Below are 72089 nucleotides of genomic sequence, written 5' to 3' on the forward strand. Positions count from 1 at the left end.
GCCCTCTTATGAATAAACACCTATAAGATTACCATATTACTAAACTGCCATTTCCCTCTTCTTAAGTTAATACCAAACCCTAAAGGGCCTTTCTCTTTAATCAAAAGCCCAACTTCCTTAGTGCGTTCTTGTGTGGACTAGAACTTCTCATCTTAATGGGTTAGGCCTAGTCCCCAAGTCCCTTTTATTCCTAGAAAGGGGGGACCTTGATAGGTTAAGGGGAGGCTATTCGTATGATTAATCATTTCCATGTATCAACAGATACAAATTCATGTTTCATGTGATTTTTTAATGTCCAAAGAAATCCTTATTTTCTTGTGAAAGTAAGGTCGTTCTTGTTGTTCTTTCGGGAATGACATTTTATGCGGGAGAGTTCTTAATTGAACTTGTGCTTAATTGCCAAATCTTTGTGGGGAGTGTGCCTGTGAAATATTGTACGGATTATCTTGTTTCTTTATAAACTCCTTGATGAATGCATTTAGTTTCGACTAGATGATGGCATCTAAACAAGTTGATATGTTATTCTGTTTTGTTCATGAAGTATCTCTATTAAAATTTCATGAGGATCCCACTAGTTTTCGTACCTTTTCCAATTTATATTGACAAAAAGGGGGAGAATTAATGTGTAGTTCACAGTACAAATACATATGGTATACGGATCATTATGTAAGGGGGAGTGGTTTTCATTGTGAGATGAAGTATTGACTAAGGGGGAGTGATACATATCACCAAAGTATTGTTGTCAAAGTTGTGATGCAATTGGACTTTGATGTTGTTTAATGATACTATGAAACTGTATAACTAACAATGATTGAGAGCAACTGTTTTCTCATTGTTATAGTTATGGATGTTCAACAACTATGATGCTGAGTTGAACACATTGGAATCATTGGAGTACTTGGAAGTCACGAATATTTCGAGTAGTGTTGAAGAACCAAGGAGATCAAGCATTTGGATGAGAAGCTACAAAATTTATTTATTTTGCAATCCATATGTATTGATAATTTTGTCACTAAAATTGATAAAGAGGGAGATTGTTAGAGCACTGCTCGGTCGAACTCGCAAGCGTTGTTATCTCAATCTTTTTTTTCAATGTTAGTGATCAAAACTATAAGTCTTGATTTCTAGTCTACTTATAGTAATGTCTCGGACTAGGATAGATTGTGTAGTTGAGCATTAGACTTCACGGCGTTCATCAATTGAAGACGAAGAACTATTAAGGAGAGCTTGTGGAACTTTATCAACAAAAGGTATGTGGAGACTAAAACTCATTTATCACTTGGAGAGTCTATTTCTACTGTATCTCCTATATTGAGACAAAAGTCGTATTACTATAGTTTTCCATTATGCACATTTGAGATATCGAGTTGAGTTTAACTCGCTTACATATTTCTCGAAATATGTGTTGGTAAGATTTCGCTTCAACCAAGTTCATCTTATATTCTTGACGAAAGTCAAAATATGATCATGTGAAAATCCACGAGTAACATCTTACATGGTTTGTGTGATACAATCATTTGGTGTAGACTTGGAATGTTTCGTTATGATTATTTCAATAACTTGAAAATTGATTTGATGCTAATAGTGTGTGAAAACGGCTACTGTCATCCTCTAAGAAAGTTCCAATGATTGAAATAGAGTTTAGAATACTTAACCAACATTGTATTATAGACATGTTATGCACTCTTGCATATATGTGATCCATGTCCAGGAACCATAGTATGCATACCCGTATGCGTATATGTTGGTTTGAGAAGTCCGGGAACCTAAGAACGCGTACCTGTACCCGCGTGAGGTTCACGTCCGGAAAATTCTGCTGCGTTTGGTGGTATGCGTACCCGTTCACATACTGGCGAAAACCAAACTTGGTGCGGCTATTCAAGTATGCGTACCCATTTACATACTTGAGTGGTTAATGTTCTAAAATCGGTTGTGACATGAACAAATACTTTTATATAATAAGGAATGCATTCTTTGCAAACAACGACTATAATGTTCATAAATTGATTCGAGTGAATCAAACCGATTTTGCTTCAATTGTGTTCTTGTATAATTCTAGGAGAATATAGCAATTGAACAACTCTTTAACTAGTTTCATTTCAGTCATTTGAACTAGTTTCATTTCAGTCATTTGAACTAGTTATGGTTAAGATGAATAAGGTTGATATGAGAGTGTTCATATAGCTAACCTCGTTTAGCTACTGTTGAGCCAACATGGTGTACGCGTTTAGGTACGGCTACATAAACATAAATGAGGGTATATTTCATTTGTGTATAACAATCTAAGTTCAATCTAACGGTTGAAAGATATTAGCTTGAATATAATCAGGTTTTCATCTAACGGTGAATACTGAATGATTTGTTACCAAGGAAACATTGATTCCAAACCCTGATTTGAAAACTATATAAAGGAGAACTCTAGCAACTGGGAAACCTAATCCCCACACCTCATGCGTGATAATAGTTGCGACTAGAGTCGATTCTCCTTTAACCTTAGGTTTTTCACGAAACCCTGTAGGTTAACGATTTGAAGACTTCATTGGGATTGTGAAACCAAACCCAACTGTTTTCTCTGTAGTTGCGTGTTCTGATCTTACTTCTACTATCGTGCTTGAGTATTATCTTTGCTAAGATTTGCTTGAGATTTATCTCCGATAGGTAAGATTAAAATTAGTCACAAACATCTTCTTTTCATCGTTTGTGATTCCACAATATCTTTTTTCGCTACCATACGATTAAGATTATTGTGAGGAGATTGATAATACTAGGATGTTCTTCTGGAATATAAGTCCGTTTTATTAATTGGTTCATGTGCACCTTGATTTATCAATAGATGGAACAAAACTTGTAGGTATTTCTGCGGGAGACAGATTTATCTATTCCAATAGACTTTTTTGTGTGAGACAGATTTGTTTATCAAGTCTTCGACTTTGGGTCGTAGAAACTCTTGGTTGTGGGTGAGATCAGCTAAGGAAATCAAGTGCGTAGAATCCTGCTGGGGTTCAGAGATGTTAGGAGCGCAAATGTACCTTGATTAGTGTGAGACAGATAAGGGCTCAACTACATTCCAGACCGAAGTTCATTGGTAGTAGGCTAGTGTCTATAACAACTTAATACAGTGTGGTGTTCAAAGCTAGACTAGGTCCCGAGTTTTTTTTGCATTTGCGGTTTTCCTCGTTAAAAAAATTATGGTGTCTCTGTTATTTCTTTTCCGTATTATATTTTGTTATATAATTGAAATATCATAGGTTGTGCATTGAATCGATCAATTGGTAAATCAAACCTTTGGTTGTTGATTGAAATTGATTGATCCTTGAACATTGTTCTTTGGTGCCGTCCAATTTATTTCTCTTATACTCAATCGGGCTCGCAAATTCCTATTTACTGATTGCGGATTGAATTAAGAAATAGAGATATAAACTCTTTGATATACTTTTTCTAGATTGAGTCTGACTGTCTAGTTGATTCTCTTAAAAGTATATTGGAGTTTGTCTATTCAGATTGCCAAACGAAATATTGGGTGTGGTTGTTGTACCCCCGCTTTTTCAATTGGTATCGGAGCAGGCAAAAACTATAAACCTAATAAGTTTGTGTTTGACTGATCCTTAAAGTTTGTCCCCATGGGAAATTTCTTTGGGAAACTTTCTCTTGGCATCTGTAAGGCACGCCAGAATTCCTTAAAGATTGTTCAAAGATTATTATGGACTAGACCTCTGGTTTCTCATGATAATCTGGTTCCATCTAAGACTTTGGAAAACTTAGATGATGAGAAACAATTTAGAGGAAAAATTAAAAGTTATTCTAAGAAAAGAAGCATGAGAAAACATGGTCAATTCTCAAGGATATGGTCTCACTAGATTAACTCTTAATCTATTTGACGGATACTATCAAGATGGATCAATTGACAAAGATCTATTTAGAGCATTTGAAAACGTTTTTAGATTCTTAGAAAAACTTAATTCGATTAAAAATAAGAATCGTTCTGATAAAGGTTTTGTACTTGTCAAATCATGTATTCATGATGTACGAACTAGGCTTGCTACCAATTCATGTGAAATCGATGAAAAGATGTTTGATGAGTTCGGTGTAGGTTCTAATTATCGGAAAAAATCTTTTCTTGGTCATAAGAAAAGGAATTCCAAAAATTATATTAACCCTGAGTATCATCATTACTATGATTATACTACTGGTACATTTCACAAATATCAACCGGAAAAGTTGCATGGGAATCTCTCATCACAGGTTGCCTCTTGGTAACAAGCTTGGCTCTACCCCATTTGTATATAACTTGAGATGGGGCAAGTAACGGTTGAGTTATTTTTGTACTTGGGATAATTTAATTCTTTTCTTTTTTTCCAAGGGAAATTAATGTATTGAAGTTCTTCCTATTTTCCTTTACTGCACGGTACTGATCCTTTCAGTGTGTGAACCTTGGATTAAGAAATTCTTTTTTTTGCGGGTCACGGTTCTGGAACGGGTCCAAGCCCATCAACCGGTTTATTGAAGTAGTGGTACGTGTACCCTTCTTCTACCTCCCTTCTTGTCCGCGTACGTGAACTTGTCTAGGGTTAATGATTTTTCTTCATTAAATCACCTTTGGAGTTAAAAAGTGAAAGGTCTTTTCAAGGGACATACCAAGTAAGTCTTCTCTTCCTCTAATCTCTTTCAATTTCTAGATTCCATGAGGAATTTCAAGGTTTCAAAAAACTTAGGTTCTTCGTATTCTTCTAGCATGAACATACTTTTTTTGTTTTTTGGATCGGTACAGAATTTGGTGCTGGCGAGATTCGAACTCAGGTCACTGGTATCATCACCCAATGACTTTACCACTGTACTACATTGACACCTGCATCATGAACTTACCTATAGATCAAAGTTCTATTAGGATTAGATTTGTCAATGATTCTTGTGGCAAGGTATGTGAAAGGATTTCATCTAATGGGTTTATTCTAGAAAAGAAACTGGATTTTGTTAGTGGACATAAAGAAGATTTGGTTTGTTTTGAAAAATTTAATCTTGGGAATATCTTTGATGGTCTTGGTGAAGGTTTTGACACTCTTACAAGAATCTTCTATGCTAACATCCATGATAATGATGGAACCATGGAATTCAATACCATGATAAATAGAGATAAGATTCTTGTTAATCGAGAGTTAGTTTCAAGGATTACCAAAATTCCCTTAGGGAGTTTTCACCTTCCAAGACCTAGTCGTGAAAGACCATCTTATGAAACCATTTCTAATGGTCTTTGTGGTAAGAGTGTTGTTTGGAAAGAAGGAAAATTTCCTACTACTTATCTTAGATGCCTTGATGTATTTTGGAAAACTCGGTATCTCTAATCTTCGTCCCTCCACGGTTGAGAATTCTCATTGGAGTCGTGAGTTTGCGGAGTTGGTCTATTTTCTTGAGTTGGGAACTCAAAGTCTCGACATTTGTGGGTTTATCATTTATCAAATGTTGTTGATGACGTCTTCCAACAAGAGGTTAGGCTATCCATGTTTGATTGAGCAAATTTGTCGCACCTTCTCCATTGATCCCATTGGCAACTCTGTTGGAACTCCCAGGCTTGTTCTCCCTTGTACTTTCAAACGTATGAAGCAAAATGCTTGCAAGAGACAAAGATGTGACACTCTTATTGACTCGTGTGGTTCTTCCTCCATGAAGCTTATTCACCAAATTCACAAGGGTGTTTATAAAATTGATGCCAAGGTAAAGTGTGTGCAAGAAAAATTGCTTGTGATTTCTACTAAGTATCCGGAAATCAAGGAGGACATGGACAAGATTCATACCACATTTACGGTCTCCGATGATGAAGGTGATGATTAGTTTTTCGGATTTATCCAATTTGTCTAGGAAACTTCTTATGAGAATTTATTCTTGTGTTTTTAATAAAGATAACTAGGGTTTGGAATAGTCATTATTGTGAGTACACATAGCTATTGCCAACGTTTTCATCTTGCAATGTCTTTAGATTTATTTATTTAAATTCTAAAGTTTATTTGGAAGATGATTTTTGCAGTATTAATCTTTATGGTTTTGTATAATGCAAATTGTTGACGTCCGTGAACCTTGTGTTGATGGTGGTTTTTAGTTCAGGGTTAAATTTGTAAAACCTTGCATTTATGTGCCGTCACTCTACAAAGAAACGAAGCCATGTAAAAGTGATGAGTGTTCAAACTCTCCGCTGGCGCATTTATTGAGACATTCAATATATTTGCATGAAATTTATCCAGACTGGTGCATGTAGCAATAATCCCAGATACTCTGTAAATTTTCGCGCCTTGTCTATATTATTTATTAATATAAGACCCACTGAGTACTTTCCTGTGCTATGTTCCCCGGATGAGCCCTTAATGTTGATATGGCATGACAAGTTGTGTTCACTCGCAGCAGAGTAGCACGAATTTCCAAGTATCAAGGATAAGGTCTTTGCATAAAGTATTCAATCAGAAAGCATACTGCTCCCTGGCAATGAACTTAAAGAACTCTGTGCTAACACATAGAATTCAATCAATTTTGTGATAATTCACAAGATTCAGATATTTCCCTGACTAATTTGCAAAAATTAGGGTTTTGCGCCTTGCGAAGTATATCAGACTTTGCCTGTCGAAATTAAGCCTAAGATAACTAGGTAATAAATCCGCCATGGATTAGTAGGTGCAAAATCTTGCCCAGAATCAGAAAACAAGAAATAAAGGAGCCGCAGAATAGGAACAACAGCAAAGGGAGGCGTGGCCATGCCTTAGGCTAGCCGACACCATTTGCCATTGGCCACGCCCCATGTTGCCTAACCGGCCGTATTTCCCTCGACCAATCAGGTCGCCTTAAACCCGCCACACGCACATAAGTTGTGGTTGGGCCCATACTTTCTGGCCCTATTTCGCATCGACCAATCAGGTCGCTTTAAACTTGCCACACCCACACCAGAAGTGTGGCCACTCCTGCGTTTGGACGGCCCTCTCTTTATTCGACCAATCAGGTTGCTCTAAACCTGCCGCAGTATTAAAAAAGAGAGGCAAAATTGCGCCAATACCCATATTGGCTTTCCAAAGTTGCGCCAATGCGCTAACTGACATGCCAAACGTGTCATTCCACTCCGGCATATTAGTAGCATGCCGAACATGCCATGCCTTGCCAAAACACTAATCGGCATGCCGAACATGCCAAACGTGCCACTTTGCCACAGAAGTATGCCAAACATGGCAACTTACCATAAATAATGCACTTACGTGCCAACCCATCTTCTGTTCATGGCCAACGTCATAACAGACTTCAATGTGGTTATCCTAACCAGAAACACGAGATTGCATGGTCGAAACCCTAATTTCCAGTCGTGGCACAAATTATGCTACTTCGGGCCCCACAACATGCCACGAGCCGTGCAGGACCCAGGAAGCCCTAATAAAGACGCCATATCATAGCCACCAGTGGCAATCCTTGCTCTTATGGTCGTTTCCAAATTATGGCCTGGATATAGTTCCTTTGGCGTGGCTATGGCACCATTTGCACGAAACGTTGATACGCCACCGCCACATGCCACATGTCGCATGCCGTATGCACTAATTAGGGTTTTGGCACGCCAAACCCTAATTTAGGAAAAATTGTTACGCCAACCAAGCCAAATAACGTTTTTCAGAGCATTGGGATTAATGTGGCAACAAGGCCAATGTTGTCGGAGCCGTATTTGGGTCTAACACCAATATGCCAAAACAGCTGCCACGGCTACGCCACTGGCATGCCGCTATGTCATGGCTACGCCAGGCGCCACCATGCCAATGGCGCCACTTTGTTGTACAACAAGATGTGGCCATAATCAATGGTCATCCTTTCTCATAAGCTACAATCTCGTCCATCCAAATTCCCCATGGAATTGACAGACCTGTGGAAAGTTTTAGGCGTCCAGTCAAGGCAAGCCTAATAGCATTACGTGTTATTTTCCTATGTCAAGTCTCTTGACTTTGAATTGCCACACGTAGCAATCTGCTACACGTTTTTCATGAAAACACTCGAGACATCAAACGTGTCTCAAACTGGGGGATGCTCATCAGGGTATTGGTCTGGTGGTTTACAACGTGCGGCGTGCAACACGTCCATCATAAGAAAGTGTCATGAAAGCAGGGAAGTTAGTGGAGGCAAGAAGTAGTGGGTGTAAACAAACCCGCTTCCTTCATAGTGGAGGCGTGGTTTCTGGCACTTACACGTTACTCCACTCTTCCATCACTCAGTCACTCCCATTTTCTACAGGGTGCGTTCAATATGACTTGTATAAATAGGTTTTACCTATTTCCACAAAACAACAAGTTTTGGGGAGAACAACAACATAATATCCAGAAAAATACCAAAGAACTGATAGCTTTCATTCCGCAAGCCAGTTCCATATTCTGATACAAGTCATAAAAAGCCACACCTTCAGAATTAACCATTCTGGTCTCAACACCTTCTTCGCTTCCCTCCCTAAGACCAACCCTTCTCCTTCACTTTGTGACTGAAGCAAGTCTGGAACGACCATTTCTTGGTTTAGGCCAGGATTGTACAGATTGATCTCTCGAATCTAAAATACTCCCTGCAGTGCATTTGATTAGGGTTTAGATTCGTTTCTCATCCACACACCCAAATTTACCAAAACCAACAGAAACAGTTTTCACCCATAAACATTTGGTAACCACAGTGGGAGATTAATCTCTCGGTTGCAGTATCGAACTCAATTCTCAATTTCATTTCCATCCCAATTGGTCTTAAGTTTAATCCAATCATTAACTAAAACTCATTTCAGTCAAAGATTCCAATTTCCCAAATGTATCCTGGTCATTCGAACATTTCAAAAGCAATGAACAGCCAGAAGCCAACCACCATGGAAGGCGTAATAAAAACGCTAGAGGATATGGCTGCAAACCAATTTGATATTATTAGGAGGAAAAATGAAACACTTCGTGTCCTAAAGAGTATGATAAGTCGATTGAGGAAAGAATCGGCGAATACTTGTTAGAAAGATCTCACCAATTTCCAGAATAATACGAAGGACGTCCAACCTCTGGCCAAGTCCTGTATTTCTACCAATGAAGATGCAAACGGATCACGTAGCCACGAGCAGGGGAAGAACATCCAATTGGATTCCACCAAAGAGCCAAGACAGTTTCACAAGATCAAGGTAGGAGATTTGCCAAGTATTTCGCAATGTCTACAGGACAAAGGTAAAGAGCTGGCCTATGAAGATTTGTTGGAAAACATTTACCTCCAAACCCTCGCGGAGGTTCAAAGGGTCGTCCAACAGTCTGCGGCCACGACTGTTTTACTTAAGAAAGAGGCACCTGAAGAGGGGGAAATCTGCCAAGACGCATATCCAGCCTAACCACGTCGTGTTGCTGCCACTGCTGCAGATCCCTCAAGAGAAATTATCTTTCAGCAATATGGTAGAACCAAACGGTCCGCTCATGAATCAATGATAGCTCAAGCATCAATTCCGCCCTCAAAGAGAGCTTCATGCCAAAGCCTGCAGGAAATTCCGCCACGGCAGCCACAGATGCGATAGAAGCCAGACTCAAAATATCAACGCTTCCCGTTGCCTATCAGGAGGGTTATAGAGATACTAGAGATTTGGGTGCAAGAGGGAGTAGTCCAACTACCCCCGGTATGGCGCCCACCCACTGATCAAGAAATGCTAGATTCAAGGTATTTCCGTTATCATATATTTATCCATCATCCTACCAGTGAATGCAATGTTATGAAGCGCATCGTCCAAGAAAAGATAGATTCATGAAAATTGCGCCCGGGGACTTGAGATTCTCCGCCTTTTCATGGATCGACGTAAAGATTTTTCACAGACAATGAAGAACGACTGGGGACTTCTCGCGGCCAGGATGGCGTCACACAGAAAACTCGGATTCACGCCCGGAAGATTCAGTTTTGTTGAAAGACCCTAAAGCGAGTAAGTTTTGTCACACAATGTTCACGCAACCTATTATTTTGAACTTATTGAAGGTGTACACAAGCATCAATTCCGTATTGACTGTGGAAACCGATAACTCAATTGTCCCAAGATTTCATACCATCCCATATTTTCCCCTTTTCGTGCAACATTCACGGTTTCACAGTTTTTCCAGAATGATGGTGCTACTTACATTCATAATTCAGATTTCGACATATCAATTGATCAAAAAGCCATTATTCCAAAAATAATAATCCATTCTAAAACCAATTCAAAATTCTTATAAAACAGTCATCTATCAATCCAAAAAACCATAAAAAGAGGCGGCTCTTGCCTTTCAAAACCTAAGAGAAGGAAGTTCAAAAAAAAAAAAAAAACAGTTAATGAAAATTGCCCAACAATGGCTCGTTCTTCTTGGAGAAGACATCCTTCATACTTTGAAGAGCCTCTTGTTTCAGCTTCAACTTCTGAGACAAGTTTTTGACTTTCGCCTCTTACTGATTAATCAAATTCGTGGAAGGACTTTCAACCGCTTCAGCCTGCAACTTTTGGATCTTGGAAAATCCTTCACAGAACCAGGAGACGTTAAACTCAAAGTCTACACACACATCCCGGTGAAACTTCCATCTCGAGATTAGATTTTCAGAAACAGTGTGGCCAGTCACGTTGCACATGTCATGAATTGAAGATAAGGCTTCTTCCACACGCTTAACCAACACAAATCGGCTGGTGATATTTTTGGTTGTTGCGATATGTCCATACCTTTCCCATATTTTGGTATATAGCTCCCCGTATTTCACTGGCACGCTGAATCCTCCAATCAACATGTGACCCTCAAAAGGAGCCTCGAATGGAGGATCGAAAACGACACCTGCAGTTGGATGTGCGACTAGCAAAGATTCTTTGGAAACAATTATGCCCATCGCCATGGCAACGTTTTCCGCCATTAAAGACTCAGCAGCACCCTCATGACGATCGACCTCCATCTCCAGATTACCAGCGGATACGGTTTCCATGATTGGAGACACAGTTACATCTTCATTGACATGAATCTTCATCCCAGGGTTACCTCCAGAAGCGGCTTCTTCCTGTAAATATCACTGATTGAATATTTATTCTGTATAAATAAATAGTCCAATAAGAAAACGTGTGGGAAACTCACCAACTCATCTGCAGGCCCACTGGGACTGGAATAAGACTCACTGCTAAGCTCTAAAGTGATTTTCTCATCACCGTCGGATTCTGAGATTTCTTATTCTTATTCATCTTCCTCTTCACTGTTAAGGGGCTCAGTATCGCCAGACTTTTTTTCAGAAGGCGCCCTTTTTTTGGCCACGTGCAAGTCTGGTAAAGGTGTTTACCTTATTAAGACCCTGAGTCAAAAAGGGGAAGGGATGTTCAATGGCGACAATTCAGAATATTTATGCAATATGGCCAAATCAGAAAGAAAATCATACATACTTGCATGTTGGAAGAACTGAAAGTCACAAGAGATGTCGAACCCGATTGGATGCCGCCTGCACGATTTTTCGACCGCTCCCTTTCCTGGGGACTGTCCACGTCTGGGATGGAAGATTTCCGCTTAATAGGAGGAGGCTCCCTCAACAATGGGTGTTCCTCTAAAACCTTAGAGGAAGGCTTTCCGCGTGGATTTGTTACGACATCCTGCACAAATTGGTGAATAGCAAGGAACTCCTCCTTCCAGAATACATTATATTTGTAGGTCGTCGCCGGATTTCGTTCTGAGAGCAGGAAATGAAGACTTTTATCCGGTGCAAAGAAACTGGCGTCAAGAATGGATGGCAACAATTCTTCTGGTGACATTAACTGACGACGGAATGGGACTCCCTGCTCAAATCCAATATGCCGAGCAGCCCTGTCAATGTTATAAGGAACCTCCTCAAAAGATCGTCTGAAAAAAATGGCACATATCCGGGTATGCAGCTTCGCATGAACACAGTCCCTCCAATGCTCATATTCTTTTCAGTAGAATGAAAAGTCGTGCCCGGCACATAAGCAAAAGTGTTCGGCTGAATTATGGATGCATAGACTGGAGCCCAGGGACGAAAGTTAATCACGTACGCGTTGTCAAGGAAATCAATGAGCTTTGAGACAGGTTTTGGGCACTTATTCAACCAACGAAGTATCCTGGAGCCGACGTATGAGTCAGGAAATGAAGTTATCGGTTTAGGAACATAATTTTTGAAATGCTCCCACAACCACGTTTGGAGAAAGGCGACATGAACATACGAGTCTACTTTCATGTATCTATTAGAAGCATACATGTCTGCAGCCAGATGATTCAGATGGGTGTACAAGGAGCTAAGAAACAAGCTACCGATAGGAAGAGCAACGCTTTTCGCCAATTTGATAGCAAATTTGATGAGCTTCTGTCTTATCTCCTTTTGGCCAGAGCCATCATCAAAAATATCTCTGTATAGCCGCAAAGCTAAAAATGCAGCAACATGGAGTGTACTATCCAGCGCCTGGTCTGAATCTAGATCGTCCGGGAACCATTCAGATACCCACCACTTGTAGAAGCATTTTTCCTCATAATTCTTCTGAACATATCCTTCTTATTTCGTGGCGAGGACGGCATGCATCTTTTCTTCTTCTGCAGAAAAAGTGACGTCAAGGTTCCCTGTTATTGGAAGGTTCAAAAAAATGGCTATACTTTCCAAAGAAATGGTCATTTCACCCCACCTACATATGGCCGTGCGAGTATCCGGACACCATCTGGAGATAAAAGTGATCAAGCCCGCGGCGTCTTTCCTGATCTGGAGTGTTGCAGATGCCATGACAACATTTATGATTTGTGCGCAGTCAGATTGGCCTTCACATGGTCTTTGCTTACCATGAATTTCATCCATTTATCAAAGGAGCGCAGTGGACTATGAAAGATCTTGAAATCAATGGGAGAAGCAGGATATTCTTTCTTCTGGAGGCAAAACTGCATTACGCGCCCTGGACAGACAGATTGCACATCTCCTTCGTTCTCTGAACCGGTCAGAAGAGTTGCCACATATTTGGGATGAGTCTTCTTAACTGTATAAGACTTTGTAAAGAATTCATCGTCCGTGTTCGGCTTGGAGTTGTTAGTATTTTTCAACCTGGCGGTAGGACTGCTTTAAGGTGGCATCTTAACGAAATCTCTTTATGCTGCTTTCGCTTTCGAAGTAACTACGACGGAGCAAAAACGGAAAAAGTTACTACTTTGGAGGAAACCGTGCACGAATACTTTGTCAGAATCAAGTACAATCAACGACGAGTCTTCCACGGAAAATTTTATTCGGCCACAAGTCATGGCGCGCATAGACAAAGGGAATGGGGATTGATGCTCGTTTCAACAAGCCGTACTTTTCCGCGGGAAATATGCTCTTGGCGGAAATCGTGTTTGGCCGCGGGTAGTATGCCCTTGGACAATATCGTGTCTTGCCACGGGAAGTATGCACTTGGCTAAAACAAAAAAAAAAAGTGTCTTGCTGGGAATTATGCTCACGGCTCCCTAAAAGGAAAAGGAAAACCCTAAAGCTAGGTTTTATGGAAAAAGATCGACGGCAGCCGCCCGCCTATGCATGTTTACTTTGCATAATAATTGGCTTCGTTGCTGTTAATGTGGTGGCTAAACTTACTACGATACTACTAGAAAAGAGGAATTATTCATATTGAAGTATTTCTACAAGTTTATGAAAGACATGCCTATGGATAGGGTTTACAAAACACAGGAGAGCAAACGAAAAGGGAAGAAAATAATAGAACACATACCTGAAATATGCTCGCCTTCCTTTCTGCTTTGCTGCTAACACGGAAACGCGGAAACAAAGCCAACGATGCAAAAAAATAAAGAGGATGGGCAACACCTTTTATCTGCATAGTGCTTTTGGAGTTTGAGTAGAATAAGTTTTCTTTTGGGCCATGCACAAAAGAAGACAGTTGGGCCCGCGGAGTCAGCGCCCCACGGCCAAAGCCAGAAACGCCATCTCCATCTTTCCGCGACAAAGCCAGCAGCGCCATCCACCGTTCCACGGACCAAAGCCAGCATCGTCATCTTCACTTTCCCACGGACCTAGCCATCAGCGCCATCCACCGATTCCACGGACCAAGCCAGCAGCACCGTTTCCGCCCGCTTCGTGGTCAAGTAAGTAACGCCATCATCATCGTTCAGTGGCCAAGGTTGCAGCGTCATCTTCACCATTCCGCGGCCAGGGTTGCAGCTCATCATCATCGTTCCGTGTTCAAAGTAGCAACGCCAATACCAGCACTCTATGGCCAAGCCGGGAGTACGCCAAGCCGCCAATATAAGGATCACAGATTCCTTATGCCTCCTGCCAAAAGTTAGTCGAATTTTTCCTGGAAATCTCTTCCTGACTTGCCCTTTTGATTTTTATCCTTGTCTGTCACCATCTCATGCTTACCCCGCAACAATGCCACTGTTACGGGCTATGCAAGGGACTTGATGTTGATGGTGGTTTTTAGTTCAGGGTTACATTTGTAAAACCTTGGATTTATGTGCCGTCACTCTGCAAAGAAACGGAACCATGTAAAAGTGATGAATGTTCAAACTCTCCGCTGGCGCATTTATTGAGCCACTCAATATATTTTCATGAAATTTATCCAGACTGGTGCATGTAGCAATAGTCCCAGATACTCTGTAAATTTCCGCTCCTTGTCTATATTATTTATTAATATAAGACCCACTGAGTACTTGCATGTGTTATGTTCCCCAGCTGAACCCTTAATGTCGATATGGCATGACAAGTTGTGTTCACTCGCAGCAGAGCAGCACGAATTTCCAAGTATCAAGGATAAGGTCTTTGCATAAAGTATTCAATCAGAAAGCATATTGCTCTCTCGCAATGAACTTAAAGAACTCTGTGCTAACACATAGAATTCAATCAATTTTGTGATAATTCACAAGATTCAGATATTACCCTGACTAATTTGCAAAAATAAGGGTTTTGCGCCTTACGCAATATATCAGACTTTTCCTGTCGAAATTAAGCCTAGGAAAACTAGGTAATAAATCCGCCATGGATTAGTAGGTGCAAAATCTTGCCCAGAATCAGAAAACAAGAAATAAAGGAGCAGCAAAATAGGAACAGCGGCAAAGGGAGGCGTGGCCATGCCTTAGGCCAGCCGGCGCCATTTACCATTGGCCACTCCCCATGTTTCCTAACCGGCCATATTTCCCTCGACCAACCAGGTCGCCTTAAACCCGCCACACGCACATAAGTTGTGGTTGGGCCCATACTTGCCGGCCCTATTTTCCATCGACCAATCAGGTCGATTTAAACTTGCCACACCCACACCAGAAGTGTGGCACTCCCGCGTTTGGCCGGCCCTCTCTTTTTTCGACCAATCAGGTTGCTCTAAACCTGCCGCAATATTAAAAAAGAGAGGAGAAATTTCGCCAATACCCATATTGGCTTTCCAAAGTTGCGCCAATGCGCTAACTGACATACCAAACGTGCATGCCAAACGTGCCATTCCGCTCCGGCATATTAGTAGCATGCCGAACATGCCATGCCTCACCAAAACACTAATCGGCATGCCGGACATGCCAAACGTGCCACTTTTCCACAGAAGCATTCCGAACATGGCAACTTACCATAAATAATGCACTTACGTGCCAACTCATCTTCTGTTCATGGCCAACTCCATAACAGACTTCAATGTGGTTATCCTAACCAGAAACACGAAATTGCATGGTCGAAACCCTAATTTCCAGTCGTGGCACAAATTATGCCACTTCGGGCCCCACAACATGCTACGAGTCGTGCGGGACCCAGGAAGCCCTAATAAAGACGCCATATCATAGCCACCCATGGCAATCCTTGTTCCCATGGTCGTTTCCATATGATGGCTTGGCTATAGTTACTTTGGCGTGGATATGGCACCATTTGCACGAAACATTGATACGCCACGGCCACATGTCGCATGCCGTATGCACTAATTAGGGTTTTGGCACGCCAAACCCTAATTTAGGCAAAAGTTCTACGCCAACCAAGACAAATAACGTTTTTCAGAGATTGGGATTGATGTGGAAACAAGGCCAATGTTGCCGGAGGCGTATTTGGGTCTAACACCAATATGCCAAAACAGCTGCCACGGCTACGCCACTGGCATGCCGCTATGCCATGGATACGTCAGACGCCACCATGCCAATGGCGCCACTTTGCTATACAACAAGATGTAGCCATTATCAATGGCCATCCTTTCTCATAAGCTACAATCCCGGCCATCCAAATTCGCCATGGAATTGACAGGCTTGTGGAAAGTATAAGGCGGCTAGCCAAGGCAAGCCTAATAGCATTACGTGTTATTTTCCTATGGCAAGTCTCTTGACTTTGACTTGCCACACGTAGGAATATGCTACACATTTTTCACGAAAACACTCGAGACATCAAACATGTCACAGACTGGGGGATGATCATCAGGGTATTGGTCTAGCGGTTTACAACGTGCGACTTGCAACACGTCCATCATAAGAAAGTGTCGGAAAGCAGGGCAGTTAGTGGAGGCAAGAAGTAGTGGGTGTAAACAAACCCGCTTCCTTCATAGTGGAGGCGTGGTTTCTGGCAGTTACACGTTACTCCACTCTTCCATCACTCAATCACTCCCACTTTCTACGAGATCAGGGTGCGTTTAATATGACTTGTATAAATAGGTATTACCTATTTCCACAAAACAACAAGTTTTGGGGAGAACAACAGCACATTATCCAGAAAAATACCAAAAAACTGGTAGCTTTCATTCCGCAAGCCAATTCCATATTCTGATACAAGTCATAAAAAGCCACACCTTCAGAATTAACCATTCTTGTATCAACACCTTCTTCACTTCCCTCCCTAAGATCAACCCTTCTCCTTCACTTTGTGACCCAAGCAATCCTGGGACGGCCATTTCTTGGTTTAGGCCAGGATTGTACAGATTGATCTCTCGAATCTAAAGTACTCCCGTGCAGTGCATTTGTTTAGGGTTTAGATTCGTTTCTAATCCGCACACCAAAATTTACCAAAACCAGTAGAAACAGTTTTCACCCATAAACACCTTGATTGTCCCATATTTGTTCAAAAGTTACCTCTATTATATGTCGATATGAAAGTATTGATAAAAGATAGAATGAACTTTTGACTACAAAAGTTAAGCCTTTTATGTCATTATGCAAATATTGACGGAAGAAAGGATGATCTTTTGTTTTCAAAGATTAAGTCTATTATATGTCATTGTGCAAATAATGATGAAAAATAGAATGAATCTTTGATTATTCTGCAGTATTGGTCTTTCCCTGATCCACATCTTTGTGTATGTACTGTGTTGATCCGTAAGTTCTCTTATGTTGTGCATGACCAATTGAATTGATCATTTTCCTTGTGGTTAATTCAATTGATATTTTTGGATACAAATTCATGTTTCATGTGATTTGTTAATGTCCAAAGAAATCCTTCTTTTCTTGTGAAAGTAAGGTCGCTCTTGTTGTTCTTTCGGGAATGACATTTTATGGGGGATAGTTCTTAATTGAACTTGTGCTTAATTGCCAAATCTATGTGGGGAGTGCGCCTCTCCTTAATGAATGCATTTAGTTTCGACTAGATAATGGCATCTAAACAAGTTGATATGTTATTCTCTTTTGCTCATGAAGTATCTCTACAAAAATTTCATGATGATCCCACTAGTTTTCGTACCTTTTCCAATTTATATTGACAAAAAGAAGGAGAATTAATGTGTAGTTCACAGTACAAATACATATGGTATACGGATCATTATGTAAGGGGGAGTGGTTTTCATTACGAGATGAAGTATTGACTAAGGGGGAGTGATACATATCACCAAAGTATTGTTGTCAAAGTTGTGATGCAATTGGATTTTGATGTTGTTTAATGATACTATGACACTGTATAACTAACAATGATTGAGACCAACTGTTTTCTCATTGTTATAGCTACGTATGTTCAACAATTATGATGCTGAGTTGAACACATTTGGAATCATTTGAGTACTTGGAAGTCACGAAGATTTCGAGTAATGTTGAAGAACCAAGGAGATCAAGCATTTGGATGAGAAGCTACAAAATTTATTTATTTTGTAATCCATATGTATTGATAGATTTGTCACTAAAATTGACAAAGGGGGAGATTGTTAGAGCACTACTCGGTCGAACTCGCAAGCGTTGCTATCTCAAGCTTGTTTGTCAATGTTAGTGATCAAAAATATAAGTCTTGATTTCTAGTCTACTAATAGTAATGTCTCAAACTAGGATAGATTGTGTAGTTGAGCATTAGACTTCACGACGTTCATCAATTGAAGACGAAGAACTATTAAGGAGAGCTTGTGGAACTTCATCAAGAAAAGGTATGTGGAGACTAAAACTCATCTATCACTCGGAAAGTCTATTTCTACTCTATCTCCTATATTGAGACAAAAGTTGTATTATTATAGTTTTCGATTATGCACATTTGAGATTTCGAGCTGAGTTTAACCCGCTTACATATTTCTCGAAATATGTGTTGGTAAGCTTTCGCTTCAACCAAGTTCATTTTATATTCTTGACGAAAGTCAAAAGATGATCATGTGAAAATCCCCGAGTAACATCTTACATGGTTTGTGTGATACAATCATTTGGTGTAGACTTGGAATGTTTCGTTATGATTATTTCAATAACTTGAAAATTGCTTTGATGCTAATAGTGTGTGAAAACGGCTATTGTCATCCTCTAAGAAAGTTTCAATAATTGAAATAGAGTTTAGAACAACATTGGATTATAGATATGTTATGCACTCTTGCATATATGTGATCCATATCCGGGAACCATAGTATGCATACCCGTAGCATACATGTTGGTTTGAGAAGTCTGGGAACCTAAGTACGAGTACCCGTACGCATACTGGCGTGAGGTTCATGTCCGGAAAATTCTGCTGGGTTTGGAGGTATACGTACCTGTTCACATACTGGCAAAAACCAAACTTGGTGCGGCTATTCAAGTATGCGTACTCGTTTGCATACTTGAGTGGTTAAGTTCTAAAATCGGTTGTGACATGAACAAATACTTTTATATAATTAGGAATGCATTCTTTGCAAACAGTGACTATAATGTTCATAAATTGATTCGAGTGAATCAAACTGATTTTGCTTCAATTGTGTTCTTGTACACTTCTATGAGAATATACCAATTGAACAACTCTTTAACTAGTTTCATTTGAGTCATTTGAACTAGTTATGGTTAAGATGAATAAGGTTGATATGAGAGTGTTCATATAGCTAACCTCGGTTAACTATTGTTGAGCCAACATGGTGTGCGCGTTTAGGTACGGTTACATAAACATAAATGAGGGTACATTTCATTTGTGTATAACAATCTAAGCTGGATCTAACGGTTGAAAGATATTAGCTTGAATCTAATCAGGTTTTCATCTAACGGTGAATATTGAATGCTTTATTACCAAGGTAACATTGATTACAAACCCTATTTTGAAAACTATATAAAGGAGAACTCTAGCAACTGGGAAACCTAATCCCTACACCTCCTGTGTGATACTAGTTGCGACTAGAGTCGATTCTCCTTTAACATCAGGTTTTTCACGAAACCCTGTAGGTTAACGAATTGAAGACTTCGTTGGGATTGTGAAGCCAGACCCAACTATTTTCTCTGTAGTTGCGTGTTCTGATCTTACTTCTACTATCATGTTTGAGTATTATCTTTGCTAAGATTTGCTTGAGATTTATCTTTGATAGGTAAGATTAAAAGTAGTCACACATATCTTCGTCTCATCGTTTGTGATTCCAAAATATCTTGTTTCGCTACCATACGATTAAGATTATTATGAGGTGATTTATAATGCTAGGCTGTTCTTCGGGAATATAAGTCTGGTTTATCAATTGGTTCCTGTGCACCTTGATTTATCAAAAGACGGAACAAAACTCGTAGGTATTTCTGTGGGAGACAGATTTATCTATTCCAATAGACTTTTATGTGTGAGACAGATTTGCTTATCAATTTTTCGACTTTGGGTCCTTCGCTTTAATCTGGCGAATTCCCTTTTGCTATTCTAAAGAGTTGATCAGATCTGATGCCGACTTAAGCTAAGGGATGAGACATGGAAACTCACTTCCGCTTGAAAAGTTACTTTATGGAAACTGTGTTTCTGTGCACTATTTAATGGATATTCCATGCCCGTTTTTTGTTTTCACTCTTTTACACGAATACTTCCATTTTCACTCTTTTTATTTACTAACAACTCTTTTTTCCTATTATATCTCATTTTTTTCTCTCGATTATCTTTTCACCCATAACAAATACCCAACGGAAAAAAAAAATTGGGGAAAAAAAACGGAAACTAAAAACTGAGTTTCCTTGTGGTTAAGCTAGCGATGCCCCTTACCCATAGTGAGGTCAAGCACAATTGTGTGGATTTCGCTTCGCTATAGCTTAATTGTAGCGAAATCCAACTACTATGGTCCTTTGCTTCACTTTAATTGACGAATTCCCTTCTCTTCGCTTCGCTACTCTTAAGAGTTGACCAAATCCGATGCTGGCTTAAGCTAAGGGATGGGATACGAAAACTTTCACAAAGTTACTTTATAGAAACTAAGTTTCCATGGAATACTGAGTATCCATTTCGGGTTTTCATTCTGTTATACTAATATTTCTCTTTTTCACTCTTTTTATTTACTAAAACTCTTTGTTTTTCCTACTATATTGTTTCATCTTAGTTATCTTTTAATCTATAAGAAGTACTTATTTAAATCCAAAGGAAAAAATTTTGGAAAAAAAAAACAACAGAAACCGAGTTTCCGTTTTCTATTGTATCTCCTTTTTCTTCTCTCGATTATCTTTTAACCAATAACAATACCTATCTAGATCCAACGAAAAAATTTGGAAAAAAAAATTGGAAGCTAGAAACTGAGTTTCTGCGAGGCCAAGCACAATGGTATTGGATTTCGCTTCGTTATAGCTTAATTGTAACAAAATCCAACTACTATGGTCCTTTGCTTCACTTTAATGTGACGAATTCACTTCTCTTTGCTTCGCTACTCTTAAAAGTTGATCAGATCTGATGCTGGCTTAAGCTAAGGGATGGGACACAGAAACTTTTGAAAAGTTACTTTACAAGAACCGAGTTTCTGTGCAATACTGAGTATCCGTTTTTGGTTTTCATTCTTTTACACTAATACTTCTCATTTTTCACTATTTTTATTTACTAAAACTCTTTGTTTTTGCTATTATATCTCCTTTTCTTTCCACTTAATTATCTTTTAATTTATAACAAGTACTTATCTAAATCCAATAGGGAAAAAATTGAAAAAAAAAAAAACAACAGAAACTGAGTTATCGTTTTCACTATTTGCACGAAAATTCAGTTTCCGCGTGGTTTAGCTAAGCGTCCCCCTACCACCACCACTTATAGTGAGGTACACCTTCATACACATTTCGCTGCTTCAATTATTCTATAGTTACCGGAAATGCATAACCATTGTACTTGGCCTGAGGTGCACTTTCATACACATTTTACTTAGCTTCAATTAAGCTATTAGTGCAAAACGATTAAGAAAAAGGTGATACGGAGATTTCAAAATTGAGAAGAGAAACTGAGTTGCGAAGAAGAAGAGAGAACTAAGGGAATAATAATTCACTATCTTTAGCTTCAATGATAATGTAATTAGTAAAACAAACTCTCCATGTATATATAGGCTTAAGATAGCTAAATTAAGAATTTAACTAGGAATAGAATACCTAAACTAATAATAGACCTAGGAAAAGAATAACGTAAAAAAAAAAAAAAAAAAAAAAGAAAAAAAACATGAAAAGAAAGGGTAGCTTCTATGGTACGCCTTCAACCTGCGAGGGATGTACTGCATCAGCTATAGCTAAGGAAACGCACAACCATGGTGCTTGGTCTAAGAGTTACCTTTAGTTTAAATTTTTGCTCAACAATTCTAAATTACTGTATCCACGATATAATCCACCGATATGTTTGAACCCACATATGGGTAAAAAAATTCTATCATTCAAATATAACATTAATAAATAGTTGAAATCCATAGAGAAAAATAATTTTGTGTCTGAATTAAAGAATTTAGGCCTATTTCTATGTATATGTCAAACATCAAATTTTGTCATATATATATCCATTATGGATATGCCAAACTGCCAAACTCATATGTCTGTATGTCAGGAATAACAAATAGGCATACACGATAGAGTTTCCAGCGAGCGATAGAGATTTTATTGCTGGCGATATTTCCTTTATCTCTGAGTAATTTTATATATATATAAATTCTTCTTCTTTCCTACTTTTTCATTATTCTAATATACTTTTATATTTAAAGGGTCTCATTGAATATATTATAATATTAAAACTTTTATAATACCACACCACACAAACACAAATATATTTTTTATTCATTAGGGTCCCGCCCAACAAAATTAAATATATGTTTTTAATCAAGTTTGGCATATCTACCATAGTGGGGAAACTCATTTGCCATTCCACATGGGATACCAAACTCATTTTTTTTGACATGGTGCATAGAAATAGGCCTTTTTGCTCTCCAAGATATATCTGCATTCTGACCATTGATTCCTCAACATAGATACCAAAACTCTTCTTTGATTTTTTTGGATTTTTCTTGAGAGGTGGTTAGTAATCCAGGATTTCCAGCTAACTGAGTATAAGTATTCTAAATTCGTAAGGTTTGTTGGACTTTACTTATTGCAAACAAATTTCCAAACCTAGATATCGGAAAATCTAAAGGGAAATCAAATACTTTCGCAATCTCCCTCAATACTAAAGTTCTTGGTCTGCTTTTGTTGAGCCCAAGTAGCTGTTTGCCAGACCCCTGTAGCTTCTGCTTCTTGTGAGTCAAGACTTGTTGTAAGTCCTGCCTTTCCTCCTTCCCAATCTCCTGTTATATTTCTCAGTATAAACGCATAAGTAAATGGTAAAGATTCACAAACCCATTTTGTTCTTTTTGACAATTTTTTCTTTTTTTCTGAGAAAATAAATTCTGGTTCAGCCGCTGACGGTGGCCGACCCACACTAGAGTCACTTCATGTCTCATGATGTGCGGACGAACTAGGAAGCACTTCTAGTAGTTGCTGACTCAATGGTGAATAGTGAGTGAGTGAGTGAGTGGTGAGTCATGAAAATGCTAAAAATACTAATCAAAAATTTAAAAAATGAAATCGAGTTAATTTAGTTCAAAATCAAACTTAATATCCAGAAACAAAAATGTTCAGCAGTGAGAGCCAGAGACACTGACTGTACTAGACTACCAGTACTCAGTACTATTGTTTTCTGCAATTCCAGCTCAATAAAAGAGAAACCGATTTCCACTTTCCTCTTTCTTTGTTTCTTTCTTTTGATAATCTATCTCTACCAAAAAATCTACTTTCATTCATCAATTATTCAAAGGAAGAAGCAGCACCTAGGCTACCAGTACTGAGAAAACTCAGATAGAGAGCGAGTAAGTGAGTGTGAGAGAGATCCAATGTCTCGTTGCAGGAATCGATCATTCGGGGGTGTCCCGTTGTTCCTTTTCTTCTTCTTCTTCTTCTTCTTGTGGGATGTAGGTTTCTCTGCAGACCCTTTTGTATTCTATGAGTTCACTGTGTCTTACATCACTGCTTCTCCACTCGGAATTAAACAACAGGTACTAAGGTTTTCAGATTTGTCTTTTTCATGCCATTTAGTATCTTCTTGTTTAACGAGTTACTTAAAACAACAGGTTTTCAGGTGTTTTTGTTTCTCATTTCTTTTTTATCTGTGGGTGTGTTGAGTAAAGTAGGAATTTTTAGAGTCTATACTGATTCCATTAGATGGATTATCAGGTGATTGGAATTAATGGGCAATTTCCTGGACCACTTCTCCATGCTACCACAAACTGGAATATTGTGGTCAATGTCAAGAATCACTTGGATGAACCACTCCTTCTCACCTGGTATGTATGTGTAATGTTGTATCAAAAACACCATGCCCACATTTGCATCCCCTTTCATTTGCATTATTTTTGGTGTTGTAGGGATGGAATACAGCAAAGGAGAAACTCTTGGCAAGATGGAGTTTCAGGGACAAACTGTCCTATTCCTGCTGGTTGGAACTGGACTTATTCTTTTCAAGTTAAGGATCAGATTGGAAGCTTCTTCTATTTCCCTTCCCTATATTTCCAAAAAGCTTCAGGTGGTTATGGAGGAATCATTATAAATAACAGAGAAGTGATTCCAGTTCCATTTGCATCACCGGATGGAGATTTAACCATCTTTATCAGCGATTGGTATATCAAAAGTCATAAGGTGTGTGTGTTATTCTTTCCCTTATGTGTGTGTCTGGGTGAGTCGTAACTTCGAGTGTTTTCCTTGTGGCTTACTGAATGTGACAAAACAGCAACTTAGGGAAGACCTTGAAAACGGGATCAGCCTTGGAGCCCCAGATGGTATCCTCTTTAATGGATTAGGTCCGTTTCGCTACAATGATTCACTTGTTCCTGCAGGAATCCCCTTTGAGACGATACATGTTGATCCAGGTAAGCTGAGTAACCAGTTACAGGTATATTACGGTCTCAGACCAACAAACACTGGATCATTCCTATGCGTTTTGCTTAATAGTTTAAACATCAATGTCTTAGTATTCTTCGGTAAGTTCTCTCACAATAGATTGAATCAGATAACACTTCTCATTAGCTGACCTGCACAAGCCCAACCAAGCATTTCGATACTGAACCAACTTTTGTTTTATCGTGCTAGATCCTTCTTCCTTACTTCCTAGCTCATGTATATACGGTTTATGTGCAACCACAAATGATGATACTATCAGTTGCTTAGACAATCAACAATTCACCCTAAACATTCCCTGTATATATTATCTAAGCTGTAAACTTCTCCATTAGATGCAATTAGTTGCACCTCTTGCAGCCTCTTGGTAAGTGTTACTCTAAAGATCTTCTCTAGCTTTACTGAGATAGATGTTCTAAGCATTAGCATTTAGAATCAACAAGTGAGTTCTTTTCGTGTAGGTCAACTGAGAGAGATTGTATTGATATGAAAGATGGGAAGGCTATGAGGGGAACCTTATGTGCTTTTGGCCTTATCATGGAGCATGAAAGCATGATTTCTGGAATGAACAAGATTTGTTTCTTTGAATTCAGATGGTCTTTCCTGATAACTTCAAACTTACATTGAAGTAAAAAACTTCACCATAAGTAGTTACATTAAAGTCACTCCAACTGTTAAAATGATCAATTATAAATTTAGCATCCGACTGGTATAGCTCGGTAGTCTAAGGTTGCTGTATGTGAAACAGGTAAAACATATCGGATTCGTATACACAATGTTGGCATCTCAACAAGCTTAAATTTTAGAATTCAAAACCATAATCTACTCCTTGTAGAAACAGAAGGTTCATATACAGTTCAACAGAACTATTCAAACATGGATATCCATGTGGGTCAGTCTTACTCTTTCCTGGTAGCTATGGATCAAAATGCTAGTACTGATTATTACATGGTAGCGAGTTCCCGTTTTGCCAATACAACTGCCACGGGTGTTGCTATCTTGCACTATTCCAATTCCCAGGGCCCTGTTTCGGGTCCTCTTCCGGACCCACCTAATGATCAGTTTGACAGTCACTTCTCGATGAATCAAGCGAGATCTATCAGGTGGGTATTTGTTCTCTTGCATTAGATGGTATATTACTGGTTTCCTATCTCTTAATCTCATGAAAAGGTATCTTGATTTCCAGAACGAATGTCTCTGCTGGTGCTGCTCGTCCTAATCCACAAGGATCTTTCAAGTATGGAGATATTACTGTCACAGATGTATACGTATTGCTGAACAGACCCCCAGAGCTTATAAATGGGATCTGGCATACTACCTTGAACGGCATTTCATATGTTGCACCTCCAACTCCCCTTAAGCTTGCCCAGCAGTTTGATGTACCCGGAGTTTTCAAGCTTGATTTCCCAAATAGATTCATGAACAGACCTCCTAGACTTGATACCTCCGTAATAAATGGTACTTACAGAGGTTTCATGGAAATAATTTTCCAAAATAATGACACAACTGTGAAGACTTACCACATGGATGGATATGCTTTCTTTGTTGTCGGGTAATCACTATTATTTAAACTGCATGGATGTTATCCTGAGATATACTACCCCTGAATAAAAAACTGACCTCTGACTATTTCCATTTGAAATGTAGTATGGACTACGGAATCTGGACAGATAACAGCAGAGGCACGTATAACAAGTGGGATGGAGTTGCTCGTTGTTCTACACAGGTACTCCCTTGCATACCTCGTTTTGGGTTTACTAATCCTTGATTCTGTTGTGATTCTTAACATTTGTTTCATCAACACATCAAACTAATATTAAATGTTCCTAACGTTTGTGCAGGTGTTTCCTGGTGCTTGGACAGCAATTTTGGTTTCTCTTGACAATGTTGGCATGTGGAATCTACGTACTGGAAACCTCGACTCATGGTATCTTGGGCAGGAACTGTATGTGAGTGTGGTGAATCCAGAGGTCACCACCAAAACAGAGCTTCCTTTGCCCGACAATACCATCTATTGTGGTCTACTCTCATATTTACAAAAGTAAGGCTTCCTTTAATCTTATACTTATGTCCCTGTTGTTCAACGTGCATAACATAATCAGTAGTACAACTTTTCTTTTTTTGATAACCTCTCATGCTATATTCTATTATAATTCTTTTTTTTCACTGATGTTTAATTGCAGGGGCCAGCAACAGAGAGTCAGTTTTTCAGCAGCAGGGTCATTTCTTCCTAAAAGTGGAAGAAATTTTTTGTTCGGACTTGTAGTAATGTTATCAAGTGTTTTATTTGGATAGGTTTTACTAGAAATATGATGAGAAATAGAAATTGTTGTATTCGTCTTTCTGCCTATTGCATGCGTATCCCAACATTGTATAGCAGAAGTAGTTCAACTAAAGATCTTCAAAACCATGGTGGGATGGGTTGGTTCAGTTAGAGAAGATCAGAAGAGAGCAACTCAAATTGCGGAAGCGAAATTAAAGGCGCCAAAAGCCGGAACAATATGATATGGTCATTAAAACAAAATAGACCTCGCATTCTGATCTAACAAAATATTAATCTGCCAACAGTTCATTGTTCCGGAACACTGACAAATGTATGGAATTATCCGATTGACTTTATAGTAACCTTGTGCAAGGGATCAATGTTGAGGAGCTATCTAATTTTTTGGATTTCAGTGCTACTTGAATTTCCCGTGTTTGTGCAAACACTTTCTCCTAATTCCAGGTTTTTGCAGTTAAATGGATGTTCAAATGTGTTTGTACTGAACTGCCGTTCGGTTCATTTACGACGAGGGGCAATACTAGAACTTGACCACACAACAGGAATAAAAAGTAGAAGCATATCTGCACAAACTGTGATGAGAAAACTAAGAATGAGGAGAATGAATGTTTTGTAGCTGGGCGAGGCCGAGACTGAGAGAACAAAAATAGGATAACACAAAAATGTGCTGCATATACTTTAGTAATATGTTTCAATAATTACAATTTGTTACAGGTGAAGGGATTGGTGGTGAGGATGCATTGTACCTTCACAGGGTTGTCCTCAAGAACTGTACAACCAAATAGACAACTGCTAGGAACAGCCCAATCTGGTATACATCTCTTTGGAAACCGTCGTCTTGTTGAAAGAACTGAAACAATCAGTGAAAGATATCATTAATGCCAGCTGCAGAGTGTTTATTTGTGAACATAGAATCTCTCATGCAATGTACCATAAAAACATTTGAAGAAGTTACCTTTGCTGGATCACCAGAAGGATCTGGATATATCTCCACATTTTCTTTCTCCGGTGAAAATGTCTTGGCACTATTCTTAAGATTTTCAATGGTATCTTTTGCAGCCTCAACTGTAGCATATAGCCGGCGAGAACTCCAAAAGAAAGCCTTAGCAATGGCGGATGAATCAGACAAATCCCAAAGCTCTTCATGCTCTATCACTTGGCCACTTATCTGGTTTAGAGTAAACCGAGATGTCACCTTTACTATAACATCTCCTCCTATACTCAAAGATTTAGACTTCCCTCTGAGTGTCCATCTGATATTCAACACGCTAGTAGACAGCATCACCATTTCTTGCACTGTCTGTTAGCAGAAGCATAATGCTCAGTATTATGATGATTCCTACAACTAAAACTTTTAAGGAACGACACTCATCTCACTGACACCAAGGAATACAAAAGAAATCCTTACCACCGAGGGTTTCTCTAACGCGTCGGTCACCCACAGCGGTCTCTTATATTTCTCACGGCCCGTAAACGATCTAACTGGATCCTGCAAATTCACAATATGTAGAAAACTTTATAGAGCATTTTTTTTCTAGTCTAGTTATAAAATTTTACTCTTTAAATTCATTCCGCAAAACACAGCAGCAATTTCGTCTAGTACCAGAGTTTTGAGATTAAAAAAAAGTTCAGAATCCGTTGCAGTAAAATACCTTGTATTTGACAGAAACTGAAAAGGTTCCTAGTGCACGATTGCCTTGTCGCATCTCAAGAATATCACGAGCTAATTGTCTAGCAGTAGATTCCACAGACGGACTGCTAATACATTCAAACTCATTGCAAAGCTCACCAAAATCCATGCCATCAACAATTTTGTTAACTTCCTCTTCTTCTGATGACCTTTCCATGTTAATAGTACTAGTTATATTTTTTGAATCATCATTTGATGGTGAAACTGAAAAATCAAACAGAAATTATATCAGTAAAGGGTTTCGATATGTCATTTCAATTTGCCTAGCCATTCTTAGTAACTGCAAGGAATGGAGATAGGGGAAGAACCCTGTAATGAGAAATCAAATCGGCGACGGCGTTGGTCACAATGAGTGCGGGAAGTGAGATGAATTTGTTGGTGTCGTAGGAAAGTATCATGAACAGGTGCAGAGGGAAACAACTTCATTGTCAGGGTCGTCATGGTTTTCTCTCTCCTCCATTACGGCAAAGGCCATGGATGAAAACTATCTACTTTTATGAAAAATTGTGTTCACTAAATTTGTATTTTGGATAAGGCGGCGTTTCATCGTGATATCTTTATATCCAACGGACCATGTTTTATTCAGTAGACCCATTGGTTAGCTCAGATATTGCCTTGCCTTTGTGCGGTTCATTTCACGATGGGATTAAGAACTGATTTTTTTATAGCACCCCACATCCAGATATCACGGCATAAAACCTTGCTCAAACCTAATCTAATGTTAAGTCCTATGGGCTAGATTGAGCGGCAAGATTGACGGTTAGATTGGCAATCCACGTCAGCTAGGGAAACCTTCTAAGTCGTATGGAAGTGCTAATCAAGCAACTAGATTAACAGTCCACGTCATCTGGGACCAATGTCCAGCGCTGTTTGGTTCAACATTTTAAATTTCAGCTGTCAGATCAAATTTTGTGATTTTGTGATCCGTGTGATTTTTGTGAGCGCTGAACTATTCAGCGTTATGGTCACTTTTTGGGCGCTGAACCATGCAGCGTAAATGTCAATTTTTGAGCGTTGAACCATTCAGTGCTTTAAATTTTAGCCGTCAGATCATTTTGTGATTTGCGTGATTTTTGTGAGCGCTAAGCCATTCAGCGCTTCAATCTCGCTGCTAGTTTAACTGCGAGCAAATGCTAGGAGAGAGAACTAGCTGCTACGAGAGAGAACTAGTGTTAACTTTTAGACCACATTTTTTTTGCAACACTTAACTGCCAATCTAGCAGCTCAATCTATCCTATAAGACTTAGCCTAATAGCCACAAGTTCAAAAGTAAACAATCAAGAGGTGAAGCAAAATAGAAGTGATTGCTAAAATCGGGGACCAATGTTATTATTGGGAGGGTACCAATCTAGAAGTTCAACAGCAAAGATTATTTTGTTTTACATAGACTGTTATCTGCTTTTAACAATCGTTAAAATAAAAGACAAACCCACCACATTATAAATTGTTGATATATTCAAGGGTGACCGAATTTTTCTTTTTGATTGTTCATAAGCGAGAACAAAGCTGGAGAATGATTACAAATCAGAAGTGCAAGGAAGATTCAATTTGGGTTACCATCAAATGAATGATGGAAAATTTGAAGCAGCCTCTTTTATCATGGGAAAGCTGATTAGAATCTTTAAAGATCTAAACAATACGGCTGTCAACCCAGCTAGCTTAACTACAATTAGACAATTTCAATTAGAAAGGTCCAAACTAATGTTCTTATTTAATTATCTCCACTATGTAACAATAAACGAAAATGACATAGCTTGAAATTTCTCCCAAAGGTCTATGCATGATGCTGGAGGCAGCTCTGTAGGCCAGTTTGTATTGGCTAAGGAAGTACCTCCTGGTAGGCACTATTTTCGTATTAAAAAAAAAATGACCGAAAATTTGTTTCCGGTAGTTTTAGTCATTCAAAATTTCTTTTTCATTCAAAATTGTCAATAACAGTTATACAAGAATCATCATTTAGCCAAGTCTTTTTTTTTTTTTGAAAAAAGGCTCCCAACAAGTGGAAATGGTTGCATCAGTAACCAGCATAATAGGATTATGGTCACTGCCTACTTGTGTTAAATGCATGAGTTTGGAATTAGGGAAGTTTAAATTCCAATCACCATTACATAAGGCCATATCTAATCTAAATCTTCTAAAATCCAGTACTTAAGTTGTTACTAGTATAAGTATAATCTTTTTCTACAAAACCAATGTCTTCTAGACCACAAGAATGTACTATGTTATTGACCCAACCATCTGTGGAGGAAGAAGCTCCACTGTTATTCAGATCTAAGGAGCTCTATTGTCTCATTGGTATTTCTTTTTTGAATAATTGGAATAACCATACATGCAAGTGAGCAAAAACTCTGGCTTACTAGGATCTGATTGAATGACTAAATTAAACATGTTTTTACTGGCATCAACAACATCACAAGAAAAGCCATTTTCCCATAGCAACACTAAACCACTAGACAGACCTTCTGCTTCAATAAAAACATGATTTGCATATTGATATTGGTTAAGTAAAGGTTTGCTTTTCAACCAGACTAATTTTAGTCTCATAGAGAAAAATAATATCAGGATTCTGAGTTCCTATCATATCACTTAGATGGTTTCTAGTAGAAGAGGTTTTGAATCCTTGGACATTCCAAGATATGATCTTCATGTTGTGGATAGTGAATGCAAAAAGATATAAAAGTCCAGTAACTTGATGTGAAATCTTTTTATGCAGGTAAGGATGAAAATTTTAGAGCATTGCTCGGTCGAACTCACAAGTATTGCTATATCAAGCTTGTTGTCAACTTTAAGTGATCAAAACTATGTCTTGATTTCTAGTCTATAATTAGTTAAGTCTCGGATTAGGATAGAAGTATGTAGTTGAGAATCGGACATCACTGTGTTCGACCATTTGAAGGCGAAGATCAACCGAAGCTTTTGGAGAACTTCTTCAACAAAAAGTAAGTGAAGACTGAACCACCTATTTCTCAAGTTATATTCATCCTTCTATCTATGAGACGTTGTCGCATGACTAATTAGACTATTGCAAGCATATCAAGAATTTTGAGTCAAGTTTGTCTTGGTAATTAGTTCTCGAAATATATATGACTAAGCTTAATGAACATTTGTTCATACTTGATGAATTTCGGTTAAGAATAATTTGTTGTTCATAATCTAAATCATGATTCAAGATTATCATTCGAAAATAGTCTGGAACAGTGATATGTGTCATTGATGTTATTTGGGAATGTTTTGAATTGATTTAGAGAGAAATATAGAGCTACTGTAAATATGGATACATGACAATATACATACCAGTTCACATACTGGTCCGGAGTCGTGGTACATGTACCCCATACACGGATCGGAGTAGCTATATGTCGAAACAACTTTTGGGTACGCATACCCGGTATCAATACCATAAAAAATCTGTTGCTCGTGAACTACAAATGGTACGCATACCAAGTATGCATACCATAAAGGAACTGTTGGTTTTGAAACAGGTGTGGTATCCATACCCGGTACACAAACCGAAAAAGTTATGTGAGTTTCTGAACTCGTTTTTGTCTTAAGGGTACACATGCCCGGTACATATACCATGACAAAATAGTAATGAACAAGGTAGAGTACACGCACTTTCCCAGTCGAATATTTTCAGATGCACAAAAATTATTTCTGTGAGATAATTGTCATTTGAATAAATCCCTAAAAATACTATATAGAGATGATAAATCACATTATAACCTATGGTTGTGAATCAAACTTAAAGTCTTAAGTGTTATATGAAAATGATTAAGCTTATGGTTCAATCGGATAGTTTCGACTAACTGTCCATGAACAATGTCTTTGTATACGGTTCGGTTACGGTTCATCCTAAGCAGAGTGCATATCTTGGTATGTTAATCTCATTTCAAAGATTCATCTAATGGTGGATATTGTTTGCTTGGTTCCAAATCTATCTTATCTTAAACCTAAAGCAACCTATACTTTCAAAGTCTATATAAGGGAGAACCTCAAGTAACTGGGATTTTTGAATCCCTGACACTATTCTTTGTGTGTCTAGTTGTAAACTAGAGTTGTCCTCTCCCTAAAACCCTTCTAGGGTGTAGGTACTAAAAAGACTTCACCTAGGGATTCGTGAATCTAGGTCCAACTATCTTTTATCTTGATAGTTCGTGTATCCTGATCTTGCTTTGATTGTTGATCTGCTCACTCAAAAAAGATAGATAGAAATCGCAAAGTTCTCTTCTTCTCAGACTTTATGATTCCACGGGTTTAATACTTGTGAGCTGAATAATAATCTAGGCTGTTCTTTGGAAGCATAAGTCCGAATTTTGAGGTTTGTTACTATCGATTTTCAGTCTCACCTTGATCTATCTGTCATAAAGGAAATCACACATATGCTTATTTGTGGGAGGAGGATTGGTTTAAAGTCTTCAATTGAGTTGAAGAAACTCTTAGGATGTAAAGGACTTCATCTAAGGCAATTAATTGCGCGGAGTTCTGCTGGGATTCAAAAGGCGTAAGGAACGCGACTATAATTGAATTGCTATGAGGGTTTAATTCAGTCTCAAATACATTCCAGTCCAAAGTTAATTGGTATTAGGCTAGTGTATGTAGAGGTTTAACACAGTTTGGTGTTCAATCTGGACTAGGTCCTGGGGTTGTTCTGCATTTGCGGTTTTCTCGTTAATAAAATTTCTGGTGTCTGTGTTATTCCTTTTCCGCATTATATTGTTTATCTTTATGATTGAAATATCACAGGTTGTACGTAAATCAATCAAAGTAGATACATCTATCCTTGTTTGTCGGATACGACTTAATTGATTCTTGGATATTGATCTCTGGAATCGTCCAAGTACTCTCACATGTAATTCAGGTCCACGGACTTGTCTCTGCAAACTTTCTGGTTGCGAGAGAAAGAGATATAACTCTAAATATTATTACTAGATTGAGATTCATTAAATTGAACTCTCGGAATTGTATTTAAGTTTTTCCATATAGGTTTCCTAAGAAAACATTGGTAGTGGATTTTGGTAGCCCCGCGTTTTCAGAAAAAAAATGTTCAAAAGATGTGTGTAAAAATAATGAAAATGCAAGAACTAAGATATATGTAGGAACTTACTGAAGCAAAATTTTGAAAATTAAAAAACTATTAAAGAGGTCGAAATTTTAAACTTTGCAAGAAAAAACAGTGTGGGAGTTACCTGCTTCTTCATTTCCGTGCTTTTAATTATGCATCTCTTGTTGTGAATGTTTGAGTCGTTTGGTTGTCTGAGTGGTTCTCAATGTTGTCACTGGTGGAAGAGGATTCAGTTTCAAAGGGATTAGGAGAAGAGTCTCTAGAGGTTCTATATCTCTTTCCAAGTTTTATTGATTCTTCATTATCTTCATCATTCTTCTTGAGCAAGAAATCCATGTTGGTAGAGATATCATCTTTAGGAAGGACAAAAACTCTTTTTATTGTTTTTAGATACTGGGACATTAGAGGTAGAGAGAGTCGAGACTCGAGATATTCTTCCTTAAGTTACTGACCTTACCAAAGAAATATGGTTTCTCATGAGCCTTTGCTAAGTAATTGGCTGCATCTTTACAAGCTCCTTTAGAGTGATCAAGTACATAACATACAGTGCAAATGCCACTTGGTTGTCTCTCATAAATAAAAAAAATCCAGCGAGAAAGGCCTGCATTAGTGATAGCTTTAACACCTCTCCTCAAAGGATAGTTGAGATCATTGTTGATGCAGACTTTGACAGGGTCACTTCCAACAGGGATGGAATCTTTTGGTTCTATAGATATTACGTGGCCAATGATTTCTCTCATCTTTGTTATTGAAGCTACGTTCATGTGTTGAAGCAAAAGATATTTGAGCTGAATCCAGAACTTTGAAAACCCCAGTGTTTGTCAGTATAAACCATACTATCTGGTATATAATCATGAACAACAAGAAGCTTCTTGTTAAAACTCCATAGACGTTCTTCAATAACTCTGTTGAATAAATGCCAATAGTTGAACTTGAAGATAAAGATGTTGGGATCAATTTCCACTATTCTTAGATCTTCAGAAGATATAAAGACCGTGTGAACTGAATATATTTCCCAACCAGATCATAGTTCATTGTACTTTAATAATCACTTTGCCAATAAGACTTGCTTCCCATTTGGTTTCATTTTCTTTTGAATCATCGTTGTTGTCTTGCTGAAAGGTAAGAACTTCACTTGTATCACCTAGCTCAAGAGTAGCTTGCTTGAACCTGTTCACCAAGTTTCCGACTTACATATCGCTTTTTGCTCCATCGTTTGAGTGAAAAGTTTTTTAGGGTTTACAGTTTTTAGATGAAGAGTTTGGGGAGTATTCTTGATAATAATATAGGTCTAGGATGACATGAATATAAAAGCAATATAATTTTATTTTTTATTTTTGATGCAAGATTTTTTTTATTGAAAGTTAAAAGGATAAACTCTCCATATCTAACAAGAGTCGAGATTGAATACAACTATGAGGATTGTCGGCCCATTCCTTTGTGAGCTGCTCAGTTCGAGCAACCTTAGAAAGAATGTCTGCAATCTTATGTTGTTCCTTGGGGACATAATAACACTTTCAATTCTTATTGTTTTGAAAACAGTAAATAACATCTCTAATGAACTGGTGAAACTGCCAGTTTAGATGGAACTGTCCTCTTTGAATAGCTTCAACTATGATCCTTGAGTCAGCTTCAAAATTCACCACTTCTAACTTCAGCTTCTGAGCCCATTGAACAGCTTCCCAGAGAGATTTTCCTTCTGCGTGTTCTGGACTTAGTGCATCCGCAACATGGCTACATTTAGCTCCTCTTGATTCACCTGCAAAGTTAGGTAATATTAGACCAGTACCACCTTTTTTAGTAATAATATCAAAAGAGCCATCAAAATTAAGAGTTAAAGTGTCATTTCTTGGCGGAATCCATTTGATATGGATCCTAGTATCAGTAGATATTATCCTGCTGTTTTTCTTAATAATCAGAGTAGATTGTTCCATATATAAATTATTAATTCTGACAATCAACTGTTGAGGGGATAACAGCCTGTCTTCAAAAACTTTTGTGCATCTCTCCTGCCATAATCCCCATGCAGCAGTTACCCTGTTGATCATTTCTTCAGAACTAATGGCTTTGCTCCTAAACTGAGTAAACTAGGAAGTGAGAATATGTTGAATAGTGTCTTCTTCCTCAAATTGTAACCCACTAATCCGAAACCATAAAGCTCTGGCATAACCACAATGTAAGAGAATATGTGAAGAAGTCTCTAGATCACTACTTCAAATAAGACAAGATTTATCTTTGTTATGCACAAATCTAAAAAAAATGTCTTGTAGGAAGGATCTTCAGATGACATTTCCATAGGAAATGTTTAACTCTAGGGATCACTGGAAGTTTTTTTTCTTGGTCGATCTAGGGATCACTGGAAGGCACCAAAGGGTATTAAAAGCATCATTACTCTCTTGAGAGCTGTTTGAAACCCCATACTTATCTTGATATATTTGCTTATAAGCTGATCTGATAGTAAAGTGACCATTTGCCTCCAACTTCCAAATTAAGCTATATTTTTGATGAGCATGAATAGAGATAGCAGAGATTGAGAGCACTACTTTAGGTGTGAAATCAAACAACAGATCCATATTCAAATAATGTGCAGCAGGAGAGAATAAATCTTTAACCAGAATGTAACTTGTTGGATTTACTTCATTAACCTTTGGTTATGGAGGAGAATCATATCCAGGGATCCAATCATCTGCCCAAATTCTAATACTAGAACCATTGCCTAACAACCATTTATTGTTCGTTTAATAAAAGGAATTTCAGATGAAATACTTCTCCAGGAAAATGAAGAATCATCTTTCACACTGTGGTTAAAGATATCACCTTCAGGATAATATTTAGCACCCATTTCCTTGAACCACAAATCATCTTTATTGTAATATAGTCTCCATGCCGATTTAGCAAGGAGAGCTTTGTTGAAACACTCAAGATCCCTAAAATTTAAACTACCTTCTTCTTTATCTTTACTGAGGTTACTCCAAGAAATGACTACACCTTTGTTAGTATCTTTTTTCCTCCAAAATTTACCTTGAACTGAGTTGAGAGCTTTAATGGTCTGATCTGGTAGTTTAAAAGAAACCATATGATGAACAGGTAAAGAATTCAGAACATTCTTGACCATTACAGTTCTACCTTCTTCAGAGAGATTGATGGAATTCCATTTGAGTAACTTATTTTCCATATTATCAATCAATACTGAAAAAGGAACCCTCTTGTTTCTGCCAATGAAAAAAGGCACTCCCAGGTATTTCACTTTTTCATCCATAATTGGTACCTGAAGAGTACCAGAAAGTATTTGACAAGTAGAGGGACTCATATTTTTGCTGAAATAAATCGAAGATTTTGAGAAATTAATAACCTATCCACCCCACTTACTGAATTTTGCAATGGTTTGAAAAAGATATCTTGTTTGAGTCAAGTATTAAATGGTTGATCTGAGGAGATCTTCTTACAATTTTAACTCCGGTGAGTAATTTAGCTTGTTCACAATAAGCTACTTCCTTGAAAGAGCTTCCATGACAATGATGAAAATAAAAGGTGATAATGGATCACACTGCCTGATTCTTGTTGAAGGATGAAAGGAACTACATGGTGACCCATTAAGAAGTACTTCAACCTCAATGGTACTTATGCATTGAAATATTAAGTTACACCATTTCTCACAAAACTCAAAATTCTTGAGTACATATATAAGAAAGGACCATTCTAGCCTATCAAAGGCTTTTGACATGTCCATTTCGAGAGCAAGAGAACCTCCCATCCGTTTTTTTCTCTTCATACTATGAACCATTCTTGAACTAGTGAGATATTTTCACTTATCAATCTCCCTGGAACATAAGCAACTTGCATTGGATAAATGATATTGGTGACATGCTTTTTCATTCTTCTTGCAATAAATTTTGAAATTATCTTGTAGGAAGTATTACAAAGGGAAATGGGCCTGAAATCTTCTGGTTTGTGAGGAGTAGCCACTTTAGGAATTAAAGAGAATCTTGTTTTGTTAAGTTGCTTCAAAATAAGACCAGTAGAGAAGAAACTTTGAACCATAAGAATAAGATCATCTTTAATTATGTTGCATTGTGTTTTATAGAACCCTGGAGGAAAACCATCAAGACCAGGGGATGTCTGGGCTTCCATTGACATGACAACATCATAAATTTCATCTTCTTGAGGTATTTGAAGTAATTCCTCATTATCAGCAGCATTAATACATGATGAAATATGTTGTAGAAAATCTTCATTGTCTTCAACTCTTGTAGAAGTACTTATGTTCTTGAAATGATTGGAAAGAAGATGTTCAAGAGAATCCCTATCATTACACCAAGTTCCATTGGGAGCCAAAAGACTATCTTTATATTTCTAGATTTTCTTCTATTAGCCCTTGTATGGAAGTATTTAGTGTTTTTGTCCATTTCATTGAAATATGTATCTTTGCCTTGCTGCTTCCAAAAAGAAGAATCAATTGAATCCCATTTATTAGTTTCAGCCGATCTATCTGGATAACTCTTTCAGTATTACTGCCATTGACATCTTTTTGTTGAAGAGAAGTAAGTTGTACCTTGAGGTTGGTTATGGTTTTCTGTATATGACCAAAAGTATTTCTATTCTACAAGGATAGTAATCTCCTTGTATTATAGAGTTTATTAACAAAGATATAATTTGCTGACCCAGAAGCATTAGTAAACCATGAAGATTTAATTTCAGACACACATTTTGAGTTATTTATCCAAGTTTCAAAGAATTTTCAGTTCTTACCCTTTACATTAACATTGTTGTAAAGCTGAAGTAGAATAGGTGCACGGTCAGTTCCATTTTGAGAAACATGTGTGAGATTTGAATTAGGATAAGCTAAAAACCACTCACTATTGACAAGGGCCATATCTAGCATAGTTTTGATTATACATGTGCCATGACTATTACTAGTCCATGTGAAAGGATTACCATTAAAGCTTAGATCACTAAGATCAAAATCTCTTAACTTTTGACTAATATTATCATAGTTAAGATCTAGCATCATGATTGAACTTATCATCCTTACTAAGAGTGATATTTAAATCACCAACTATAACCCAAGGAATGTTTACACTCTTACTAAGATCATTAATGTAATCCCATTGTTCATCTTGTTTTTCTTTATAAGGAGTACCATACATTCAAGTAAGAAACCATTCACCTTTGGATAGATCATTAAGAATAACAACATGAATCACATTTGGACTGAAATTAACAATATCCAGTTTAAATCCATCTTTCCAAAGGAGGAGAAGTCCACCAGCTTGACCAATGGATGAAACATAACATGTATTAAGGAAATTCTATGACTTAGAAAACTGTAAAATTTTATGATCATTTATTTTAGTTTCTGAAACAAATACTATATCAGGATTGTGTAAATAGATAAGATGATGCAGGTGGTCCCTAGTGACTTTATATATATTTTTTGCTTAATCATATGTATTTTATTACCAAAAACAACAAAAAGTTGATGTACAAAAGAAATTTGTCTAGACAGGCCCAAACTAGAAAACCCTATTGACTTTCATGATTATAGGAATGAAAAAACATATTAAGATAATGGATACCTAGGGAGCAGTATTTCCTTGGAGTTCATGAGTGGTAGATATAATCCTTAACTCGTTACTGTCCATCTCCATTGTACCAGAATTACTCAACATGGCAACAACGTCTTTAGTTACACAAGAATGATTAGGCGGAAGGACATGGGTTCATTATGAGGACTGAGTTCCTCATTCTCTTGTTCTGTCTCAATTGTTCCTCATTGTAAGTTTCTTCTTTCTCAGAATCACGCATAACTTCTCCTTCCTCCTTATTAGATTCATCTTCTTGAATTTCAGTCCCACATTCCTCTGGGTGTTCAAGCTTACTTTTCAAGGTTAAGCCGATCAAAAAAATGCTGGTGAGCCTAAAAACTACAATCTTCTTCAACATGATCGATAACAAAACATTTGGGACAGATATTATGGGGTTGGAGGCTCCATTGATATCTGATCCAAACTTGATTACCTCCAATAGTATTCCACCAACTTCCTTTTACTAAGGGATTCTGCAGTTCTACTTCAATTCTAGCTGTGATATCATCTCCGTACTTTGGTCTGCAATTTTTTGGCTCATTCCAAATCTTTCTCCCTATGAAACCAATAGCTTCATCAACAACCTATGAATCCATGTGCTCCAGCTTAAGTTTCTTGAAAGTAACTGTGAATTCCTGAACCAGGAAATGATGTTCTTCTGCTTTTAGAGTTTTATTATATTTCTGGATATAGAAATGCTCATCACTGATGATCCACCTGTTTTCATTACATCTTCTTGTTCTATCTCACTGTTGAGTCCTACCAGAAAAAGGTTATGACCCATTAACTTAACCTCCTTGTTTTTATATCTTCCCCATAAAGTTTTGATCTCATCTCGAACTTATTTGACCTCCATTTTATCCTTAGCCATAATCTTCTCAAGAATGATGTTTGACCATTCGTCAGCCTTTTCATTAATGGTTTTGATTGAACCTAATGTTCTTCTTTGTGGAGGAGATCTTTTATTTCCCAAAGATGTAGTTTGAAGTTGCTCGGTAACCTCTGAAACTTGGTTGTTCGAACTGGAAGCCATTTTACTTACTAGATTCAGAACGTGAAGAAAAGAACACCAGAGTTTTTCTTCAGGAAGAAGATTACTTTTAGGATTTGGGAGTTTATCATGATATTTTATAGGTGGAGGATGCGAGAAATCACAAGATGTCCAAGTTTGGGTCATATAATATTGGTGAATATCTTTGAAACATATAAGAAAGAAACCAGTTGTTAATTTCTTAGACGAATTCAAAAACGGAAAGAAACTGTTATGGGAAAGTTTTCATAACAGTGTTCCTTTTTGACTACATTACGAGACAAATTGAGATTTTGAATTTTTTGGATCTGGTAACGGTAATCTAGACAATGAACATGAAAATTGGTGATATGGAAAGGAGATTTGGGATGAAGAGGATTGATAGAAAGGTATTGAACTTGTGTAACAACTGACATCAACTTGACGAAATGAACCATCTTGGGAGATGTTTAGCACTACTTGCTTGACCGATTCAGGGAAAATACGAATCACCACTATTTGGTAAACCACTCAAAACTCAGGAAAAACTTGCAAATAAATTAAGCTTCCACTAGTAACTTGTTAAAATCCAAATCAAAAGGTTGAAAAACAAAAAAAATCTGAAAACTGAAAAGAAAAAAATAAAAAGTTACAAAAACATCAATGCAAAACCATATTTAGAAGATCAGTGAACTAGAGAAATAAAAGATAACAGATAAGAAGGATGATAACTTAAAGAAGATAACTCTAAAGATTTAAATCATGTTAAGATTGAAGAATTTCATAAAAAGATCGAAGAATTTTTGAAAACTGAGATGACTCAGTTAAGCCGATTTGCAGAGCTTCTCACTCCTTAAGTTGGACATACTCCCCTTTCCTCAAGAATTGTGCAAACTAAAACTAGATATAGATATATAAGCAATATATTATTGCATGTTTCCTAGCTATTCTTATTGATACAGTTGTGTATAAAAATTGTTTTAAAAGAGAAAGTAAAGCTGGCCGTTGATCATCCGAGTATAATGAGGTAACAGATTTTCCGATTAAGACAGTTGTTTTTTGGTTTTTTGTGTTTTTTTGAATTGAGTGTGAGGCGGGCTTCATTAGTGGACTGGTTCACTGATTTGAGAAGGATATCTTCCACAATCTACCATTGATAACAACACATACCTTAAAACGAATAATAACAAACTCTTTGATCACAACGTAAAAAGGGCAAACGCCGTTAGAGATAGCACATGTTGTAAACACATCTTGGAAAAGAAGCAGGATTAATTAGCTACACATTAAAACAAAGTAAATAGCAGAGAAAATAATGAAATGAAAAAACAACAAATAAGAAGAATTAAAATATAAAATTAGAAAAAATATATTCAAAAAATTAGAAAAAATATATTCAAAAAGTTGGTAGATTAGTAAATTGTTAGCATGAAGATTAGAAAAGATGCAGTAGGGATCAAGGAATTTGAAAAAAATAAGGAAAAGATGTTAGAAATATTTTCGCCCGATTCACATAAGAGGAGTGGTTGTGATCAAAATAGCTGGGTGCATCCAGAATCATATAACATCAAAACGTGTCATCATTCACATTGTAAAGTGTCTTTTCGGACATTTTCTCTACCTTTATAAATCATGGAAATCGTCTTTAATGTACAAAGTAAAAAAAAAATTAAAGGAAAATAGCAACTGCACTAACTATACTTTAAGCTGTTCTGTACAAAGTAATAAGTGAAATAGATGCCCATCTTTATATTATCGAAGAAGAACAAAACAAGTAGATTCTATCTCATTTTCAAATTTCAAGCAACTTACTTTAGAAGCTTAAATTTCTCACGAATCAAAAAAAAAAAAATGGAAGAAAGAAAAATGGCAAAGGCCAACCTTAGATTGATCTGTACAAAACATTCCTATTTTTGGTCCATAAGCTAAAGAGGAAAATAGGCCACAGACACAATAATAAAGCTGAGCCACTAACCCTGGTCAAACTTCAACTATAAATGAAAAAGACCCCTACAAACACTTTTTTTTCTTTTTTTTCCTTTTATTTTTATAAGAAATAAGAAAACCATCAACAAATGACCATATATAGAAAGTAGCGGGCCCACCTAAAATATAACAACAATATGCAAATTGGAGACAAAGTAAGAACCTTTTTTCTTGGTTGCCTTCATTTAAGAGATATACTCTATCCAGCAGCAGGGATCATCTTCTCATCGTGTTCATTTACATCAAACCTAGGTAGAGTCACCATTGTGTTCAAGCGTGATACACCTTCAAGTGCAGACCATTCCTCCTCTCCTTTTACTGTTTCACTTTGCTGTAATGCTTCCTCTTCATCATCATCATCATCCTTGCCTGGCTTCTGAAGGGCTTCAGTAGTACACAATATGCGAGCTGTAGTACCAGATCGGTCCAACACAAGTGGGACAACTGGGGAATGCTCATCATTATCTAGTTTGTCTTGTGGTGCAGGTTGTATTTTGGATTTTGAAATCGAGGAAGTGGAGGTGGTGTTTGTTGGGCTGGTGCTGGAGGACGGAGTTGAGGTAGAAGAGTTGAGAAAGAGGCAGACTACAGCACAGTCATCCACCTTGGAAGTTGGGTACTTTATCTTCCATGCTTTCACTGCAGCCTCAACCAATGCCCGAGCTGCAGAGGCCTCTGCCGGAGCTGAGCTCACTATGTCTACCACTTGCTTGTTGGATAAGACGTCCCATATCTGCTAACACGACCAGCTATATTGTTAAAATCGAAAATTCAAGAAACAGTAACCATTGTTGCCTAATAATTTTCACAAAACTCTTGAGCAGGAAAACAAGTAAGGAAGATACACGAGGATTCTGCTTTTTTTTTTTTTGTTTCTTACCCCATCTGTAGCCAACACTAAAAATTCATCCTTCTCAGTGAGACGTCGATACGATACATCAGGCACAGAAATCACACCATACTTCTTGAGGCAAAAATCTCCAAAAGCACGAGCCATTGCCAGGCCAGGAGCATTATTATTTGGCATCCAAACTCGAGAAACATCTGGTTCAGCCTGAAGGGCAAAAACCCTTCCTTTACATCGCCTGATCCTTTCGGCCTCCCCTACAATAATGATTAAAAAAAAGAAAGAAAGACAAAACTTGTTAAGAATTTAAACAACTTCCTCATTCTTTTTTTTTTCTTCCCCTCTTTCTATATGTCATAATCCAAGTTTAATAGGGAAGAAACCAACTTATTAAGCAACTGAATAAATTTCTTACTGGGAGTGATACTATATTCTTCACTGCTTCCTGTTCTGAGTTTACTTAAAACTAGTGTAGCTACGAATTTTGAAGAGCTCAATAATGCTAAAACAAATTTCAAACGCAGTGCGAAAGAGAAAAATCATACTTGGGAGATTTGGTTTCAGGTCCTCAGTCAACTGTACTGCAACAAGGGAGTCATTTTCATCTCTTGTTCCCAGTATTGCTCTTGAGTCCCCGATATTTCCAATGACAAGATCTTGACCCTATAAAAAAGAAAGATTAGATTAGACAGTTAGTTACTGTAATCAAGCAAAAACAGCATTTAAGCTAGTCTAGCACATTAACTGTAGAACTCATTACCTGTTTGACCATCGTAACTGCTGTTGTCCCACTGAAGAAACAGTCGACATTCGGGTGCATCCTCAGTTCCCTATCCATAACCTTGAAAGCCTTCAAAAAGGACTCTTTCAAATTAGAAATCTGTGGGAGTTTCTCCGGATCTCCAACATCCAAAGAGTCCGAAAAATCATTATCCATGCAGAAAGAGCCAGTTTCGTCAGAATTTATGCTTTCCCTTGCACTATCATTCTCTCTAAATACATCTTTGGGATCAATACTTGATTCCCAATGGGAGTTGATCCTCAAAGGAAGGGAATCTCTCACTCTTTTTGCTACCATGTGGCCATATGGACCATGTCCGTCAAAAACTCCACAGAAGATTGTATCCTCTCTTGAAGCAAAATTCTGGATTTGAACAATAACAAAAAAACAAAAAATAAAAAGAAGCGTTCCAATCAAATTATCAATTATTAAGATTCTAATAACCAGGAATCAGGATCAGAAAATTCACAAACTATATCACATATATCATGGTCAATTGTACCGAAAATTAGGATCATACTGAGTAGTAAATGATGATAATTGTGATGTTTTCTAAGAGGGGAAGCGCTCTCGCTTTATTCATTTTTTTATCAACAAATTAAAGAACCCAGATACGATCACTACATAGAGCGTGATTAAAACACACCAAAAAAATAAATCATACCTCCCAAACAATCATGGCATCCTGGTTAGTTCCTTTCCTTCCTTGTTGAGTACAGAGTGAAGCAAGATCAGTAGCTCCGTTCACAAACATCCTTCCTGGAATTCTATGTAAACTATCTTCCAGCTTACTACTGCTTGTACTACTCCTATTACTTCCTTGCCTTCTCTTAGAATTCCTTTTCTGTTTCCATTTTGGTGAAGAGGCTGTTGGTGAATTAGGGATTGAGTTTCTTCCACCAGCAGATAAACAGGAACCCATCCTTAGGGCCCTGACTATATTCAGTAAACACTCCAGAACAACCAAATTATCAAATCCTAGAAAACTTATTTTCACAACTCACTCAGCTAATGATATCTAATCAAGCACACCTCAAATTACCCAAAATTAAACTTCCTCGGATGCTTAGTTTATCACTGAAGATTGATTAGGATAGATGAACTGGTGAATCCATTGGATTTGTACAGGAGAAACAGATCTATTAAAGTATAAACTGAAAGATACTTTGGAATGTAACAAATTTACCTAAATTCACACTATATTACTTGCCTTATACAACAAACGAATCAGATTAAATTATCAACAGAAATCATACAATACTGAAGCCGAAGCAAACCCCCAAAATTAATCCAATTCAATTAAAAAGAGAGAATCAGAAAGTAATGGGAAGAATCAGGTGACAAGATCTATAAGTAGAAGAAGAGAAGATAAAACAGTGTAAATGGAAATTTTCTAAATTTAGTTAATTGAGAGAGATTAGATTTGAATGGATTTGGATTTTAGATTTATGAAAAAAGAAAGCAATTCAATTCAATCCAAAATAATCTCTGAATAAAAAAGAACAAGTCTCTCTCCCTTGGCCTTTGCCTCTCACACCATATATCCGAGTGACACTTGGATTCTTGTTTATATTTAGTAGATATTTTTCCTCGAGATGCCAGATATTTGTGTTATCCATATTTTACTTCGGGATTAATAACTATAATAATATTTATCTTATCTCGACTATCATCACGGCCAATTCCCAGAGCTCATGGCTTATAGCTCAACTGTCCCCTTTCAGCAAGGGTTATGGAGTGAGTGTTCTCTTTCAATATAAATGATTATCACTGGATTTGCTTGGATTAGGTATTATTATAGAGTGAGAACACCTACTCATTCATCAATAATCACTCGTACACTCATTGGGGCCAATGAGTGGGCGAAAGGGAAGACTAAGCGGCTAAAAATCAGCTATTTGGAGAAAAAAACACATTGAGCGTCTGAAAATATGCCTCTCAAACCTATTTTTAGAGTTTTATTAATTTAAAACTCTTAGATGTGGGACCCACAATTAGGATTTTAATATTAAAAAAAATAAAAAGTACGAGAGGAGGCAAATGTTAAGCCGCTTGGAGAGAATTTTTCTCTCCAAACGGATAAAGATCAGCCGTTTAGTGTCTTTTTTAGGCTCCCACGATCAAAAAACACTCTTTCACTCAGTCCCTCACTCAATTTGGCAGTGAATGAGTGTTAAAACACTCATTCCATAACCCTTGCTCTTAGAGGAATTTGATGCTTTGATTCTAATTAAAGCTTCACTAACGCCCACTTCAAACCACCCGATGCAAACATAAAAAATTTCTAACGGATGTACACACATAAATAGATCGCATCATTAGGAATTCTTCAATGAAGGTAATTGGCATCGCTCTTCCCCACCATATAACATCTTATTTTCCATTGCATTGGGAATGGTACGACAACCACCATCGAAGCTAATTGGATTCCATACTTTCCGAACTTGGACCCAACACAATGTTATCCAATCCAGACAATAGCTGATATTATCGACCTGATATTGGATATATGAAAAAATAAACAATCTCCCCCATCATGCGGCCCAAAAGATCATAAATATCCACCTACCCCAAAAAAGCCCCCAAGGCAGAATTATTATGGCCACACTCAAAATTTGGAAAATACACCACAACGTCGGGATACAAATGCCTAACACAACAAGTTAGTCAACCTCATCAAAACCCCCTCCCATCCACAAAATTCTTGTGGACCTTACCATGTCCACCAAAATTTCGGTTTTTCTTATGTAAAGCAATAAACAAAGGTCTACCGACCTTCTCTGAATTACATTCATCTGACCAACTCCAATATTTCCCCAGATGCAACTCTGATCCATAGTCCGCGGCTCACCTGCGAATTCACTTCCCAATAGCGACTACATCATTGAAAAACTTGCTCACTCATTTCTCAGCCATTCCAAATTCCAACTATAACTCAATTATTGCATTAACTCATCAGACGACCATTTCCCAATTTTTATAAAAATCAGCTCCAATTTCATATATCTCCTCTCTCTGTTTTCTTTTCGGGACCTTGTGGTTAGCTGGAAATGAGTTAGTATACCGCCAAAAGCAATCAACATCTGACAACTTTTAGCTTGGGCTCTAAAGCAACAACAGGAGTATTCCCAAGCTATAAAAACTTCACCTCCTGCAATCCCAGGTGATTCACCGGTGTCTAACCATTATAGAGGCATAAAAAGGTTATTGATAATCTCGATAGGATGGTCCACCCCAGACTTGGGGTGGATAAAGATCAACACTGATGGAGCAGTCATATGCCACCCGGTTTGCAGGGATTCGGAGGCGCGAACTGTGATGGCTTTGTCACAATCTGTAGGAATTACAACTGCCTTAACAGTATAAAATTGAACCGCAACGAGAAGGCAATGGTCAAAAGTTCTTTTCGAGACAGACTCATAAAACCTCCTTCGATTCGTCACCTCTCCCGCTACTCCACCTTGGTATATTTCAGGGATGATTGAAAAAATAAAAAAAAGAATGCAATATATTCTGCAAGTTGCGATCCAACACAACTACAAAGAAGGAAATCAGGCAACGGATGGCATGACCAGTCATGCGGCAGATGAAAGTCAAACATGAAATCTATCAACCAAAATTTGGGACCAGGCAATCCCATCTTTTGTTAGTCAAATTATTTTCCATGACTCTATGGATACCGCATATCCACGTGCAATTGTAACTTAATCCTTTATAAATAAATGCATGTTTCCAAAAATACATGGTTATTTTGGGACTAAGCGTTAATACAATACAACGACCGTAATAATCATAAACCGAACAGAAATAAAAGGTTATTGTTTTTTTCCCTTGAACCAAGGGTTTCTATCGCTGGACCTTCGTATCTAATTTTTTTATTATATACCTAAGAATATAAGTTAACCTTAAAATATATCTTTCAGCCGCTTCTAAGAGAAAAAAAATTGTTCATTTTTGTTAGAGCACTGCTCGATCGAACTCGCAAGTGTTTCTATCTCAAGCTTGTTTGTCAAGTTTAGTTGACAAAACTATAAGTCTTGACTTCTAGTCTACTTATTGCTAAGTCCCAGATTAGGATAGTAAGTGTAGTTGAGAATTAGACTTCACGACGTTCATCGATTGAAGAAGAAAAACTACTAAGGGGAGCTTGTGGAACTTCATCAACAAAAGGTATGTAAAGACTTAAACTCATCCATCACTCAAAAGTCTATCTACTCTATCTCCTATTTGAGATAAAAGTCGTATAACTATATAGATTTCGATTATACACATTTGATACTTCGAGTTGAGTTTAACTCGCTTATATATTTCTCGAAATATGTGTTGGTAAGCTTTTGCTTTAACCAAGTTCATCTTATATTCTTGACGAAAGTCAAAAGATGATCATGTGAAAATCGCCTGATAACATCTTACATGATTTGTGTGAGACAAACATTTGATGTAGACTCGGAATGTTTCGTATTGATCACTTGAAAATTGCTTTGAAGCTAATACTTTGTGTGAGACAGCAATGTCGTCTTCTAAGAATGTTTCAATGATTGAAATGGGAGTTTAGAACAATTAACCACGATCGGATATAGCACAGTATGCGTACTTGTATGCTAAATTGTTGCATGTTATTCCAAGTACGGGAACCATAGTATGCATACCCGTATGCGTACTGGTTGGTTAATGAAAGTCAGAGAACTTAGTATGCATACCCGTATACGTACTGCGTAAGTTCAGTTCCGGGAAATTCATCTGAGTTTGGAGGTATGCGTACCCTTTCACATACTGGCGAACCCAAACTTAGTTAGGCCACTTAGGTATGCGTACCTGTTTGCATACTTGAATATGTTATGTTCTAAAATCGGTTTGTTCATGAACTAATACATTTATATATTAAGGAATGCAATCTTTTGTAAACTGTGGCTATAATGTTCATGAATTGATTCAAGTGAATCAAAATTGATTCTGCTTCAATTGTGTCTTGTATACTTCTATGAGAATATAGACAATTGAACAACTCTAGAAATAGTTTCATTTGAGTCATTTGAACTAGTTATGGTTAAGATGAATAAGTTGATATGAAAGTGTTCATATGGATAACTTCGGTTAACTATTGTTGAGCCAACAAGTTGCACACGTTTAGGTACGGTTACTCAAATCTAAATGAAGCCACTTTTCATTTGTGTGTAACAAGCTAAGTTTGATCTAATGGTTTAAAGATATTAGCTTGAGTCTAATCATGTTTTCATCTAACGGTGAATATTGAATGCGCTTTGTTACCAAGGTAGCATTGATTGCAAACCCTGATTTGAAGACTATATAAGGGAGAACTCTATCAACTGGGAACCCAATCTTCCAAACTCCAGCAGAAATTCACGAAACCCAAACTTATTATGAGGTGATTGATATTACTAGGTTGTTCTTCGGGAATATAAGTACGGTGTATCAATTGGTTCCTGTTCACCTTGATTTACCAAAAAACAAAACAAAAGTCATAGGTATTTCTGTGGAAGACAGATTTAGCTATTCAATATACTTTTCTGTGTGAGACAAATTGGTTTATCAAGTCTTAGACTTTTGGTCGTACCAACTCTTAGTTGTGGGTGAGATCAGCTAAGGAAATCAAGTGCGCAGAGTCATGCTGGGATTGAGAGGCGTAAGGAACGTATCAGCGTGGGATTGGTTAGGGCTCAGCTATATTTCACTCCGAAGTTAACTTGGAGTAGGCTAGTGTCTATAGTGGCTTAATACAGTGTGGTGTCCAAATCTGGACTAGGTCCCGGGATTTCTCTGCATTTGCGGTTTCCTCGTTAACAAAATTTCTGGTGTCTGTATTATTTATTTTCCGCATTATATTTGTCTATATAATTGAAATATCACAGGTTGTGCGTATTTCAATCAATTAGATAATTAAATCTTTGGTTGTTGATATAAATTGATTGACACTTGAACATTGGTCTTTGGTACCGTTCAATTTATTTCACATAATAATCAGGCTCGCGGATTTCTATCTGCTTCATTTGCTGATTACATTGTGAAACAGAGATATAACTCTTAGATATATTTCTTGATTGAGCTCGCTTAATTAGTTGGTGCTCTCAAAATTATATTGGTTAGTCCATACAGATTTCCTAAACGAAATATTGGGTGAGGTTGTTAGACCCCTGTTTTTCCAATTTTCGTATTATATTCTACTCAAAATTTCTGTCATACCCAAATTCTTTCTCAGATGAAGGATTCTTCGAGTATATGTTTATCTCTCACTGATCTTAACACTATTAGTCTTACTACTGCTACTCTCCCAATCATTAGTACTAAAATACCAGAAGATTAAACCTTTGTCTTGTTATTAATGATGATCCACTTGCACAATGATTTGCTCCCCACGAGCTTCTTTTTCCCATCGGCCAATCACATCGCTTATACGCTACAAGCTCCTCTTTGAATTGTTAGCCAAAGTAGGATGGCCGAGCTACTTAATTTCTTACTACAAGACAAAATTATCAATCAGTTCCTGTGCACCTTGATTTATCATAAGACGGAACAAAAATTCATAGGTATTTCTGTGGGAGACAACTTTGTTTCTATGTTGCTTAATTTCAAAATGTGATTCAATTCAATCTTGGCCGTTCAAGTCAGTCGCAAACTGATCATGATCACACAACCTGGCCGGTCGGTTTAATAAGCTTGGCCCCCTCCTGGCATGACCGAGCAAGCTCCATGATAGCTACCTGTGTCTGTTCTACTATTCCGGCCAATCATATTGCTTATAGCATAAATGATATGCTCTGGAAAATCATATTTGTTATATTTTAAGGCTCCGCTCCCACGAATCGGATTGTTTATAGCCTAAATGGTCCGCTATCACCAATTGGATAGTTTTAACTAGGTTGAACGACATCCAAAAGGTCACCCAAGGTTGGACGAAAAAATGAGAACAACTCGTAAAGAATATGGACATGATCTATATGTCAAAAGTTTCGTATATATGTCTAGTATAACATAGTAAAAAAGCACATCAATCGGATTGATGAGCTAAAATATACAACTTAAAGAACGATCTAGGTCATGGATGAAAACTAACAAAATTCCTCCTGAATTATTGGGCAGTTTTCACCTCCTAAACGAACTCAAACCCTAAATATTTTTACGTAAAAACATAGGAATTTCTTTTCTGATCAGAATGGAGGGGCGGATCACCAGAATTCGAGTTCGTATGGGAATTCTACAGCAGTTTTAGTGAAGGGTCTCACATCTGAATTTTTCTTCATGTATTAACATAAACTTCCATTCGCTCTTTCATTCAAGAGGTGGGTTATTGTGATTATGAGACCATATGTCTTGCTACATATGCTTGACTACTTCCATACTCGTATTCTTCACTCTTTCATGACCACCCATCACCTCTCGTTGATGTCATGAAATTTGTGACTTATGGCCACCTTGCTGCCTAACTTTCGCGTGATTGTTGGAAATATTAGGTTTTACAAACAAGATCCACGATATATGTTAGTTTCTCGGACAATCATATATTTATGGCCACTTCTCGCATGTCATAGTGGTGGGCCCACTCAGCAACTACCATGCAGGACTTGCTCCACTCTTCATTATTAGTCGTGATGTGACTTGCTCATATCACATACACTTTACCATGCAAGTAGTCGAGACATCCAACATGTCACAATGGTGGAGCATTCACCTAACGCACACAACGTGCTGGGTTCGAATCACACCACCCTCAGGAACTAATACAATTTTCTAGAGAACACAGAGAACTTACTGCTTCCGTTTTACAAGCAAGTTCCACCTCCTAAGATAAGTCATAAATAGTCACATCATACGGAGTATGTCTCTCTGATCTCAACACATTCTCTGCTTCCATCACTAAGATCAACCCTTCTCCTTCATTTTGTGACCTAAGCAAGACTGGAAAGACCATTTCTTGGCTTAGGCCAGAATTGTACAGATTGATCTCTCGAATCTAAAGTACTCATGTGCAGTACATTTTTTTTAGGGTTTAGACTCGTTTCTCATCAACCTCCTCACTGTTATTCTTTTCTCCAGAATCAGTTTTTGCCCTACTACAAATTGGAGACCACAATGGGAGATTAACCTCTCGGTTACAAAATTAATTCCCCAAACTTTTGAATTTCTCAATTTCATAAAATGGTAGGTCTTAGGTTAGGTTAATTACTAAACCTAATCTCAAAATCAACAACGGTGGTACCCCTGATGCCATTACTACTTCCTCCAATTTTGGTAATCCGGATACTAGTCATTTTGTCAACAACAATGATGGAAATATCAGCAATACATGTGATACCTCCTTCACCAGCATTGGCGTCAGTACTGGAATCAAAATCGATGCTATCAACTTACCTCTCTCTGGCCATAATAATGTTGAAACCAGAAACAATCGAGCTCATCCTACCATAACCGATCTGATGCATACGCAGAAGACCCCTGTTAAGAATCAAGGAGGTATAATCACTGTAGATACTCAATTTTTTCAATCATATGAATGAACAATGCTAAACGGAGCAATCCAAGGATGCTTAAACAATCCACTGATGATCTCAGAACCTCCAAAGCTCTTCAACTGGAAGTCGTTGATCGTTTTTCATCAAAGGATAAACAGGCAACACAACCTTCGACCTTCTTTTAAGCAGTTTCATTGAAAGAACAAAAATAAAGCCCTCACCTCAGAGTGGGAACATCCTGCGCGTCCAAACCCACCAGCTCTAACTCCAGTACCACAGGCGCGACATCCGCAATAAGAAAACCACATCCAAGCTACATCTTATCTGGCTCGACGGCAACAACGTCAACAAGAGAGACACTTTCAGAATTTTCTCTCCATGGAAGAAGTAGTTGAATTACTGGAGAAGATTTCACTTTGGACTGAAGGGGTGCACAGGGAGTTTCTCCTTGTAAGGAGCTTCATCATATTTGCACAACTCATCAATTAAGTCGTTCGCATATAAGAACTTCCCTACTTCTCAAAGGCACGATGCAAAAGTATCCTCATCTCCCTTAACTATATTATGCCAGGAGGACAATTATATTTCCAAATGGAAATGAAATACACCTTGAACCTGCTCACATGATAAAGGGAAAAGAGTGTGGTTGGGTACTGCTCAGCACTACGCATCTCAAATATATTGAATCTAGAGAGACGCAAGTCAGTGCATACACGCTATCATTGTCATTCCAATATGAAAAAGAGGGGGTCTAACAACCACACCCAATATTTCATTCGGCAATCTGTATGGATAACTCCAATAAAATTCCAAGAGAATCAACCAGACAGTCAGACTCAATCACATAAAAGTATCCAAGAGTTATATTTCAATTTCTCAATGTAATCAGCAAATCAAACAGATAGAATCTGCGAGCTTGATTATTATGAGAAACAACTTGCACGGTTCCAAAGACCAATGTTCAAGTGTCAATCAATTTTAATCAACCACCAAAGGTTGGATTTACCAATTGATTGAACTACGCACAACCTGTGATATTTCAATTATATAAACAAATATAATGCGGAAAAGAAATAACATAGTCACCAAAAATTTTGTTAACGAGGAAACCGCAAATGCAGAAAAATCCCGGGACCTAGTTCGGATTTGAACACCATATTGTATTAATCCGCTACAGACACTAGCCTACTACAAGATTAACTTCGGACTGGAATGTAGTTGAGCCCTAACCAATCTCACACTGATCAAGGTACAGTCGCGTTCCTTACACCTATGAATCCCAGCAGGACTCTACGCACTTGATTCCCTTAACTGATATCACCCGCAACTAAGAGTTGCTACGACCCAAAGTCGGAGACTTATAACAAATCTGTCTCCTACAGAAATGTCTATTCTGATAGATAAATCTGTCTCCCACATGAATACCTATGAACTTTTGTTCCGTCTTATGATAAATCAAGGTGCACAGGAACCAATTGATAATCCGGTCTTGTAGTAAGAAATTAAGCAGCTCGACCATCCTACTTTGGATAACAATTTAAAGCGGAGCTTGTAGCGTAGAAACGATGTGATTGGCCGATAGCAAAGAGAAGCTCATGGGGGGCAACCTGGAGCAGGGCCGGTCGGCCATAGGAGGCGACGGCTAGGGTTAAACTCGTCGTCTAAGGCCGTGCTCTTTCCATGAATGACTTGATCAGTCACGGTTCCCCTTTTATCTATTTTTCCAACTCCTTTTAGGGTTTTATTTCTACTAGCTCTATGATGAGCCAATTTCCTAGCTTGGCTATCTTTAGTCTCGATCAATAGGGATCGAGATATCGTGGTTTCTCCATTTTTGGGCAAAAATCTATTTTTTATGAGTTGACACAAAATTAGGTTAAAATTAGATTTTTGTGATTTGACAAAAAATTAATCGATTTAGGCGAATGTTGTATGTTAACACAAAATTACAAATTTTTACTCTTACGAGTAGCGCAACTTTGGTCTTATTAGCATATCTTGCGCTTCTGATCAGGTATTATCATGCATATCTTAATTCAGGCACTTCAGGAGATTAATGCTACCCAACTAAGGGTGTTTTGGGGTAAAAACTAATTCTGCTGGTTTTGGTAAAGCCTCCGAGAAATGAATCTAAAACCTAAAAAAATGCACTGCACGAGAGTACTTTAGATTCGAGAGATCAATCTGTACAATCCTGGCTTAAACCAAGAAATGGATGTTCGAGGCTTGCTTCGGTCACAAAGTGAAGGAAAAGGGTTGATCTTAGGGAGGGAAGCGAAGAAGGTGTTGAGATCAAAATATTGAATTTTGAGGGTGTGGTTGTTTTATGACTTGTATCAGAATTTGGAACTGGCTTGCAGAATGTAAGCTATCAGTTCTTGGTGTTTTTCTGGATACTTGTGTTGTTGCTAACCAAAAAAACTGTTTTTTGGTCGAAATAGGTAGAAACCTATTTATACAAGTCATAATTGAACGCACCCTGATCTTGTAGGAAATGAGAGTGATTGAGTGATGGAGAAGTGGGGTAATGTGTAAATGCTAGAAACCACGTCCCCACTATGAAGGAAACGGGTTAGTTTACACCCACTACTTCTTGCCGCCACTAACTGCCCGCTTTCCTGACACTTTCTTATAATGGGCATGTTACACGCCGCACGCAGTAAACCGCCAGACCAATACCCTGATGATCATCCCCCAGTTTGTGACATGTTTGACGTCTCGAGTATTTTCGTGGAAAATGTGCAGCAGATTTCTGAGTGGGTCTTGTGTGCAAGACCTGGCTATTCTGATTAATCGCTGATTAATCGCACGCCAGCTAAGTGGCGGATAATCATGTGTGGCAAGTTAAGTCATGAGACTTGCCGTAGGAAAATGGCGTGTGACACTATTAGGTTAGTCTTGGTTGACCCAACATTAGCACAGTTGGGTATATAAACATCATGAGCCCGAACTGAATGTTGTTTAACCCTGGTAAAAACTCGAACTGGATACAACCCTTTGTTGGTGGATATACCAATGGCAAAAGTCGATTGCAGGACAAAAACCCAGTCATGGCAGAATTCTCATGTTGATGTGTACCTGCACTACCTCTCAACCATTCAGAAGCATTAAGGGAACCATGTTCACGAATATAATCCTCGCCACTGCTCCATAAAACGTCCATGTAAGAAACAACCCCAAAACCCTTAGAATGAGCAGTCCAGTTTGCATCAAAGTAAGAAATAGAAAATTTAACTTTCATTTTAGCACTTCTCAAACTCCATATATCAGGTGGAACCAATCTGAATTTCCACCTCATGTATCCATAAAAACATACACCACCATTAACCATTACAAGCATCTGTTTAATTTTCACCTTTTCTATAAGAAATTCTTCTCAGCCAGAACTATATTCATTACTACCACAAACTGTAGAGCCAAGTTGTTCTGGTGTCCCGGTGAAAAACAAAGTAAAAACAAGGCCACTTGCTATACTGCACAAACTGAGATTAAGCAAGCATAATTTGATCCCCTGCTACAATGACTCATGACACAGTTTGCTGGCTTTAAGAGAAAGAAACACAGACTTACAGGCGAGTCTCTTTGAGCTTTGTGATATACCATTATATGTTTCATAACAACACAGATCGTCAAAGATATTTGTGAACCCCCTCCAACTGTCACTTGAAGTATCAGCCTGGACCATAGAACTGAACCATGCAACCTCTTACGCAATAACTTGTAAATAGCACCAGTCCAAACCGCTTTCACTGACAGATTTGTAATTGATCTCTGATGCAGCAGCTTCAATGGGTACTCAAGTTTGAAAACAAGTGCAATAAAAAAATTCCACTGTAATTTCCCAATATAATGGACCAATTATACCATTTTCCGCGATCAAACAAGGAACGAGTAGCAGAAAAATAAAGATAGAAACAAACATTACGATGATCACTCTCAAGCATACTTATGAAGATTGCCATTTTGACCATATAGTTGTAACATGGAGGAGAATTCTGACATTCATATACCCGCATTTAATCACCTCAAGCAATTTACATATGAGCAGTAATAAAAAAAAATTCTCCTCCCTTCATACCAAGCACGTGAACATACCCTTTTTGTGCGTTGTCAAACCTCACCACTCTAGCCAATAAATGAAACAAAAGTTTATTGCTCTCTGTAAATTCAGCACCCAAATTCCACTCACCACCAGATTTAGCAACATAGGCAATTCTAATGCTCAACGAATTTAGAGACTGAGGTTCCAACGGATACCCATGACTTGGAAACAACTCACAAACCAAATATCTATTGTACCTTCTCAGTAATGCAGACCCAAGAAGAACAATCACACAATAAGGAAATGTAACGAAACAATATTCATATATACCAGCAGAACTAGAGAACCTCTTAATACTATCTGACCCTTTGCCACGATCAAATACTCCACCTATTTTGAGCTGCCCGAAATCATCCACTCCAACACCACTCAAACTCCTACTCTCAGACATTTTATCAAACATATTTATATCATCTAGAATTGCAGCATCAGTAATACACAAACACACAATCCAATGGAAAAACCAGAATTCAAATTGGTACCCAAAACTTGAAATCCATCGAGAAATCAATTTCTCATAAGAATTGAATGAAATAAGGATACTTTTACCTCTGTCGAATAACGAACGAGCATCATCAAGGTGAAGAGAAAAACAATCCCCACAGTTTGATTTATTGTAGAAAATACACAATAACTCCTTCAAGTATTCGCGATTTTCGAAATTCTCCTCAAAACATTTTGCTTAATACTCTCGGTCAGATTCACCCACCTTCCCGATTTTGATTTGATTTATCCAGGCGAAGTCATTAACATCTGTCTTTGCAGTTTCATTTAATGAAGAATTCACACAATCAAGTGAACCATCCTTGTCTTTAACAGTGCGAGCGGAAGTTAAGTCAACTTTATGAGATTAAACCTTAATGAGGACTTGAGAAGAAGAATCGAGCTGAATAGAAGTAGAAATTAGGTCGCCAGTTCCAATTGATTTAGTAGGACCGTCCTCATCCAATGACTTCGAAGTAATTTTCGAAGCTCCTACTGGATCTTCATGACTGCAGTTTTTCTTACCAAAATATTTCTCCATTGTCGCATAAAAAACTTATTTGATAAATCATCCCTTTGATTCTCTATTTCTACCAATTTCGTATTCAATTCTACCAATTTTGATGTGATTTTCTCGAACCCTGCCATCGAATCCCCCATGGATCGAAACGACTCTTGATACCAATTGTCATGTACCTGGTTATACATGACAAGATTGGTTCCAGGATTTGATAGTAATTAGAGAAATCTGATTCAGAGAACCAGCCTAAGAGGGAGAAGAGATCTAAATTCTATTTTCATTAATTCATAAATTGGATAATCCTTTCAATATAGACACTAGAGCATATATAGCTCATCTTTCTACCCTAGCATCCAACGACCCGCTTTAACCCATGTGGTTCTCATCTAGCCATTCCTTACATTGATAAAGACACTCATTCCTACACTAAATACCACCATTAATACTAACGACAGATACATATAGGACATGGGCACTCCCTTACCGTACTGGGTACATGACATTGTTATAGACCGGTTAACTCCTTGGCGAAGTTGGACGGCTGAGATTTCAATTTATGAGAGAAGGTGGCCGTTGATTATGGCCACATCTTGTTGGCTCCAGTAGTGGCATAATGGCGTAATGGCGCCTGTCAGTAGCATAGTGGTGCAGTGGCGCCTGCCTAAATTAGGGTTTGGCATGCCGCGACCCTAATTAGTGTGTGTGGCATGTGGCGTAGCAGCTCTGCCTAAATTAGGGTTTGGCATGTCGTAACCCTAATTAGCATGTATGGCATGTGGCCGCGGCACGGTGACGTTTTTTGTGCAGATGGTGTCATGGCCGCGTCAAAGGAATTATGGCAGGGCCATAATGTGGGAACGACCACAGACACAAGGATAGCCATGGTATGGTGTCTTTTTTTAGGATTTTTTGGGTCCTGCATGGCTCGTGGCATGTGGTGGGGCCAAAGTGGCGTAATTTGGACCACGACCAAAAAATAGGGTTTCGACTAATGCCACTAAAGCAAGAATCGTGTTCTGATCGAAATACCCTAACTGGAATCCGTTGTGGCGTTGGCCACGAACTGCAACCTATTACTGAACTCAACCTATCGGATTGGATGAAACTGCAACCTATTACTGAACTCAGGTTGCAAGATTACCACATACATATCCGATGATCTCGTCCAGGTAGGATTTGAGGCGTGAAATATATCAGATTGGATGAAACTGCAGCCTATTACTGAACTCAGGTTGCAAGATTACCATATACAGACCCGATGTTCTCGTCTAGGTGCGGTTTGAGGTGTGAAATATATCAGATTGGATGAAACTGGAACCTATTACTGAACTCAGGTTGCAAGATTACCATATCCAAACCCGGTGTTCTCGTCCAGGTGCGGTTTGAGGTGTGAAATATATCAGATTGGATGAATCTGCAACCTATTACTGAACTCAGATTGCAAGATTACCATATACAGACCCGATGTTCTCGTCCATGTGGGATTTGAGGTGTGAAATATATCAGATTGGATGAAACTGCAACCTATTATTGAACTAAAGTTGCAAGATTACCATATACAGACCCGCTGTTCTCGTCCAGGTGGGATTTGAGGTGTGAAATATATCAGATTGGATGAAACTGCAACCTATTTACGAAATACCCCCGACAGAACAGGCGCATCAAATATTTCGGTGATTTCAAAATTACAAAAATACACTGACGGAACAGGCACGTAAAATTTTCCTTGATTTCAAATTTACGAAAATACCCCTGAGGGAACAGGTGCATCAAAATTTTCGGTGATTTCAAAAAATACGAAAATACCCCTGCCGGAACAGGCGAATTACATTTTCCTTGATTTAAAATTTACGAAAATACCCCCGACGGAATAGGTGCACCAAATTTTTCGGTGATTTCAACATTACGAAAATACCCCTAGCGGAATAGGCGCATAAAATTTTTCTTGATTTCAAATTTACGAAAATACCCCTGATGGAACAGGTGCATCAAATTTTTCGGTGATTTTAAAATTACGAAAATACCCTTGGCGAAACCGGAGCATAAAATTTTCCTTGATTTCAAATTTATGAAAATACATTTGGCGTAACAAGCGCATAAAATTTTCCTGGATTTCAAAAAATCATAAAATACCCCTGCCGGAACAGGTCCATTCCATTTTTAACAATCACAATCACACATACATACACATGTATATATATATATATATATATATGTTTTACAAAACACACACAAAGTGTCTTCAAAGGGTGTGCTACAGAAAAACAAAGATCACATCCACATAGCGATCTCTGAACAAAAAATATACCGTCGTCGAATCATCCACATAATAATTATTCTGTTTTGTTAACCATGTACCAAAAAGTAAACCAAAAAAATATACCCCTTGGTATCACCACTAAGTATATATATACCAAAACATACCCGCAAAAAGTCAGTTCATCCATCAGCAGTTAGAACAATCTCCTCATTCATCATCATCTGTAGAATCTTCCTCATACAAGTCATATCTTTGATGTTCCTCAAATTCATCTTCTTCATCTTCATCTTCATCTTCTTCCGCATTTTCATCCTCTTCTTCCTCATCTTCATCTTCGTCGATGACTTCACTTGTCTCATCTTCCTCATAGTCTTCATCATCATCGTCGTTATCTTCAGCATCCACCAGTGCTTGAGCATACTCCTCCTCTTCTGGATCAACAGGCCCCATGAGAAAGTCATTACAATTGTCTGTTTATATTTCTTCCTCCAAATCAGCCTGCACGAGCTGCTCTACCTCCTCATCTGGTGAGTATGTCTCAGGCACATGCTTAAAAGGTTCCCGATCTGGTTCAGCCTCAGATTCAGCATCAGAGGCCAGCAAATCTACTTGTGGAGGATATCGCGGCATATTTGATGCAAGTAATGCATGTGCACGACAAAACTGTTCGTCTCTGAACTTGTCATACTCCTCTTGCAAAGCAGCTTTTTCAGCAGCCTTCCTCAGGCGTGCCACGTCATCCTCTTTAACTTTGAGCCTTATTTCATGACATGCGACGAAGTTGTTCACACGCTTCTGGATCTGTTTCAACTGTTCAGGGGTCACGATCTCAATCAGTTTATAAGACTCAGCAAGAGGATCCTTGGAGCCGCCTTCCTCTGCATCATCATTCGAAGAACAGACCTTAGGCTTCTTTCCTTTCTTGTCTCTCTCCCTCCCATGTGACGAATCAGGACTGCGACTCCTCCTTGACGCCATACAGTAGTGTATAAAAAGTATTGTTGAAAAACAATTACTTTGGTGTTAAACATAACCAAATACATTGCAAGAGAGACAACAATTTGCATTTTCATTCAAAAACAGATCAAATCCTAGAAACAACAACAGAAACAATCTGCATTTTCACTCAAAAAACATATCAAACCCTAGAATAAAAAAAGTTAACAACCACCACAAAACTTAAATCAAACACATTTGCATAGTAGAATAATGTAATTCAAACAAAACCCATATCATGATTTCACTTAATTCTTAAATCAATCACACACCACCAACACAAACAAATTGTTCCCACTAGATAGTCTACCACAAAACAGAGTAACAAAAAATTATAATGATACATTAAGTGCTATTACACTTCTCTGCATTCTCTTTGCAACAAAGAAAAAAGGATCATTATAAAGAGAATCCATTTTTATGCAATCATGCAGAGGAAGATGAAGAAAAACAGCATTTAAAGAATACAAAGCCATACTTGTGTAGATGAAGATTGAAGAGTATGGTGTATTCAAAGATTCAGAAGCAGCTAAAATTGAAGATGATTTTGCTGTTGTTTTCCAACTTACTTCAGCATCTGAACTATTAAGAGCAACTAATAACTGCTGGCTTTTTGTCTCTGAGTAGAAAACATAAACTACTTTCCCAAAGAAGATGATTTTGTTGGGAAAGGGAGTGTTTTTTTGGTAGTGATAAAAGGAGATATTGGGTGGAAAAAAAATCTTCTAACTTATGGGATGCTAAAAAGTGGGGCAGAAACAGTAAAGTAACTTACACAGGGATTTGTAAGCAAATATGTGTAAAAATGGGGGGGGGGTGAAAAACAACAAATTGTTATTCAAGACTAGCATTAATCTGATCAAATGCAAAGTATCTTACAATTGGAATCTGCATACATTCAAGACTAGCATTATAAAGGAACTTAATGATCACACATATATTGGAGATTTTTCATTTCTTTGATCTAGGTAGACGCTTTTGCTCTAGCAATTTACGTAGATGTGGATCCTCTTCTAAAATATCTTGAAAACTGTCGCGACCTGGTATCTCTGTTTTGTCCACATCTGCAGTCATTCCTCTCGGCGTATGAATAACAACCCACCAATATGGATGTTTCACGTCTCTGGAGTAGAAAACTTGGGAATTCTTCAGCGAGAATCACGGGCTCGTCCGAAATTTTGGTATGACTTTTCAATCTTGAAAGATTTACTAAAGGAAAATCTAAGTCCTGACAGATCTTTGTTCCATTCTCTACCTTCACCTAATCGCATTAGAAGACAGTTTCTTTAAATGTACCATAATTCAACTCTAGGATTTGTCTGATTACCCCATACCACCGGGTTAGGTTAGTAACAGGTCTTTTGTCCCTTTTCGAGCTCCTAAAAGTGGTCGATGCAACCACGGTGGCAGCACTGTCTTGGGTCTTAGCCTTTTCCTAGTTTGCTTGGGAACAAAAACTAAATCCATTCACACGGTATCTTTTGTACTCTTTCTGAGACACTGGACCTCTAATGTAACACCACAAATCTGTATCCATTTTGTCTTCTGATCTAAGTTATGAAAGCAAAAAGAAAATCAACACATCATCATACTGCATCATTACTGCGCTAACAAACAGGAATGCCAATACAAACCTTTTCATACAGCCAACTAAGGAACTTGGTTTGCATCTCGACTTCCTCCATTGCAACCCCATCAGCTTCACAATTCTCGCAATAATCCATACATTTAGCATACATAGTATTAAAATCTAAATAGAATAACCCATTGTTCATATACAAACAAAACACGGCCAACCAATACCTGTAATAAACATCGAGACCTTCTGAATTATTCCGAAAAAATAACCACCGACGTATCTGCATCCACTGAATAGGGATCACCTGTAGGCTGTACTGTCTTTTCATCAAGCACAGAACCGACATCGTTGAATTCATGTTCATCCTTTAAGAAGGGCTCCAAATTGCTTTGTGACCTCCTTGGACGGCATTTTTCATGTGCTCCATGGAAAATCTAACACAGTCATCCATTTCAGTCGACTTCGTAATTGACCCTTCAATGTAACTTCTGTTATTTGGGATGTTTTTGCACTCCTTCATTGCCCTGATTCAGTATGTATGTGTAAATTTCAGTACAAAAACAACAAAAATAAATAAAAATAAAGGAGAAATGGTAAAATAAAAATCCACCTTTCGAATGGGTACATCCACCGATACCTAACAGGTCCACAAACTAAGTCCTCATCGGCCAAATGAACCATGTTGTGCACGCTTATATCAAAAAATCCAGCCGGGAAATACTTTTCGAGCACACACATGGCCTCTGCAATCATCCACTTAGCCTGGTTCAGATACTCTCTGCTAACCACCTTTGAGTACAAAATTCTAAAATACAAACTGACTTGTTGAAGCGCAGTACACAAATCTTTCTCTCCTGGAAAGGCATGTTGAAGCAGAATAGGTAATAAGTACCCCATAATCACATGGTAGTCATGTGACTTCAATCTGCTCAAGTTCAATTGCTTCATATTTACATTGTTACTTATATTCGACGAAAAGCCTGTGGGAACTTCCATATCTTTAAGAATATGACAAAATTCGGTTTTCTCTTTTTTGCTCAAAACAAACAGCGGAACCATCTCTACTCCTTTCTTTGTTTTCTTCTCTTTCCACTCTCCACAGTGTAGTTTATTCTCCTTCAATTTGTCGCGATTCCATGCAAAAATAGCCTTAATATCCTTATCAAAGATAGTGTAGATAATGTGTTCCATGATGTTCTTTTCCGTGTGCATCATGTCGACACAATGCCGTATAGTCAAGGCACAATACGACTCAAGTTCCCCAAAGAATACACTTCTTGAAGAAAGCACCTTTGACAAGCTCAGAATCACCTTCCTCTTCATCAGAATGATATCTCTTTCATTTACCTGTCTTGTGGACCACTAACTTACCAGGTTCGTATTGAACATCGGCCAACTTCTCAAGCGATTGCACTCCTGTTAGTCTCAGCGGTGCACTTTTATGCTCCTGTGTCTCCAATCCCAAAAGAGTCCCATCCCTAAATGGGTGCCTTTACTTAAGGAATATACGATAGTTAGTGTACACAATCTTGCTGCCGTAACCTAGATGAGTACTTTGAGTTTCGTCTGCGCAGCAAACACACCCACAGTAGCCATGAGTGGTACATCCACTTAAAACACCTTGAGCAGGAAAGTCATGAATGTCAAACATCAGAGTTGCTTTCAGAGTAAAATATTCTGTTTTAAAGAATCAAAAGCTTGTACACCTTGATGCCAAATTTTTTTTAGCGTGTTGACCAGCGGCCGCAAAAAAACATCAATGTCTTAACCCGGTGACTTACGCCCAGGTATCAACAGAGTCATCATTTGGAATTCAGACTTCCTATACATAGAAGGTGGAAGATTATAAACCACAAGGATCACATGCCAACAACTCCAACTCAAATTATGTACACCATGAGGATTAATTCCATATGTTGATATTCCAAGCCAAACATTTCTTCCTTCCGCTGCAAATAACGGAAACTTCATTTTCATTTGTGCCCACTGAGATAAATCGATTGGATAACGCATATATTCATATGAAACTTGCGCTCGATCGTGCCACAGCATTGCGTCTGATATCCAAAGTAGAGAATACATTTTCTTTAGTTTTTCGTCTACAAGAAAGTATCTCAACACTTTTCAAGGTTCATTTGTCACCACAGGACCATCTTTCGTAGATTTCAACTTAAACCTTGGAGTTTTGCATACCAGACACTCTATTAAATCCTCATTCTCCTCGTAATACGGAATATAATGATTCTTACAAGCATGAATAGCCTTCACTTTCATCCCCAGATCCTTAAGCATTGACCTCATAACATCATAGTTTTTGGGAAACTTGTTAGGTTTCAGAAGCCACTCTCTTAACAAATTCAACAAACTGTTGACACAGTTACCCGAAATTTTATAAGTTTTCTTCACATTATGCAGTTCTACTATAGCAGAGAGGATTGAGATTGTCTTTACATGAAGGGTATAACTTCTCTGCCGCTAACGATTTGTACCTATTATAACGCTTCTCGACATATGGATCTTCCAAGGGTGATTCTCCAATTTGTGTTCCATCATGGTCATGATGAATACCAAAGGAAGAGTCAATAAAATCATTCAAATTCAAACAATCTGATTGCTTATCAGGCGTTTATTCGACTACGGCCTTCCCCTTATAACAAATTGTTGAAGAACCATCCTTTCTCTCACCATGTAATCTCCATGTGGTGTATGTCTAGTCGACACCATGCTCATACAGATGGGTCCTAACAAGCGAGAATCCAAGTCGATATCTATTTTCACACTTCCTACAAGGGAAAGCACACGTTTTTGCGCAAGTACCATTTGCCATTGCAAAATCAATCAATTTTCTAACCCCTTCTCTGTATTCCGGGCTATAAATGTTTGTTATACGCATCCAAGATTTATCCACAAAATTTGACATCCTACAAACAAGTAAAGTACTATGTCTTAGTAACCTAAGTTTATCAACTAAACCTAAAAATGTCACAGATTTATCAACACACCACAATAGAATACAATTCACAACAACATCAATTTCTAAAATTAATAAACAGATGTTGAAAAACTATCGATTAAGAAAACAATAAAAGAAATACCTTAATAATTAGCTGAAGATAACCCAGGAGAATCGATAGATTCTGAAATCTTAATCAAACTCAATCCTTCTGTGATAACTCGATTAAGCTTAAATCTTTAATGAAATCGACGAGTCACAGAAGAATCGATTGAATCAATTTTGTTGATGAAGCTTCCTGCAACTGAATCTCAAATTGAATCTGATGAATTTTCTGGTGAAATCGATGGTGGCTGCAGGGATATACCAAGAAGTCAGTGAGATGTGAAATAAATGGAGGTGAAAGATACGATGTAGTAATGTCTCAACCGTTTTTCTATCAAAACATTAAGTTGTTTATCTACCTCCCAACTTTCAGACATATTAAATGAAAAATTAATTTCAGATGATTTTAATTTTGTTTTCTGATTTTCGGAAATTAAAATGAAGAGTTATAATGGGAAAAAAATGTTGGAGAAAAACGCTAGAATCGTTGGGAGGCTGGGTAGCCCTTGTGTGTGAAATGAAATTGGGAGCTAATAGTAGTAATAGAGGCGCTAATACTAGTAACGGAGGGTAACAATGTAACTTGGCAATTTAAGTTGAGGATAGGAAGGTAATTACCCACAAACCTCCTGAAACTCTGTAACAAATACCAATTATTGCAACGATTATTCAACGTTACAAAGTTACCAACGTCGATACGACGTTACTTAAAAAAAACGTTACAAAATCGGGCGTTACAAATTCCCTGATTTCGTGTAGTGTTTCTAGTAATAATGTGTCTACAAGTTTTAGTTTTTAAAATTAATAATTTTGTCTTTCCCTCGTACAGATACTTAGATACGGAAGGACAACTCGTAGAAAATATTTTTGTCACCCAATTTTATGATTTCGACATAATTTTATTAAAGGACAATGAAATTCAAGCCGATTTTAGATTCTTCTTAATATGTTTTATAATCATGTAAAAGTTAGCGCAGTCCGAGATATCTAATCTTATCACTTTCATTCAAAGTGGTAGATGGTAATCAGTTTGTGCTTATTTTTTTTTAGAATGTAAAACATACTAAAAAAACATGTTGCAAAATATTAACCTCAGCCGCCTCATGATCAATGTCATTTGCTAACCAAGCGTTCCCTCGTACTTAGAACAAGTCCAGTGCGGTGCGCAAATGATTGGTGTCTGAAACACCTGATTCTAATATCGATTTCGCATGCTTTTCTTATTAATTTTTTTGTAAAATTATATATTACGTTTTCTTTTCTATTCTTTTCGGTACAATGGCTTAAGTTAGCATAATGGAAGGGAAAACGCCAAAATGGGTTACATCCGATATACGCTTAAAGCTCATATGTGACCGATTTGAAGACCACAAGACATTGGCGGTGCTAATGTAACCAAAATGGAGCTTGTGTGGTAGTAGTGGGTGCTGGGCCTGCTGGCCATAAAACACAACAGTAGCCCGGATAATTGGTGCACTCAGTGGAAGAAAAGGTGACAGACGTGTGAGCTAGTAGTGCTAGCATGTGCATCTGAGAAGGAAAGAAAATTAGGTTTCTTTAGAAACCCAAATTCAGAAGCAGAGAAGGAGCTCGTATTTTCTAGTGGAAATCTAATATCTACATTCTGAAAGATGGTTTCGTTATTGATTGAATTCAGATTATTTCCTTCAGTTACAGACACATACACAAGATGAGTTTATATACACACTCATTCTTTTCTACCTCTCTTACAGGCTGGCAACATATTCATATCTGTGTGAAGATATTCTGCACTACTCTCTCAAACACTCAATCACACACTTACATGCTATTATCCCCCCTCAAGCTCAAGGGAGCTTGAAAAGCTCACCTGAGATTGGACAAACACTTAATCACACACTTACAAAATGTGGCAGTAGCAGTAATAGTTGGTGCAGAGATACTGGCAATAGAGGCAGCGAATAGTAGTAGGCTGTGTAGATGACAATGAAGCTAAAGATCCACTGCATAAGCTTGAACTTTGTAGGTTGTGTAGATGACAAGAAGGTGAAGGAGCCTCTGAAATCTATGTTCTTATGTAGAGAAGTATGCTGTGTATAGAAGGCTGTAGTTATCATATCTGAATGGCAATGGATGTAGAAGTAAAATAAACACAATCCAATAGTTGTGGCAATAGCAGGTCTTGATGTTGATAAAAGGAATCTTCATAGTTGAACCAAATTTGCAGAGATAGGAAAAACTGAGTCTTCACCCTCCAACCTTGCCAAAACATATCTTCAAATTCCAACAATCTTGCAATTCACTTGCATTTTTACGGCTGACAAAGACTGCGTGCAGCAATAATGCACACATTGTTATAGAAACAGTTATTACCTATGAGATTGTGTGTAGCAATTCTTCACACAGGTTTTATTGTTACTAGAAGAATCAAATTAGAGAATTATGTAAATCACCACTGAGGAAAAGAAAAAAAATCAGCAACAAGCTGCAATAACTTCCCATGCCACAGAAAATTAGGAGACAGAGTTTGAGAAGTGACAAGTACTCACTAACTGCATCCATAAGAACTCTGCAACAGGTCTTTAAACACAGTTGTATACGTATGAGGACAAACACATAATTCGAACAATTATCACCATAACACTTCTTTCTTGTAGTAGCACCAACCAGATCTGAATGAAATTATTCAATCTACTCACACTAGATGAACAAAATCAACTGCAGTTCATTCGCTGGTAGTGAACAAATTTAGATCGAAAACATATGTACAACTTCACATATGAAAACATGTATTTACTTCATCAATCAACATAATCCGGTCATGTTTTGTATGTAACCAGCAACAACTAAGTGTTTTAGTAGAATTTCATCAAAAAATACTCAAGACATATTAGATTTTCTTCCTCTTACAAGACATCAACACCAAAAGCGATAGAATTTATTAGGATTCCTCTAAGGAAAATCAAGAAAGAGGATTAATTACATTCTCAACAATGAAGAGAGGAAGATTCCATTAGGAATTCAAGAAAGAAGGAGATTGAAAATAGAGGATCAGAAATCAAAACTGATAAGCAGGAGAGAAATTCAACAACAACAACACAAGAATTCATGAGATTCTTAACAAAGAAAGAGGACTTTAGAACAAGAAACCAATCCAAGAAACAAGAAATAAGAAACAACCAAGATTTAGAAGATAGAAGAGACCAAGATTCTGAAAGATTGATGGAAGATAAAACAAAGGAGAAGAGGAATTCATTTTATGAGAAGTTGGAGAAGATAAGAAAAGTTCATGTAGAAGTAGAGGAAAGAAGCAACGCTGTGCATCTTCCAACAGTCGTTCAATATATCTAGTAGAGAAGAAAAGATTTCTGAAAAAGATAAGAAAAGAAAAGTTCATGTAGATTTAGCAGGGAAGAAAAGAGAGCGGAAATTGAAGAGAAAATAGATTGAGTTTAGAGATTTCAACAACTAATATGGAAAGAAAGAATCATAGACCGTTGGTTAAACTTCAACATAGAAATCACTAACAAGCTGGTTAGGACAAGATTAGAAAATTGATGTAATCCTAAGGGAATTAGAAGTCATCTAGTTCTAAGAAAAGGAAAGACATGTAATAAGGTAATAGGACTAGGAAAAGGAATTCATAGTTCTATATATATATGATCACCAAAGTTGTGGTTGATCATATGAGCAAGATTAGAGCTTGTGTTTAGTTTTGAGAGATTTTCTAAACATCAATAAAGAGAGTCGTCTTTATATAAGCTAAGTTTCATCTTGCAGTTGCCATTATAGACGAGGTCGGAATGAAAGAAATTGTAGATTTGAGAGAAAATCACAAAACTAAAGAGGAAACGATCAATGTTACCAGAAATTTGATCAGCAGAAAGAGAAATCACAATCCATAAAACTTCAACAAGAATATTCAATGAAAAATCTCCAACACTCAATTCCAGATTATCGAAAAACAGAGCTGAGATGCCAAACGAAACTGAAGACGAAGATGCGTAGCAGCAGAAGAAGATAAAATTGATGATGATGATGATGATGATGATGGTATTGGTGGTGGTTGTGATGAAAAACCAGGCCTAGAATCTTACAAGAGAGATGCAGACATCTCTCAGTCTGATACCATAGTGGAAATCTAATATCTACATTCTGAAAGATGGTTTTGTTATTGATTGAATTCAGTTACAGACACATACACAGGATGAGTTTATATACACACTCATTCCTTTCTACCTCTCTTACAGGCTGGCACTCACATAGACCTTATAGACAGCTGGCTGGCAACAGATTCATATCTATGTGAAGATATTCTGCACTACTCTCTCAAACACTCAATCACACACTTACATGCTATTATTTTCATCATTTCAAATTGTGAATAGAGAATTATTTTGTTGCTTCCAGCCATGGGTATTTACCAAGGATCAAGAGTCTTCTTACAACTAGCAAGGAGAAGGTGGAGTGTGCCACTAGCAGTTAGGGAAAGTTTTGAAGTTCAGAATAAGAAAGAATGGAGTGAATTTGGTGGTGTTTTAGACCAGAAACATGGAGGAATTGAGCTGATGAAGTCACGGATTTGTGGGTATCTTGATTAATCAGTGGCTCAGTTTTATGAGGTGATTATAAGTCAAGTTGCTGGCAGAAATGGGTTCGAAAATACTGAGTAGTTGATGGAGTTTCAAGACTAATTGAACAAGATAATGTAATGGTGATGTTGTTGGTTCATAATGAGAACTAAATGTGAATGTTAAATGGTTTCTGCAATGGGCTTACTATGAATTGAATTTGCAGGTATTTGGGTGATTTTAGAAGCTGCAGAAATTTTAAAGCTACAACAACATGAGAATGGCACAACAGTTGTTCGAATAAAGGCCTGAATGAGCTTTTCTTTGTTGGAAAATATTGTGCGATTTCGGTTTCTCGGAAATCATAATCATGCAACAAACAAAATACTAACAAGAAGAGAGTTAGAAAGACTTATCAGATTGGTAGATCGAGCCCGCATACGGTTCTACGGATGTCGCCTTCCAAGATACAACAATCACGCCTTATAGTAAGTAGCACTATAATACTATTAGGCCGGCGAATGTTGACAATTACTGTGCTCTTAAATGACTCTGACTTTTGACTTCAAAACTTGTTTTTGTTTTCCTCTAACTTCTGTCAAAACCATTCAAAACAAAACTAAGAGATGGGTTTATATAGAGTCAATGGTGACTCTACAAGGTGTCTTTTCACCCATAGGTGACTCCTCATGGCCAATGGTGACTCTCCATGACACCTATTCATGACTAGGTGTCTTATGGTGAAAAAGCATAACCCAAACACATCTGTTGGAGTTTAAAACTTGAAAACTAATTTTCACTCACATAATAATTTAAACTTCAAATTCAAACAATCCCCCACATAAGTGAAAATACTGACTCAATAAAACTTACAACTTTTAAGAGCACAAGCAGAAAATATAATGCATCGGTAAATGGTAGCATGTGGCTTTGAACCAAACCTAGTGAAAATCTACCGGATTTACTAGCCAATCGGTGCGCGATGTCGTTGAACTGTCAACCGTTGATGTAAATCGATACAATAAATCTCACACGTTATATCTCCTTATAATCGTCAAATTCTCGGTTGTGTTCATTTCGGCCCTGAACGTTCTTGGAATTCTATGAGTGCTCTAGACTAACCTAGACTTATAGTTATCATAGAAGCGGCCCACTTCTCAGTCATATAGGTGTTCTCCTATTTGAAAGTATCCTACATACATTTCTTAGTTATACTAAGCTATAAGAATCATTAAGAGAAAATCTCAACCTCTTACGTGACATGCAATACCGACTCTTATCATAGGAATGGGAAATAGAAAATCTCTTTCAGTGTTATCTGGCGAGTACGTCACAACTTAGTTTCCCCTTTTGAACCTAGACCATGGAATCTCCAATCGCTTAGGTTGGGTTACCGCTGCAACCTACTCTTCAGTAAGGTTATAAACTCATTCCCCTCGATAATGCAATTATAAGTTCTCTCTAGAATTCGTATCCATTGTCGCGACATGATAAAATTCTCAAACACTATTTCTTTTAGATACACACATTTAAGAGCAATTGCTTTGCGGTATTACGTTGACTTTGTATTTGAAGGAACGTACCATAACCATTTCAGGCACCCCACATTTTCGATGAATTTATCAATATAACACCTTGCTGTTATTTATTACACCCCGTATTCTGGGGTGCCCTGTTTTTAGAAATCCACCAATGATATAGACATATCATACTACTTTGCCATTCGTCAACCAAACGAGGTGCCAAAGCAAAATTCCAAATCTCACTATACACCGACCAATTAATGAAAGACTACATTTTGCTTTTAAAGAAATTCTATTGAGCAGTGAGTAAGGGATCCCTGACCCCCACATTTCATGGACATAGATATCATGACCTCACGTCATGACATATGAGTGCTGATCGGAGTCAGAATCTTATCAGCGGGTTCCAAGTTTAATCCCTTTGAACCAAGCTCACAATACTCTATCAAATTCACAATTATACAGTATAGTATAACATTTGTGAATCATCTAAGTACTGTACAACATTTATTAACTCTTGTGATAGACAAACATATCACTGTGAGAGATTCATTGATAAGGTTAAGTCCTATGGGCTAGATTGAGCTGCTAGATTGGCCAAAAAGTGTTGCAAACCAAAAAATAAGTGAGGGAAAAAAGTTAACACATGTACCTGCTACTTCTCTCTCCTAGCATTTGCTCGCAGTTTAATTAGCAGCTAGTTTCAAAGGCTGAACCGTTCAGCGATCAAAAAGTAACCAAAACGCTGAACCATTCAACGCTGAGAGAAAATTTTATGATCTAACGGCTGAGATTGGTTCAGCACTAGATGGTGGTCTCGTTGACGTGGTCTTCTA

General features: G+C 37.7%; 3 protein-coding genes and 1 long non-coding RNA gene across 4 annotated transcripts; 1 reads left to right on the forward strand and 3 right to left on the reverse strand.

The window, feature by feature from the left end:
- Nucleotides 1–23031: 23031 nt before the first annotated feature.
- On the forward strand, nucleotides 23032–27154 carry LOC113334767 (monocopper oxidase-like protein SKU5). The gene is made up of 9 exons (XM_026580970.1): nucleotides 23032–23575; nucleotides 23754–23863; nucleotides 23945–24215; nucleotides 24307–24445; nucleotides 25222–25576; nucleotides 25660–26025; nucleotides 26121–26199; nucleotides 26315–26514; nucleotides 26657–27154. Exons 1-9 carry the CDS (start codon nucleotides 23414–23416, stop codon nucleotides 26766–26768), a joined length of 1794 nt encoding a protein of 597 aa, XP_026436755.1. The 5' UTR covers nucleotides 23032–23413; the 3' UTR covers nucleotides 26769–27154.
- Nucleotides 27155–27387: 233 nt separating this feature from the next.
- Nucleotides 27388–28921, reverse strand: LOC113334768. Its single transcript, XM_026580971.1, has 5 exons — nucleotides 28753–28921; nucleotides 28407–28648; nucleotides 28163–28243; nucleotides 27710–28054; nucleotides 27388–27604 (listed from the first exon to the last, which is right to left on the reverse strand). Exons 1-5 carry the CDS (start codon nucleotides 28883–28885, stop codon nucleotides 27503–27505), a joined length of 903 nt encoding a protein of 300 aa, XP_026436756.1. The 5' UTR covers nucleotides 28886–28921; the 3' UTR covers nucleotides 27388–27502.
- Nucleotides 28922–41825: 12904 nt separating this feature from the next.
- LOC113334711 (probable protein phosphatase 2C 33) lies at nucleotides 41826–45257 on the reverse strand. The gene is made up of 5 exons (XM_026580902.1): nucleotides 44379–45257; nucleotides 43694–44077; nucleotides 43479–43596; nucleotides 42967–43190; nucleotides 41826–42819 (listed from the first exon to the last, which is right to left on the reverse strand). Exons 1-5 carry the CDS (start codon nucleotides 44634–44636, stop codon nucleotides 42286–42288), a joined length of 1518 nt encoding a protein of 505 aa, XP_026436687.1. The 5' UTR covers nucleotides 44637–45257; the 3' UTR covers nucleotides 41826–42285.
- A 21541-nt stretch (nucleotides 45258–66798) lies between these two features.
- Nucleotides 66799–68584, reverse strand: LOC113334417. The gene is made up of 2 exons (XR_003352774.1): nucleotides 67709–68584; nucleotides 66799–67486 (listed from the first exon to the last, which is right to left on the reverse strand). It is a non-coding gene; the product is annotated as an uncharacterized LOC113334417 (long non-coding RNA).
- Between the last annotated feature and the right edge of the window lie 3505 nt (nucleotides 68585–72089).

The sequence above is a fragment of the Papaver somniferum genome, unplaced genomic scaffold (genome assembly GCF_003573695.1).
Source record: "Papaver somniferum cultivar HN1 unplaced genomic scaffold, ASM357369v1 unplaced-scaffold_137, whole genome shotgun sequence".
Taxonomy (NCBI): Eukaryota; Viridiplantae; Streptophyta; class Magnoliopsida; order Ranunculales; family Papaveraceae; genus Papaver; species Papaver somniferum.

What these genes read in the sequence shown, in the direction of transcription:
- LOC113334767 (XM_026580970.1), top strand. Translation starts at nt 23,414, where the DNA reads ATGTCTCGTTGCAGGAATCGATCATTCGGGGGTGTCCCGTTGTTCCTT. An exon ending in AATCAAGCGAGATCTATCAG is followed by an intron (nt 25,577 to 25,659) that starts GTGGGTATTTGT and finishes CTTGATTTCCAG; the next exon opens with AACGAATGTCTCTGCTGGTG. An exon ending in TTGCTCGTTGTTCTACACAG is followed by an intron (nt 26,200 to 26,314) that starts GTACTCCCTTGC and finishes ACGTTTGTGCAG; the next exon opens with GTGTTTCCTGGTGCTTGGAC.
- LOC113334768 (XM_026580971.1), bottom strand. Translation starts at nt 28,885, where the DNA reads ATGACGACCCTGACAATGAAGTTGTTTCCCTCTGCACCTGTTCATGAT. An exon ending in CAGTTTCTGTCAAATACAAG is followed by an intron (nt 28,244 to 28,406) that starts GTATTTTACTGC and finishes GTGAATTTGCAG; the next exon opens with GATCCAGTTAGATCGTTTAC. An exon ending in CTTCTGGTGATCCAGCAAAG is followed by an intron (nt 27,605 to 27,709) that starts GTAACTTCTTCA and finishes TGATTGTTTCAG; the next exon opens with TTCTTTCAACAAGACGACGG.
- LOC113334711 (XM_026580902.1), bottom strand. Translation starts at nt 44,636, where the DNA reads ATGGGTTCCTGTTTATCTGCTGGTGGAAGAAACTCAATCCCTAATTCA. An exon ending in ATGCCATGATTGTTTGGGAG is followed by an intron (nt 44,078 to 44,378) that starts GTATGATTTATT and finishes GTTCAAATCCAG; the next exon opens with AATTTTGCTTCAAGAGAGGA. An exon ending in CCTGAAACCAAATCTCCCAA is followed by an intron (nt 43,191 to 43,478) that starts GTATGATTTTTC and finishes TCATTATTGTAG; the next exon opens with GGGAGGCCGAAAGGATCAGG.